Source organism: Saccostrea cucullata, unplaced genomic scaffold, assembly GCF_032062105.1.
Source record: "Saccostrea cucullata isolate Sc308-1 unplaced genomic scaffold, CSIRO_AGI_Scuc_v1 ctg309, whole genome shotgun sequence".
In the NCBI taxonomy this organism is placed as follows: Eukaryota; Metazoa; Mollusca; class Bivalvia; order Ostreida; family Ostreidae; genus Saccostrea; species Saccostrea cuccullata.
Genome location: NW_026932621.1, coordinates 128,380 through 200,468, shown reverse-complemented (window position 1 = coordinate 200,468; position 72,089 = coordinate 128,380). Strand labels below are relative to the sequence as shown.

Here is a 72,089-nt window from a genome sequence, read left to right as displayed (position 1 = left end):
TTTTCTTTTTTTTTAAAATGGTAGAACTTTATTTTTTAAAATTTCCTTTTTTTCTATATTTTCATTAATTTTATGTAATCATTCTTTTTATGATTAAATAAATTTTATCTGAATCAACTTAAATTTTCGTGTTATTGTGAATACCCTGCAAATATCTACAATTATAAAATAAGTATTTATTAAAGTAGCACAGGACTGATCAAATTTACCTTAATCATTGATGTAACTCGAACTTGAAAAATGGACGCAGTGTATGTTTCTGATGATTCTTGAACGTATCCGGAAAACACTGTAAATAAAACCAAGATTCAAATAAAATTTCTATAGATATTTCAAAAATAATTTGTTTAATAATTTTGAACATGTGTATTTGTTTTTCTTTTTCATTGAACCTACCATAATCAGCGTTGCAGTATATGTTCTGGTAATGGTATACAAATGGTTCACATCCAAAAACAAATTTAATTAAACAAATTAATACGAACACTCTGGCGCCTTGCATGGTGTGTTAGTAGGTTAAGGAAACCTTCTTTATTAAAGTTGAATTGTTTTAACTGCATTTATATATAAAAGCTAACAAACACTATTGATTTTCAGAAATTAACGTACTGAAAACAAAATGATTCATTTGCAACATATGTTACGCAACCAGACAAGTGATGTTTATCATATAGAAATTTAGAAATGTGAAAATATATGGTGGAACATTGCATTACATTACTTAAAATAAAATAGTGGAATTTTTTAAAAAGTTATAACAATTGTCTCTTTGATTACAAAAGTGAGATGAACTGAATATGGGATTATTAAGCAGACTACAGGGGGCTATTGATAGCAGAACATGATAATAATAACTATATAAATTATTCATTTATAATTAGCCTAATACGTGATTCTAGGGTCGTTTAATTCTAATCATGATTACAACGACTAAGTCATGTTTTGATCTGGGAAACCCTCAAAATAAGTGTAAGATAAAAAATTGAAATAAAAAATCACAATGGCACTGTGTAATAAAGAATCTGTAAAAGTTTCATTAAATTTTATTCAGTGGTATATGAGGAGTTGCGGATAAGAGATGGGCACCCTTCAATATTACAGAAAGAATGGCAGTGTCCATGATTTGCTCTGGGAAACCCCTAATATGTGTAGGATTAAAAGGTAAAATAAGAGGTGTAAAATGGCACTATGTGACAAAGATTCTATAAAAGTCTCAATAAATTTCATTGTTGTGGATGAGAGATGATATCATATATAACTTCTGCTCTTCAAGCAGCGGAGGGGGGGGGGATATACATTAATTGACTTTTTAACCATTAACCAACATGTATTAGGTCCGCACTATCGACACATTAATATGTTCGCACGAACGATGCACAGTAAAAATTCTTACTAATTAATAATAGTAATTAACCTATATTACTATATTAGGTAATTAACCTATATTAACTTTTTCCTTTTTCTCTCTCTTTTTTTTGTTTTGCTCTATTTCGGACAAAGAAAATGTAGATACTATCGTATTGATATAAAAATAAAGAAACTACATTGGTTAATATATCCAATGGATCATTGGTTAAATGTGCTAGACTGATGAATAGTAAATTACTAATCGTAAGCATTTTCTGAACATTTATATCCTTTTTTGTGAGAAATGTCTTCCATAAATGATAATATCTATAGGATTGTTCGCTTTTTTAAGTGTTTTGTTGTTTTGAACATATTGTTGATTATGAATTGCGCACCTGATTGATTTAAACTAGTTTAGGGGGAATCTAGAAAAAAAAACTTGTGTTTATTTCGTTTAGAAATGTTTTCAAATTAGAATTTGATATATGATAGTTTAAACTAAAATTCAGTATGAAAAGGTATACTGTAATATAATTACATATTTTCGTGGGATAAATTTTCGAGGTTTGAGGAAAAAAATATTGTTTTATGGGAATTTGATTTTATATTGGAAAATGTTTAGTAGAAATGCATATGGATTTTTATATTTTGTGGTGGTCATAAATTCGTGGTTCTCTCCATACATCGTTAATAATAACAACGAAAACAAGTGCTAATATTAAACCTGTGGATATAAACGCTACAATCCCTTTTGGTGCCATATTCAAAACAATTATTAAATAAGATCCATGCAAAACTTTAAGTTTACCCAGAAGTTCATGTGTGTGTTGCACGTGCGCGCATTTCTTTAATGACCATATCATCTTGTCTACACAATCTATATATTTCAATATACTAAATATTTAAGCATTTAATCCAAAACTATTTTAAAAATACGCTTATTCAAGTGTATTTTTGAATTTACTCATTTCACGTACACGCACGTGCATACATGAGCATGGTGACCATAATTTAGAAGTCCATTACATCTACTATGTTCAAAAATTTGGTTGAAAACCAAATATTTTTAGTTTCAACCAATCAGATTAGAAAGTAGGTGTTTGCATATGCATTTTGACCATACCTTCTTGTAGAAGTCTATTATATCTATCTATGTTTCAAATCCCATCCTGTTTGGTTGAAAACCAAGGGAGTTATAGCTATTTAAAATTTTAGAAAGCGCACGTGCATGCACGGTTTTCAAAAATTTATTATTTTGTATAATATCCTAATGCATGGCAAAGTAAAATTTCAAAGGATTTTGCCAAAAAACAAGAAAGATATTGAACTTTATTTTAATTAATCAATTGCGCATGAGATCTTGCTATTTTGTCCATGTCATATTGTCTATGTTACTAATATATCCTTATATTATTTGCTTAAAATCAGAAAAAAGTTTAAGAGTTTCAAAGCATTTCATCAAAAATTTAAAAAGTTACGCTTAAAAGCATCATATTGATCATTTCTCGTGTTGCATATATTGCAAGCACGTGCGCGCAAAATGAAAAACTTCGTTCGGCAAATCTACGTAACATGTCTACTGACCCTAAAAACATTTACCTTAGTCAGATGTGTATACGTATTCGCGGACAAAAAAGTGCTGTAAGAAGAAAAATTAATAATAAGAAACAGAGTAAAAACAATATTTCCCCAACTTAGCTGAGGATGCATTAAACCTGTGGATATAGTACAATGACATCAAAACAATTAGTTGAATCATTCAAAACAAGTCTATATATGTGTGTGTTGGTTTCGTTTAATTCATGTCTCGTCTTTTTAAAACACTTTTAGAATTTCCAAAACGACCATGAAGGAAGTCAAATTTGTTAGGTGCTAAAAATTCAAATATAGATCAATTAGAAAGCAAACTTCACGACTCTTCCTATATTGAAAAGGAATAGATTGAAAGAAGGAAATTAATTTTTTTTAGATTAAAGGAAAAAGTTCTTTTTAATCAAAACAAAATTATTAATTAAGCGGACATCATCTTTTTTCTAGTGTATTTATAGAGGAGAAAGTATGAACTCTAGTGAAAGCGTTTTCGAGTTCATTTGCAAAACATATTGATTCATAAGCATAGATATACATACATGCATATGTATATACTATTGAGGACAACAAAGGCTGTGGAAGTCACTTCTGGTGCCTGATTTAAATATATGGATATAATAATAAATCTGTTAATTCTTATCTTCATTAGCTGAGGATACATGCATATCTTTTTTTTAAATGACCAAGAAATCACTGATTTTGAGAAGAATTTTCAAATATGTTTCGAAATAAATTTTTTCACTAATAAATAATTTAATCATTTCATATTGCTACATTTTCCGTGTTCTGTGGTTCTTTAGTTGATTTTAAAATTTCTCACCCTGTTTTGAAAAAAAACAATTATTAATTGCTAAGTGACATTTCCCTTTAACTTACTATTTAAAGACTGTCATCTGTTGAAAGACTGATAAGGTATGAAGTACGTTATGTGATTACTTAAATGTGTTTTCAGCATTTTGAAATTCTTTATTTTTCATATCATTTCATTGTTATTTAAGAAAAAATATTTGAATATTTGAATTCATCAACTCTAAGCAAACATTTAAATCCCAATCATTTTGTCTTATCTCTAGTTACAAGATTGCATTTCTATAAAATATACTATCTAGTTTTCCAGGAAAAAATTCATAATCATGTTTTAACATATTTCTATAGAGAATGGACCATATTCCCCGTGTGTCAAAAGTTCTTTATGCTGGACTGTGTTGGAAGATCGGCACCCCGACAGAAGTGGGGTTCAGGAGGGACGTCAGGGACATATTTGAGATGATCAGGGAACCTTTTTATAAGTGTAGAAATTCGGCGCTTATGGAGAGCGGTAGCTGGAGGGAGGGTTTTCGATTTGATTCATCCGACAGAGATTGTATGTACTGGTTTTGTAACTACAAACTAATAACAGACATTTGTCAATCCCATGTATGCAATGAATCAACAAAAGATGTTATTTTAATGGAGGATTCTGACACACCGCCAGGATTTGTCAAACTACGCCTTCTTACACCCCCGAGACAGCACATGTATTTTACGATACCATGTCTTCGTCCAATTAATGACGGCAATTATATATCTAGTTTTCTATGGAGTAAAAGATCTATTCCGTTATTTGCAAATAGTAGACAATACCGAGGAGCGAATATGGACGCCCATGGTCCTTGTGTTAGTGGTAACATAGGATCTATTGAATTCGACTTTGCTCTTTCTTTTGCATCATTATGTTGGCCAAAGTTATTGAGAGTTTGGGTAGACAGATGCCGAAGTCATGCGTGGCCACCTGCACCAGTGTTGGAAACAATTCTAAAAAATGGTTATCATTGTGTGCCTGTGGGAAGTAAAATTGAATCGACTTCTAACGATCTGGAATGGAGATTATCGTTTTCTCAAGCCGAAAAACACATAGTGTTTACCATGAATCATACACAATTTCTGTGTTACGGACTTCTGAAAATATTTTTGACGGAAGTTCTCAATCAGAGAGAGGAACCCAAATTACTGTGTTCATATTTCATGAAGACCACAATGTTTTGGATAATACAATTAGGAAACTTCCGATGGTGCCCAAACAATTTACTTGATTGTTTCTGGAAGTGTTTTAAATATCTCATTCAATGTGTTTATCGTGGAGTGTTTCCCAATTTCTTTATTCCACAGAACAACATGTTCATAAACAAAGTAATCGGTGAGGCACGTGAATATCTTTTAGAACATCTTTTCCAGTATTACAGAATGGGCGTGTCCTGTCTGCTGCTTAGTCCTACTCTCAGATCAATCCTAGAACCAGCCCTCAGTAACCCCCTCTTCGAAGGAAGATCTATAAATATTGTCGATGGAGATATTTCAGGAATGATTGAGATATTTCAAATACCGCTTCCTGTCGGATGTATATCAGATTCTTATCTGTTCTTGAAATCCATTGAAAAGGTGTCAAAGTTATGGATCTCACCCTTCCAAATATTAACAATACAGTTTTGTACAGCTGAAACTCTCGTTAATTTAGCACGGGTAATGGAAAAGAACGCTCCTTTAAGTTTCACACGTAAAAGTTTGTATAACTTTGACAGAGTGATTTGTAATACACTGAAACTGGCATCAAGATTAGGTCCCGTGTCTACTTTACTTTTTCTAGCATTGTATTACTTCAGAACAGAAAGATACGGTATGACATTAAGAATCACTTATCTCGCTAAACAAAGACTGTCTCATCCCTATGTCATATGTGATCAAATAACAGATACACGGGTTTATAGCGCAGCTCTGTGCAACCTCTCTTTGTTTAGAAAGATGAATAAAGCCTGGGCAAACACTATACATTTAGAAAATGATGATTTCTATCTTGAAGAATTATGTTTAGAACAAGATGCCAGTGAACAAAATGGTGAGATTCTTTTACATTTATCGCCGTATCTCCTAGTAGACATGCTGTTAGTGTTACCACACTATAGACTGGGTCATATATCTCGGTATTTACAGACACTGACAGACCTACAGACAAAGCTGGTTCAAGATGATCGGAGATATGTTCCTGTCCATTTCAGAGACATATCCTGGCAGATCCTTGGTATCTGTCAGCATATTGTCGGAGACTTACACGGGGCCTTAAGGTCCTACCAAGAGTCGCTTAGGCATGAAGCTTTTCACAGAATACGAGAGGCCACAGATATAAGAATAAGACGTGTGAAACAACAACTGTATAGAAATATTAATTCAGAAGCCTAGTCATGTGTGTTTTAACAAGTTTCAAAGTACAAGATAGAGGATCTGTCTAGTGTGTTTAGGAATAAATGATTTTAAAAGTACTTGGACACAGATTTGAAGTTATTATTTTCTCTATAATATCACGACTTGTATATTTTAATAGCATTTCACACAAAAATTTATTAAAAATCTTATTTCATATAAAAGATATTAAAATTTCAAATATTTTGGCGGGTATCATTTTGTAAATGTACAGCTTTGTAATGTAGGTGTAATATGTTGTGCATGTTCAAATCTTGTAGAATCAAAGAAGGACTGGTACAATAATTGAATGTTTTGTATACTAGTAAATAGACTGGGTTAGACAATTGATGCATAAACCTGTACTTTGAAGTATACATGTAATTCAAAATACAAATTCTCATTCTTGTCAATAAATGTTATTTTTGTCTGTTTGTTTGCTATACTTACTGTCCGTGACGCCTTTGGCATAAAGGGCGGTAACAAGGGGTCTTCATCCTTGTCTGTCCCTGGCTAGCTTAAATTTTAGAGTGTACCCCAGCTTTAGTTTGGCTTCCACTCTCCGCCGCCAAGTGCCTTTGGGCCTTTCTCTCTTCCGTTTTTCCTCTGGTGTCCAGAAGAGAGCTGTATTTGTGATACTGCCCGAGTCCCTTCAAACTTCTAAGTACATGGTCAAGCCAGTTCCAGCGTCTTCTGATATTGATGTGGCCATGTCCTCTTCCTAGAAGCTGTTGAAAAGTCCTGATTTGAGATGGTGTTTGCCCAAAATATTCTTAGGATCCTTCTCAGGGACTTTGTATGGAATGCCGACAGCTTGCTTAAGGACATTGGCAAGTCACGGTTATCCGGAGAAAAAAGGTTTATATCATGGGTTTATTCACTTATAAAACTGTGATTGAGAGTGATCCCCCGTGTAGAATTCTCTATGAAATGAAAACCAGCAAAGAGTACATTTTACAGAGGTAAACAAAAGCATATGTGCTTCCTTCAACGGGTAGAATCATCTCTACAGCAAGAAAGAAAAACGGTGATTGTTTTGTTGTACATTGTGTTCAGGGACAGACAGTAAACAGTGGTCAACAGACCGTTATTTACCGTATACCCATGCTGGGAAGGACAATCACGAGATATGACAAATGCCGAGAACCTGTCTTTACCATTATGAATACGAATTAGATTCTAAGGGAAGTAACTCTAAAATAATGAACAGTGTTGGTAGATCTGTGTCATGTTTCTAAATTTGTGTTTTCAGTCATGATATCTAGATGTGATTGGAAATGAGGATACAATAATGTATAAAATATATAAACTTTCTGAAATGACTGGATTTTGGAAAAATTTTATGGTAAAAAATTAAGTAGGTCCTTTTTATCAACATTTTACATAGGAAATGCATTGAGAATTGTAAAAACATTGATTTGACAAAATTTAATAAGGAAGGGTGGCTTGGTGGGTTAAATGTACCCGAATATAACATGTTTATTATCATTACACCTGTTCAAGAGTTCTTGAAAAAATCTATACAAAAGCCAGGAACCTTGCCAATGTCCTTAAGTCACTCTCTGTTATTTTCTAACACTCTGATCTATACACGAGGATAGGTAGAATACAGCTCCTGAATAGTTTTGTGTACTGATTTGATCTTTAGATAGTTTGTAGGTTCTTGAATACTGCTCTTGTTTTTGATAGTCTCTCTTTGATCTCATTTTCTGCTCTACCATCTGTTGTTACTTTAGGTATGTAAAGGTGTTGGTGCATAGAAGGATGTGTTTTTCCAATTTGACTGCTTATGGATTGTTTACATTTAAGGTCATGAGCTCTGTCTTTTTGGTGCTGAACTTAAATTCAGTCCAATGCTCCCTGCAAATTAGTGGAACCTGTTGGTTTTTGTATAAAATGTGCTGGTAGAAGTGAGAGAATAAGGTTATATCATAAGTAAAGTCCGGGTCTTCTAGTGTTGTGAATGTACCCATCTGATTCCTATCGGAATATCAGATGTGGTATTCTTCCTGACCCAGTCAATGGCTACAGCATTGAGATACTCCTCTTTTAATGTCAAAGCCATGCTGGTGTTTTCAACTCTGCATCGGAAGTTAACATAACTCTTAATGACATCTATAAGATGTTGTGGAAGGCCCTAAGACCGCACAATTTTCCAAAGACTGTCTATGAATACGAGTACTTGGAGTAAATATTTGATCAAAACACCCTCGCCCTGGTCTAAACCCTGCTTGTTTTTACGCAGTTTGGCATCCACAGCTGTGGATATTCTGATAATATGATTTTATATAGCCATAATCTTACTTTAGATGGGAAGAAGTGTTATTCTTCAACAATTGTTGCAGTCATTCAAGAAGCCTTTCTTTGGTATTTTTGATCTGTTTTAATCTCCTATAATTTTTATGAATGTTGCTTCCTATCCTCCTCGTGCCTAGTGGGACATAAGGCCTCCACAGAGCGTCTCCACTGATTTTGTTTGGTTGCTGCTGCTGGTATATTGGGCCTACACTACGAGATTTTCCATACTTTAAAGCGTCTTTATCCATTTTAATCTGGTCCTGATTTTTTAAAAGAAGGCTGGAAATAACTTCTAACGGCAAATAATTATTATTTGGTCCAGCATAGTTTTTTAACCTAATTCGAGTATGCTAAATCCGAAAAAATATGCTGGCCTTCATGAAAATGGCGTTAAAGAGGTCAAAATGGCGATTCAAAATGGCGGACATCCAATTTTTCCAATTTTCTCTAAATGTCGTTAAAAATGGAGAAGTAATGAGTGAATATCTTACTGAGTGTAGTAAAACTATAAAAAATAAAATAAAATGCTAACATTATTAGTTTAACTCAGAAAATTTAGCCGTTTTTACACTTAATTCGAATTTTCTCTGATTTATTTGTCTATTGTTTCTTTATTCTTCTTTGTTCAGGATTTTACATTTGCAAATATCCATACACTGCAGATTTGTATTTTTTCCTCTATATCTCACTATTCTACGATTGAATAATGGTGCAGCTGTAAGTTTAAGGTCAAAATGGCGCTTCAAAATGGTGGATATTCCTTTTTTTTCAAATTATTTCTTAATGTCGTTTACATAATCGAAAGGATTTGTGAATATTTTATTGAGTGATGTACAACTAATGTAAAATTCCAATAGAACACTAGTATGATCACTTTAAATCGGAAAATTAGTCGTTTAAATTTAAAATGTGTTATTTAGCTCAAAATGGCAATTCGAATGACGTGTTATACACTCGATTTCGTAAAATACCCAAACTGCTTAATTCTGATTTGTTTTGCAGAAAATAAATAACAGTTTTTTTTATTCATGAAATAATGTTCAAATATGTGATGGAAGTTAATGGATATTTTCATTAATGACTTAGGATTTTTATAAAACGGATTTTTGTTTAATTACTTCTATTATTAAGATAATTTTTTAGGACAATTCCAAACACATTTTACCTATTATCCATCATACATGTATCATGCTTCTTCATATAAAAAGTTAATAATATCATACAATAATTGCTGTTTTGGGGATAATATGAAAATTAAGCTACTCCAAGAGCAGTTACAATTCACCGAGCATTAAGGCGAGTGAACATTGTAGCTCGAGGGTTGCTAAATCATATCAGTTGTTGGAAATTCTTGATCTAATTTTAGTCCAGTATAGAAAAAAATATTTATGGTCATGTGGAAGATCTAGTGCAACATAACTTAGTATGATTTTTAAAATGATGAACCACGAGCAATTAGATTGCTACTGCTAGTAATTGTTACATTATATAAATCTGAATATATTATAATATCCAAACATAAACATATTTATTAAGAATTATCAGTATAATATACGTAAACCATATATATTCTTGAATGCCCAGCTCTGATTCTGTGTCCCTACATTTGCATTTTGTTATTCTCAGTCAAAAATTCAACTGCATTCTCAAATATTTCATGGTGTGAACGGTCCTCCTCCACCAATTTTGTATTGAACAGTGTATATAAATTAAAAAAAATTTAAATTTACAAAATCTTTGAATGAAAATGTTTGTGTTCAATCCTTCCTCGATTCTTGATACAACTTTACACTATCCTAACGAAGAAGTGTGGATCAAGTTGCCTTGTAAAGTTCTTGGAGTGTTCAAGAAAATTTTGTTGTCAAGAGAAGTGTTGACTAGATCGAAGTCAAGAATGGCTTATGCCTATTGTACGAAAGCTTGTAAGTGATAGGAATCACGAGGAATCTGCAGGCGCTATTAAATTGCATAATTTTACAACTTTTCTCACCAAAATATGCACACAATGTGATTCCAGATGATGAAGTTTGAGAATTTTCGTGCTAATAGAATGACCTTTCTACCCAAAAAGAAAACAAATCTATACGCGGTCACGAAATAAAGAGCTACAAGTCTTGAATATCAGAGATTTTTTATACCCCCCCCCCGATTGAAAAGCGGGAGGGTATAGAGTAGTCGGTATGTCCGTCCGTCTTTTACGCTTTGGGGTACCCGTCTCGTATTCGCAACTCGTCTCATACCACTGAATGAAATTTGTTAAACTTTCACAGAACCTTTATTACATATTGCCATTGTGCACCTCCTCTTTTACTTTTTGATCCAACAAATATTTTGGGTTTCACATAGGAAAACATGGACACTGTGTATTCATAGTTATTCATATGGGTAACGGGGGTATCATTTAGTGAGCTAATTGCTCATAGTACCTCTTCTTCATTTTGCATAAGGTTTTGGAAAACAAAATAGACTTTTAACATTTGAACATAAAATGTATTTTTCCTTGAGTGTTGATTGATTGTATATTGTTTAACGCCGAGTCGGTTATTTTTCAGCCATGTTTCGGCGGACTATCAGTTTAAATAATCGGTTTTTGGAGGATTTTCGTTTCTCTGGTGGCCCCCTGTGAGCTTACTCTTTTTCGAACTCCAGAGAAAAGATCTTTTACGTGTCAAGTGGGTTGTCATCCTTGACACAGGGCACCGTTTTACTTGACTGTTGAAAATACCAAAATTCTGAAGACAGAGTGAAACATATAAAATAAAGCTGGAATAGATGATGTTAGGGTATAATACTAAGTTCTTATAAGTGCTAAAAAGCTAGAACAAAGTATTCGATGAAATCGGAAATGAATTTCTTCAGTTATATTTGATGGTGTGCTGAGGGATGTAAAGGTAGAAATGCAAGTTGATAAAGACTGGATTCAGGAGTGATTTTAGGTGGACGGGGGCTCATAGGCTTTAGAACACGGTCAAATACGAGGGGGAAAATTTGGAAACTGTTAAGTCGAGTTTGTTTTAACTATTTCCAGAAAAACATGAATCTTTTCTGATATTTTTTGTTTGTTCATATTTAATGGAATAATCAATATACTATAATTATATAAAAAAAAAAACTGTAATTTATTTTCAAAATTAAGCAGTTTGAATATTTTCGAGAATTCGAAATTCGAGTGAATATTACGTCATTTGAGTTTTGAGCTAATTAACACATTTTAATTTAAACGACTAAATTTTCCATTTTAAAGTGTTCATAATAGTGTTCTATTGGAATTTTACATTAGTTAATTGTACTCGCTCAATAAGATATTCACAAATCATTTCTCCTATGTAAAAAACATTAAGAAATAATTTGAAAAAAAGGAATATCCGCCATTTTGAAGCGCCATTTTGACTTTAACCTTACAGCTGCACCATCATTCTATTGTAGAACTGTGAGATGTAGAGGAAAAAATACAAATCTGCAGTGTATGGGTATTTGCAAATGTAAAATCCTGAACAAAGAAGAATAAAGAAACAATAGACAAATAAATTAGAGAAAATTCGAATTAAGTGTAAAAACGGCTAAATTTTCTGAGTTAAACTAATAATGTTAGCATTTTATTATATTTTTTTATAGTTTTATTACTCTCAGTAAGATAGCCACTCATTACTTCTCCATTTTTAACGACATTTAGAGAAAATTAGAAAAATTGGATGTCCGCCATTTTGAATCGCCATTTTGACCTCTTTAACGCCATTTTCATGAAGGCCAGCATATTTTTTCGGATTCAGCATACTCGAATTAGGTTAAAAAACTATGCTGGACCAAATAATAATTATTTGCCGTTAAAAGTATTTTTTCTATAAATCGGACCAGACTATTTCCATTGGCTGCTGCTCATGATACAGATAGACTTCACAGAGCGTATCCATGCACTCATTTCTATCGGTTGCTGCTGGTGGCATGTAGGGTTGTCTTAGAGCATCTTCACTCATTTCTATTGACTGCTGCTGGTGACACGTAGGGTCTTCAAAGTGCAGTTAACTCCACTTCCTATTGGCTGATGCTCATGGCAAAGAGGGCCTCCTCAGGGCATCTCCGCTCATTTTTGGCTGCTTCTGGTGGCAGATAGGGCCACCTTAAAGCGTCTCCACTCATTTGTATTGGCTGCTGCACATGCACAGATGGACTTCGCAGAGAATCTTCACTCGTTTCTATTGGCAGCTGATGGTGGCACACAGGGCCTATACAGAGCGCCTCTACTCCATTTTGTTGCTTCTGCTGGTGACAAGTAGGGACTCTTCTGAGCGTCTCCGCTCTTTTCAATTAATTGCTCCTTTTCCATCATATACATCTAGCCCCTATCTTCTCAATTTCAACATATGATAGCCTCTTCTCTTTTTTTGTTCTTATATTTGCGCAGCGTTACAGTCACTGGTAGGATCTCATTAAAATTTGTGTTCATAAATTTCCATCATCTCCCATCGGTCTCCCATATGTGTAACATGTTTTCACTTCTCATTCTATTATTCCATTTTGTCTTCATTATTTTTCGTCAGCATTTGATCTACAATGTTTCTATTATCCTGGTGTCTCCTTTGTTCATCTTTCATGTTACACCTAAAAAGTACTGCTGCATGATAGCGGCGTTTTTGTATAGTTTAATTTAGTTGTCTTTTGATGGCATTGCTTTTTTGTATCTCTGAAATCTTATAAAGAAATTCGTTGCTATGGAGAACCAACAATATCTGCTTCATTTGACATCATAATTGTCCCTCCTTCCCTACGAATGCCATCATCTTTACAAGGAACATAATCCTTGTCGCGTCACCTAGTTGCACTTGTCCCTGACCAACTTAGTGGGTCTCACTTGTTTTTGTGACTTCTTTTTTTCAACTCTCTAAATTCCAATATGGCATTGCTTTCCTGGTACACTGTGTCAGTTCCAGGTCCATCGTCGCAAACCACGTCCAAAATGTACGATTCTTCCAAGTCTGGTAGGAGATAGCTATAAGCGAACTCCGAACCCTGGCTTGAGATTTCGGGTTTCTGTTTCTGTAACCGGAATCTTTCTATTTTTCATACTTCACAGGCATTAGTCCAACGCACAGCCTTCTACCTGGAGAGTCAGTTTTTTCTGTCTATAGTTTATAATCCTTTCTCTATCATACATTAAACACACATTCGGTCGACATTACCCATGTTTGGAATCCATGCACCAATCACTGGAGGAGGTCTGTAAAGTTTGAAACAAGTATAGTAGAGTGCGGCTAGCACATACTGTAAACCAACTTTTATTCGCGTGCGAAAAATTTTCGCGAAGTTCGCTAGAGCCTCGTCATCGCGAATATTTCTCGCCGCGAACCGGGACTCAAAGTCTATGTGTCTATTAACAACAGATCTAAAATAGTCTTGATCGCGAAAATTAATCGTCACGAACAAGTTAACCCCCGTCAAATCGCGAAATAAAGTCGTCGCGAATAAAAGTTGGTGTACATGATATGTTCCTGTTGTTCTGTTTGTACTGCTCGCTCGATTTGGTACAGAGTCCATCAAGATGTCCCAAAGGCTTCAGGGCTCTTCTGAGCGCCAGAAGAGCTACTTTTGAATTTTGTTCCATTTTAGCCTATTTGAAAACAATTGAGTACAATTTTAACAATCCTTAATTGTCTCGCATCAAAGATGTCGATCGTAAATTCTGGTCGAGGAAATCCATGTCACCAATAAAAACTTAACTATATCACATTGGTCTTTTATGTTGTTTTCCATAAACGTATTCATTTATCTAATTTTGTGTCGTTCCAACATGCAACAATCTTTTTTGTGCATGTTCGTTAACTTCTATTGGCCAGTGGGCCGCATAGAACTCCTGACCAGTACTTTGTGATGTCCATTTGTAAAGTTTAGTGAAATATTTTTATCATGGGTAAAAATTTCAGTTTACGACTTAACCTGTGATTGCTGATTGGTCAACTTTGGAGGTTAATTTCAAGCAAATAAAAAAAAAGAATTGCATCAAAAACTAAATTTGAAAAATCTAGACAAATATACGATAGAAAACAACTTAAGTACATCGATTTTTAAATGTGACTTTTTTCCCGGAAAATTATTACTAGTATCTCCTATAGGTCAAATCTTTTGTAATTCCGAATACATCCTTAACTTCAAAATATAAAATTTCAATCCAATATTTTCATGATTTTCACAGAAATCCTTATCGAATATTGTACCTCTCCAATTATTGTCTAGATTTAAATGGTTTAACATTAACAAATGGAAATGAAATAAGCTGCTTAACAGTTAATGTACCGCGGTCTTGATCTGAACCTCTGACACATAATTTATCAGAAAAAGTTTAAAACTGAGAGTACGAAAGATAACTCTCACAAATAATTCGTTTTCCATCTTTTGCCATGCAGTCCGTAGAAAGGAATTTCTTTTTTTTCTGTTGGATAGAGGAGGGGGGGGGTGTACAGCCATACATTTTCAGTAGGGGCACTTAAAACTTTTCAATATTAATTGCCAGGGGCGTAGCCAGGGTACTTTTGATGTGGACGTCTGAAAAGGCTTTTGCCATGTGGTGGGGGCCGAGGGGGTGAAGCCCCCGGAAGCTGATGAATTTTCGACGATTTCGATCTGCATATTTGAGCCTTCTGATAGCATTTTTCTTACACTTTTTCAGTTTGTTACGCAGCCACATTTGAGGTCTGTTCTTTTCTTGTACAAAATGCGGACAAACACTCAAAAATGAGAAATTAAATGTCGAATAGGGTTGTTTGTCGAACCCACTAAAACAATTTCAGACTTTTGAAGGTCGACAAACTACGTATGGTAACATACGGTTGTTGGTTAGAGTAGTTGACTGGTTTAGACAGACCTGATAGTCAGGCTCACATTAATGTTAAAGATACACCTCTAAAGATTGAAAATGAAAAAAGACAAAAGAATTCTTTTCAACTCATTTTCTTGCAGATTATATATGTTTATTGTCTACATTTTAAAATAAATGTTCAAAAATATTCACAATTCGGGTATCTAACTTTTTGCAACAATAATAAAACATGTAAAAATACTATTGGTTTTAAGGTAGTTTAACATATTTTTTTAAGGTTAAACTGAATTTTATCAATTTTTTTTTTCAATTTTTGATGTTCATAAATAAGGCTGAATTATGATTTTTGAAGTCTCGCATGAATCCGATATAAGGAGATAATTATTTTTTAGGGGGTATCGTTACAGAAGTTCGGCATTATGGTTGGAAGTTCATTTCCAGTAATAGAAATTGAAAATCTTGGCATTTAAAGAATCATCGTTTGTTTTACATTACTGGGGTTTTATTGTGTGAAATACTCAGCAATATTCTATAGTATAACGAGGGCTGTTCGGAAATTATTGAGACAATTACAGTTATACTTCATAAAGGACGGAGATAATTTCATGAAAATTCATCAACATTTTATAACGAACTAATAAAACTCTTATGCAAATTTTCTAATTCCTATGATAATTAGATAAGTTTCGGTGAAATATTAAACATGCATATGTCTATCGACCCGGAGCAGCATCGCTACGTCATTTTACGTCAGTCGGAGATGATTTCGCATGTGAAACGACCGGGAAGCCTTCAATACTTTTCCTCCTTTGTTATTACATATAACCAATAAAAAAAAAAAAACTCAAACAGTCTCTTTTCTTAAACTACACTTTAAAAATATATGCTGTTGCTAACCCAGTGTAAATGTTTCATTTGTGGGAAAGGTTGACTTATAGCATCATGCAGTGCCGATTTATGCAACGCGGATCAACGTTATTAATAGCGTAAACGATAAATTAATATCGTAACGTAATAACTGATGGTCGTCCAGAGCTTTTTTACTCTGGTTGAATTAATTATAAAAAAATGTCTACCAATAAAATAACAAACCCTAACACATTATTTTTTCCGTTGTTATTGTCTTAGCCGGTAGTTTATCAATCTGGAAAAGAGTTCTACATTGCACTACACAAAATCTTAGGTGTGCTCCTGCTCCGCCCTTGACGTCAAAATTCATATTGTCGTTGATAACTGATTTCTCTACCGCGTTAGATTTTTTATGATTTTCGTATTTCTGATCAAAATTCTAAGAAAATTGCAGAGGATGAATTTGAAATAAAGCTGAAAAATTATACACATAAACTGAAATATTTTTAGTATATTTATAGTTCAAATAAAAATTTTTTCATTTTAAAAAATTAATTTCTAAAAAAAATGCTGAGTACGCTTTAGAATATTCTCTTTCGCTCTCTTTCTTTATGTTCTTCTTTTTTTTTTTTTTTTGAAAATGATGTGGACGTTTGTGCGTACAAACGTACGCCTGGCTACGCGCCTGATTGCGTATCGGAGCATATCTTTAGATGTTTCCTCAGTCTTTTTCTTTTTTTCTTCCAAGTTTTTTAGTATCTCAAGTATAAATATAATTTATCAATTTATATGTGATCAAAATCAACATGATCAAGGGAAATATAATTATATTTCTGAAAAAAAGAGAACTTTACAATGACAGCGGTTAAATTGCCATCAGAAGACATGGATCAATAGAAAAAAAAATTAAATTAGTTTAACTGATCATATAATTTTTTTTCATATATATGTGTAATAGTGCCTTTTCAAAAAATATATATATATATACTATATGTGCCTTATTTAAAGTGGATTTTAAATTAAGAAGTCACACCTCATAATACGAATGTTTTAACGATTTAAATTATATCATATTTCATTGGTACATACATTAAATTTATAAAGTATTTCGCAAAAAATATTATTGTGCATCAAGTCTATATAATTATTACATATATATATATTGCCCATTACTCCCCTCCCCCCTTCTCTATTTCTGCAAGTTGAGACGAAATCCCGTAAGCTTTGGGTTTTTGCGGGATAATGACGTCACGAATTTGAAATTCATCATGGCGGACGTATGCACTAGGTTTGGTAGGTCTGCTAATGTTTTATGGTTTATTTCAGTATTTCGGTGTGCAATTAAACAGTTTTGAGTATAATTAATAATTTTCAAATCTAAAGAAATGCATTTTATAAGAGATCGGCCGTGATTTTAATAAATTCAACTGAAATAAATGCACCAAGTTGACGGACAAAAATGTCATTTATGGAAACCTTCGGTCATTGTTATAAAAAGCAATGGAGAATCTGAACCTTCTTGTATATGTTCCTGGTTATACATCCATTTATATCTGGTAATAAATATGGCGTCCATGTGTAAATCAACCCTTGTGATGCTTGTTTACTGACTGCTGTTTATTGATAAACAAATTATGCCATCAGACCATCGTGGCATTATCGGGACTTCGATCAGTGATTCAAATTCAATAAGTCTCATAACCAGAACAGTGTTTGGATTTTTTTCCACCAAGACTTACATTTAAGCATGTTTTTGAAGGGGTAGAAATTGACATCGGTGTTTTTTATTGACCTCTTTTCATGATATTATTGAAACTAGGTCACATGAAGACTGTGTCCATTGTAAGAATATTCTTGTTATACAGTGTTATATATGGATAATTTAACAAGTTTGGAATGCATTTGTAATATATTAAACTCACCAAGTATAATTTTTGAATCATGTTTATAATACAGTGATATTGATAATGACAGATAAACAATGATAAAAGGCTTAATCACATGTTTATTTATATGTAAAGATAGTCATAGTTAGATATGGAATGTATACATATTTCCTGTTAAGATAAAAAAAAAAAATCTGCATTTTATTTTTTTTCTTGTTGCAGATAATGTCACTACCTTTTAAGCTCGACCTCTTGGGAAAGAAATCAAAAACTTGTGTGTTAGATAATTTCATTGAAAATAACCCTACTCTCTAGGGCCCTCTTGCCCATTCTTTTATCTATTGACTTTTCAAATCCTTTTCCAAAATGACGACTTTGGATAACTTCCTTCCCAATGTCACCACCCAGGACACTCGGAAGAGGATTCAGGCCCACCAGGACCTCATCCCCTACCTGAGTGACCCCCACAGCTCCCTCAACTGTCCTGAGATGGATGAGTTCATTGGGGGGCTTGTTGGATGGGTCAACTGCTCAAACTACAAGGTAATTAAAAAGGGGATTAAAAATCAGATTTATTTATGTTCATGTCTAAGTGCTTGTGCATACTTGTACTGCTTGAAAGTATGTTTTTATTAAGGTCAAAAGTATGATCTTTTCAACCGTTTTCATCGTGATATTATCAGGTTTAAGGTCCTTGCTTATAAATATAACTGTTTCATGCATTTGATATCCTTTTCAACTGTGCGTGTTTCTTGTCAACACCTGATAGTTATCAGATTTTTAGGTCATTATTGTGTGTAAATATAAATGTTTCATGCATTTGATATCAAACAGTAATATTGTGTATTGGACTAAGATTTTAACACTTTAAAGTATACGCCGTTTATTTGTATGTGAAACAAAATGATTAAATGATTTGAAACACATAAAGTGTAATGAAAAAATAATATTTCCACAAAATTTAACTATAAAACTCGTTGTAATAACAGACAATAAAGCAATATCTGCAATGCACTTTTCATGAATATTGATAAAGGAAGTCCAGTTCAACCTCTCTGTGTGTAAGAGATAAAAGGTTAATATGAAACAGAGTATAGCTGGTTGCTACTGATTACATTTAAAGAAAGTTATATTAAATAACACGCCATCCATGTCAAAAGTGAGTTGTAAAAGAACACTGTTTGTTTATCAATCAGGCTTAACAAAAAGTAATGGATAATAAATAATTATAATTTGATAACTTTATAACTTTTATTTAAAGATTTACAGCATTTTCGTAACTTTTATTGGTAAACAAAATATATAAATTTCCAGCCGTATTTTAAAATGGCGCACGTTATAGCGTATATTACTTTAAATGCTCACTGTCTGTTACATTCTGTTTCAGTACTACGTTTTACAGACTAAAAATGTAATGAAGTATAGGCTTTGTACACTATACAGATTTGTGACCAGTACATACTGGTATACATTTAATCCTGACCTTTTGACCTGTAGACTGATTACTCTCCAAAATTATCATTCAGAGAAATAATTGAAATGAATCAATGGATCACCCAACCCCTTTGGATTTGTGTATTGGTACATGTATGCAAATGACATTCATGTGTATTTCATGCAGCAAAAAATGCTTTATTAATAGCTCCTGTGTACACTGTTTGCATACTTTGGAGGATTATGTATGTAACGTGACATTGAATGATCTAAGAGATTTAAGCACATTGACCATTTAAACAGGCTTTTGTTTCATCTGTTATTATTCTGTACTGTACCATGTATACTGAAAGGTTTACTTTAAACCCAGACCTGTTTGTAAATGACTCAATATTCAGACTCGTTCAATCCCTTAGGTAGACACAGGCACATATAGATTGTTTGTTGATGACAAGAAACAATGTTACCTGCTTATTTTATCCCCCGACTTGTCTCTGTTTTAGTTTCATAATCATGTTTTCAGTTTTTACAAACACACAATACAGAAACAAAAATATTTTTTTCCTCCTCCATGTAACATATTTTTGTTGTTAAACCAGGGATATCAATGTTTTTGAACAATTGTTTTTATTTGGTCCTAGGATTAAAAGAAAATATATGTAACATGATACCGTTATCAACCATATCATATTCTATAATTGTAAAAATAGACTATATGATATTAAAAAATAAAGTGATTCTTTATATATTGTAGATTTCAGCTAAGTTATTACTGTCATGATCATCAATATGCTATTAACATTTGTACCGGTACTTCCTATTCTTATTTATGGCTTTTAGAAGATGGAACTTGAACATTTCTTCATGTTCTTGGTACCATTTATTTCAGATTTCTTTGAATGGCCTAGAAGTATTGTGCCTGATGGTTGATCGTATGGGAGAAGATTTTAAAATCCATGTGTCCTCTGGTTAGTAATATTAAACAGATTTTTAAAGTCCACATTTTAGTTTAGGTCTACATGTACTTTTATTTTCATGTATGCATATTCTGTGTACATGCTTATGTTGTAATATTTCATTTTTAATACTATTAACCATAGAAAGTCCCAGAAGCCAAATGCATGTTCACTTTTAATATTGATTAATTTCTGTATGCAGGTATGCATGAGTAGGTATACATGTAATTTTCCTTGCCAAGACCTCAAACATGCACCAAGTAATAACGAGAAATGCTGATAGTTGTAATATTATGAAAGTTTCATGTGTTTAATGCATTTGGGCCCCAGGAAAACAATTAAGCAAAGAATGCCGATAGTTTCAGAGAAGCATTGATTTTCTACTGATGCTACCCAGGAATGATTTACAATTTTTATGCTCATTGATCTGCAGTTTTTGCTGCAGCCTGATATTGAGAAGGAAAAGCTTAATCTGTGTTTGTGTATCCTTCTACCTGCTATTTGATGATCATGAATTATTGTTTTTGTCTTTTCAGTTATACCTGCTGTGGTAGATCGATTAGGTGACGCAAAAGACCAGGTATGAAAAAACACACAAACAGGATGAAAAACCACACGAACATATTACATAATGCATTTATATCTTATGTAATGCAATGCACCACATGCATTTAGGCAGTTTATGTCCCTGTAAACTCTTGAGTAATTCAATGGCAAGTGGATAATTAAATATTTCTAAGGAGCTTATTTAGATAAACAATGAAAGTAATGTCAGGGCCATGAGAGATAAATCGTAAAAATCCTCTGAGCTTGATTTCCTGTTTGTAGCAATAATTTTTTTTTTAGCTCACCTGAGCCGAAGGCTCAAGTGAGCTTTTCTGATCACATTTTGTCCGTCGTCCGTCCGTCCGTCTGTCTGTCCGTCTGTAAACTTTTCAGATTTTCGACTTCTTCTGAAGAACCACTCGGCCAATTTTGACCAAACTTGGTACAAAGCATTCTTATATGAAGGGGAATTTAAATTGTGAAAATGAAGGGCCAAGTCCCCTCACAAGGGGAGATAATCAAGAAAAGACAAAAATAGGGTTGGGTCATTAAAAAATCTTCTTCTCAAGAACCACTATTGAAACTTATATGGAAGCATCCTGGGGTAGTGTAGATTCTAAATTGTAAAAATCATGACCCCCGGGGATCCACAGTGGGGAATCAAACTTTTACATAGAAATATGTAGGAAAAATCTTTAAAAATCTTCTCAAGAACCACTGGGCCAGAAAAGCTGAAACTTATGTGGAAGCATCCTTAGGTAGTGCAGATTATAAATTGTTAAAATCATGACCCCCGGAGATAGGGCGGGGCCACAATAGGGAATCAAAGTTTTACATAGAAATATATAGGAAAAATCTTTAAAAATCTTCTTCTCAAGAACCATTGGGCCAGAAAAGCTGAAACTTATATGGAAGCATCCCAGGGTAGTGTAGATTCCAAATTGTTAAAGTCATGACCCCCGGGGGTTGGGCAGGGCCATAATGGGGGATCAAAGTTTTACATAGCAATATATAGGAAAAATCTGTGAAAATCTTCTTCTAAAGAACCACTGAGCCAGAAAAGCTGAAACTTATGTGGAAGCATCCCGGGGTAGCGTAGATTCTAATTTGTTCAAATCATGATCCCCGGGGGTTGGGCGGGGCCACAATGGGAAATCAAAGTTTTACATAGAAATATGTAGGAAAAATCTTCTTCGCAAGAACCACTGGGCCAGAAAAGCAGAAACTTATGTGGAAGCATCCTGGGATAGTGTAGATTCTAAATTGGTCTAATCATATCACCCCCGGGGGTAGGGCGGGGCCACAATGGGGAATCAGAGTTTCACTATGTTGAATCAAAGCATCCTATGGTAGTGTAGATTTCAAATTGTTTAAATTATGGTCAGTTGGGTAGGGTGGGGTCACAATGTGTATAACAAGGGGAATCTGGTAAAGAACGGAATGTTCAAAGCTTCTCAGGTGAGCGATGTGGCCCATGGGCCCCTTGTTTTACATTAGTGTATCTTGGGGAGGGTACATATTTGGAGGGGGGGGGAGAAAATAAATGTGTTTATAATTCATGTTAATGAATGTCATTTTTTTTACTGATTTCTCACTGATACAGTGATCTTTGAAAGTGCAAAGTCTGTGTCTTTAAATGCAAAAACCTCACAGTGTCTTTAAATGCAAAAACCTCACAGAAAGAAAGAAAAATGGTAATGCAGTGTACAAAACTTTCTTCCTGTTTCTTCTCTTGTTTAATTTATAGAAAATAAAAGAAGACAGTTTAATTAGAAAATAGAAGGTAGAATAACATAGCATGTAGATTTCAGATGGCCTTGGCACTGTATGTAAAAGTCATTAATTATTACTGTGTAAACTTTGTTAGAACTTTCATATGAACATCAAAGACTTGTAATGATTACTTAAAAACAACCATTGACTCTTACACTTTCCTTGACAGGTGCGAGAAATGGCTCAGCAGTTGCTGTTAAAATTGATGATGCCAGCAACTTCTCCTCAGGTAAGTGTGTTCAAGCATGGTGGGGTGAAATGCTGTTCATCCATGTGTGGTTATGTGAAGTTGAATGCAACCATGTGTGTTGAACCGTTGCATATATAATTCTATACATGCCCAGTTCCAAGTTAGATTGACAAGTAGTATGAATATTTTATCTTTTAGTGCTTGAAAAAAAAGTATTGTGTTAATATAGTGTAATGAAAACAATCAAGCTTTTGAAAGACCTATGCTTCCAAATACAAGATTTTGTAGAAGCACAACTTTTATCATGTTTATAATGTTTAAGTTACAATCCTGATGCAACAGAGTCATATTTATTAATCTGGATACTTGTGTTCCTAAGCAAATTGTTCAGATTGATGCAACATCCTCATTTCTAACTGCTTTATTGAATGCCTCAAAATTAATTTTGTACATGTTGTAGTACTTATATTTTCTAAGAGAATTGAGAATATCACTTTTTTGCAACCCTTGGTTTCCAATATGTTGACTCGTAGCAACTTTTTATTAAATAATAAATTTAAGAAAAGTACAAACAATTGTAACTTTGATAATCTTTATAAATATCACCAATTAGGGTTATTGTTCATGTAGGAACTATGAGAAAGAGACACCTGCATAATTACAATAGGTGTAAATTACGTGATATTTTATTTTTCTTTGCAGTTTGTTTTTGACAGAATCCAGAGTGCTTTCTCACACAAACTCTGGAGAGTCCGAGATGAAGTGTTAATTTGTCTACAGAACACAATAAACACGTAAGTACATGTACATGTGATCCTTTGTCATTTCCCAATGCCCTTGGCAAGTGCTATTTGAATTCTAATGAAGAACAAGCAACATGTTTATTTACTTCTTTTAAGGGTTAATTTATTGTATCAGTTTGTTTTCCTGTATAACAATTTTGCTGTTTTTGCAAAGTTTGTGTTTACTTAATATTACATTCAGTGTATTAAATTACGCTTAATAAGTTAAAATAATTAAAAGGTCTTTGTATTTATTAAAGTAATATCCACAAAAATTTAATTGTCTGGTTTGAAGTAGCCTGTAGTTGTTTATTTAGTCAGGGGTTCAAAATTTTTTTTGTCATGGTCAAGTCCAGGACTTGAAGAGTAAATTTTAGGCAAGTCCGAGGAAGAAATTTCAGAGTCCATATTTACCTATACATCATTAAATTTATGTAACTTATAATTTACTTTCATTTGTTGCATTGAATGAATAAAGACTATGTGTATTAATATATGTTTTATTTTTCCTCCATAAACTGTCATATAGTCATATATGAGTATTTCAACACAATACCAGACTGATAGATTACTGGTAGATTACAATAACTTTTACAAATACTCACTACTGAATAAACCATCTGTTACAATAAATAGAAATTAGAATGTGCTGCAAGTCACAGCTGTAACCGAAATTTAACAAACTCATTGCCGCTTGTCATAAAGGAGGAAACATGAGGAATTGCGTAAAAACAAGAGTCTAACCGCAACGGAAAATAATTGTTGGTTCGAAATGTTTTATGGGTATTTTATACAAACCCACATTTTTACTTAATACATTTGAGAATTTGCTTTATTTTTAGCTTTACGATCATTTTTTTAATTTATAAAAAAAGATAAACAAGAAACATAGCCAAGTCCCAGGACTTTGGCGATTAAATTCCGGATCGTTTTGTTAGTCCGGGACGTCGGGCTTGAGGATTTTTGAACCCCTGATTTAGTGCATGCACACTTGATTGCATGGATACATGGAAATTGACTTTTACAGGTACGGTGCCAGAAGTCTTCAGCTGTCTAAAATAGTGCCCTCCATCTGTAAACTCCTAGATGATCAAAATAGTCAGGTAAACGTCCAGAAGAAAATACGGAAATAAAAGTGTTATTGATATCAGTGTTAAACACCTCAGTTTATGTTAATTTTATGGAATGACATATGGTCATTGAGCATTTAAACCTATCTGCAATAATTGTTGGTGAAGGTTTAGATTATATGACCACTCTTTATTGCTAGAATAATATACATAGCCAGTTCTTAGTATTCAGGACATTAACAGAACTCAGTGTATTAGCAGTAAATGTTTTTGATGCAATCAGCTGTGAATTGCTTTGACATTAGAATTCTACATGATACATGTAACTTAACATACTTAATGGAGAAACTGTCTCTTAAACAAAGTTTGTCCATCTTATGCCCTTTTACAATACTATAAATTCTTAAAAGTTTTGACTGAAAGGTTAACATCAAAGAAGAGAGTGCAATGTCTTGTTGATGATTATAAATAATTCACAGAATTGGGGTTTTCTAGGTCATGTTTATGTTAATGAAGTATTAGCTTCTTATTTTATTGTTCTGATAGAAATTTATTGAATTAAAACCTATATCTGTCTGATTGTAATTGATGCAGTGCTCACCAATGAATTTTCCATGCTCTATAAATTTCACTTCAATGAGAAAAGGTCAGCTATAAATTTTGACATCTTGTTTGAAGTTTTGACCTGTTAATTTACAGTAGTATATAAAGTTATGCTTGTGATTCATTTTTGTGATGTAAATTTCTGTGAAATGTACGCTGTATATTACCACAGGTGAGAGAGACAGCTATAATGACCCTGGCAGAAGTGTACAGGCATGTGGGTGAAAGAGTGCGGCAGGATCTAGCTAAAAAAGGAATACCCCCACAGAGGTAAAAGAACTGAACAGAAAATTAAGCTAATTAAATACTGGATTAATTAAATAAAAACATGCAGAAAACTCAGAAATAGAAAAATTGGATTTTTGTCATTGCTATCTGAAAAGAAAGTCATTTTAAAACAGTTTGTTCTCAGATTTTCAGTTCTCCATCATATAAAATAAATGTTGCTCCAGTATTTGGAAATAAATCATAAAAAATTATATAAATGTGCTGCCTGAACACATGCATGCAGGAATTTGAAAGGGTTTATTTTCCAGTACATAACTCTGAAGAAGGAATATAATTTGTCTGAAGATTGGGCTAGATTTATACATGTACATATATTTTATTGGGAAATAAAGGATTTTCAGACTTGATTATTTTTTAAGAATTATTTGTTTTTATCTTTTATCCTGAACATTTTTTTAAAATTCTGTTTTGCAGACTTAATCAAATCTATGCAAAGTTTGATGAAGTAAAAAATTCTGGTGGTATGCTAGCTACGGCAGATTTTGGTGAGTACCGTAATAGATTTAATGATAAGACTCATTGGTCATATAGATAACCAGGCATTCTAATGGTTGTTTGTTCAAATCCCAGTTTTTCACCTTCTACTGTTTGTTGAGTGGTAAACGTGGATGTTCAACAGATTTTTCCAAGTTAATCTGGCTGAATGAGTACAATTTTAATGAAGAATCATCTTGAAGTGAGCTAGAGTTTCATGAGTTGTAAGGCTTTCCACAACTATTCAGTGAATTTAAGTATTGGCCATTTTAGTCTGTCTACAACACAGAGAGATTTTATTTGCAGGCAAAATTGCAAATGCAGGGCAGAAAAAATTGAAAGAGGTGTCTTAAATTAGTTTTAACAAAGAAGTATTTTAATCAACACAAGAACCATAATTTTGCTCAATTATTCACATTTTGCATTTGCTGGTATATACAGCATGTAAAATGGAGATACACAGAGTAACACATATGAAAGCATTTCAATGAATAAACATTCAGAAAATATTAACATTGAATTTACAAGTCTTTCTTGCTGTATAAGGTAAATCTCTCTGCGTGTTATTTGAAAATTTTCTAAGTCCAATTTTCATTTGTTTTTTATGTTACGAAAATTGTGGACAAAACATAAAGGGCATATAGATCTGATAGATAATCTACCATACATTAGATGTGCTAAGCTGTAAAAAAAAGATTACACAGCTGTGTTTGTAACATTTGACTAGACCAAAGGGACAAGGACATTAGCATAGACAAGATTATTCCACATTTGAAATACATAACAGGTACTTAAGTTTTATCTTTTACCTGTTTCAGCTGATTACTACTTATCTGTCTAACATAATGTTTTTCATGTGACAAAACTGAAGAAAAAACTTGCATTTTCTGGGTGGCACATAGACCTCATTTTTCACTAACAACTACCCATTTTGTGAAAATGAGCATTCATATGGGGAGATAAATTCTATGCATGTATTAAAACTTTCCATTGATAAAAGGGATGAAAACATTAAATTTTTAATGCATAAAAGCTTTGATAATGTCAGGGTCTGGTTCATTACCCCTGTAGGTTAAGTACTAGATCTAAACCTAGCCTAATGCTATTCAGGTAGAGCTGTGTTGTGTATTGAATACAACTTGGCCATCTGTCACACCTGCTACAGATTTTGTGTGCAGTCTCAACAATTGACTCATTCACTGGAAAGTTTTGTCAATATAAGAAAATCATTAATGCAACCTCAGTGTAATGTGTCTAGAAACTCACTCCATTAATCAAATATGCAGAAAATTATCCCCATTTCGATTCCCAGGTGTCAAGTACAGCTGGTCAGAAAGGGTTATTCCCCTTTCCACATTGTGCTGCATGGTATTGCTCCAAGGCATTTTCTAAATGATTAGAATTCAGTAATCCTCTTCGGTAAACACAAATGTTGGTATTTATCTGTATAGAGACAACAAAAGGGTTACAGTAAGAATAATGTAGGTATGTTTTTGCAGGTTACTTAACGAGATTTCTCTGTCTTGGTACTGTATCCATGATTACAGCTTTAATCTTTTTACATGTTCTTTGGGTGAAATGTAAATCCTATGTAAATTCAAGGAACAGCTGACAGGGTTTAATGATTAAATGATCTTAATGTCTAGAACTCTGACTCAAGGGTGACCCATATTGTCCCTCCAAATGACCTACATTTTTTAATGGAGGGTATGTAAAATACATTTTCAGGTGTTCTTTTGTTTGTGGAGTAAACAAATTTCCATTATTTGAAGGAAGTTGGTTTAATAAACAACAAAAATAACAGATGTGCAAATAAATGTAGATTTATGGAGACACTTGGTCTGTATTTTGATTGATTTTTTTTTCTTCTAAATTTTCATTTGGTGATTAAATCTTTTAAAGAGCCAACAAAAATTTAAAGCAAAGTCATCCTCTTGTTGAAAAAGGAGTTGGATATGATAGAAAAATTAATGAGGTGTTCTGAAGGCATATGTTATTAAAAAAAAAAAACAGCAAATTTTAGTTTGCTTTTTTTTTAATTCAAAAATATGTTTAAACTTTAATCTAGTTCAATGTAGAGCTCAGACAATCTTAACCAAAATTAAGTTTTTTTCACCAAAATAAGATTATCTCCCTGGTTCTTCAGAGCCTCTGTTTATTTTCCTCTGAGTTGTTGTTTGGGAGGCAAAAATTTTGTATTGTGCACTGAATACATTTATTTCTTAACTGCCTTTACAATACAGAGTCTGCCAAGTCCTAGATTGAAATCTTCAAACTTGATCCTCATGCATAAACAGCCTCTCTACTCGGGGCAGATAAACTTTCACTTTGATAATAATGAGATTCATTGTAACTTGACACAAAGAGATAGAGACATTGTGCCTTGCTGGTATAATGGTGACCTTGGTGGAAAACTTCAAAGGAGGAGGCCTGCAAATTTATGTATGAATCTTCAAAATTGCTAGATTACATTGTGTCGACCAATGAATGGACATAACCTAAGAGACCACAATAGACCTAAGTTCAAATCCCTACCAGGCTGTAATTAACAATCTCCTTAAGTGCTAATTAATGACCGGTGGTTTTATGTTGGAAGTTTACATGTGGAAATGACAGTTGAATAAGTGGTGCTTGGGGGTCTTAAGTATGTAAAATGTAGAATTTAAATTTCAAGTGTGGAAATCAGACAAGCGTTAAATTGTCCATAGAAAAAAAAATTGGGCACAAATTGTACCAATTATATGTATTTTTTGGTACACCTGTATATCTAAGTAGAGATTTGAGGCTGATAGTGCACACCTGCATTGTTGACCCTTGAGGTGTAAACAATCAGAGAAATAACTGTTTAGACTGTGAAATTAAATGATAATAAAGATCCAAATCTCTTGCTTAATTGTCAAGGATAAAGACCAACAAAAGATGTAATTGACAGTTTATTAAAGGGTGGAATTTGAATGTAGGTAGGTTTGGCTCGTTTATGAAGGTCTTTGCGGGCAGTGCTTAATGACATTGCAAGGGGGTTTTAGAGTATTAGGTGGTGGACTTACTTGTTATATATATTAAGCCATCGGGGCCAGGTCAGTTTGTTTTTCCCTGCTGAGTGACATGAGTGAAATCCCCATAACTGTGTTACCAGTACCAAAAACATGAAGATCGAAGGAGAAATGGAACCAGGCAGCAATTTTTGTAGTTCAAACACATAAATTACGAGAGAGTTATAATAACTTATTACCGACTTAAATTTTTTTTTATAGTGTTTTTAAAAGTAAATAATAATAGAATTTCTTGTTGTATTGAATATTAGGAATTTTTCATATTAAGATAAGTATTGTTCCCTAAACTAAAATATATTTTAAATCAGCATGATCAGAAAAATTGCATCAAAAATTTTCATTTGATTTGCTACAATGAGAGGGAAAATCCTATTCTTAATTTCATCCTGTTCATGATCCAAACGACCTCATTTTCTGCCCAGCTACCAAAGTACATAAAAATGATAAAGGGACATCCAGAATAGTCTCAAATCAATCAAGCTGGGTAAACATATGTATCTTTTCCTGAGCTATAAATTTCTGTACTACTTGTAAAAACCTAATGATAGTGGGGGCTATAAGTTGCCAACTCCAGAACAAGAATTCGCTGATCAAGGAGAAATGACCCACTAATCAAGAGGGTTTTTGCCAACCCTCAATTCTGTGGTCTGTCACATAATGCTTGATTTATGGTGTATGTCTCGTGAAAATCAAATGATATATGCCAGGTTTGGTAGGTTTTATTTTCACTGCCCCCATCAGCTGTGTTTCAGAGAAATTTGGGATACCATACTAGTATTATATATGGAACTCTCTTTCATTTGATCATTGTCAATAAATAACAATGCAAGTCAGAGTGTATTGGCTTGTCAAATTGTCTTTGATAAAGCTTGGGAGTTAAAAGTACAAAAAAAAAAATCAATTGAAAATTTAAATGCATTGTTTGAATTTACTTTCTTTCCATGAAAAGTTCAAGGTATTTTCTTAAATCTTTTGTCTACTAAATATATGAGCTGAAAGTGAAATGTAAAGGTTTATTTGGCCACAATATTATTTATGTTAAAAGGTTGTAATGTGTACTTTGTGGAAATGCCCTTTCATGTAGCTTTCATTTTCTTATTGTCTAATTGCAATTGAACAAATAAGCACACTCACACAGGTACTTACTAAATTTCATTAAACAGGCACGGCCTTTTATGATTAGCAGGCTCAGACAAGGAATTTTTTTAATAGGGATTTTTCAATAAAGTTTTTCCTTTTGATGAAATCAGATTTCTCTTCCTTTTTGTAATAAAATTTTGGTTTCAGTCCTGTCATTCTATTATTATTTTGGAAGCCACCCAAACTTGAAAGGGAATCTGTGTAAACATTTATGACACTTATAATTATTGAGATATATAGAAAGTGCTATTTGTTTGAGGTTGAGATCGGCTTTATGAGGTCATCTGATTTGCTCGTCAAAATGCCTCCAGGAATATAAATAAGAAATATGACTTCTTTTCTCTGACGATATTTGATCAGAAGTAGAAATTGATTTGATTAAATTTGACATATTTGGACTGACTGTTCTTGTGGTTTCCATTTCTATTTTTTGACTTTAAAAATATGTCATCATTTGTACTTAACAATTGTACTTATCATACTTCTTTAAGAAAATAATTTACACACATATATCATGTATATGTTAATTGAAAGTTTGAAAGAAAGAAAACTTTATTGTATGAAGTTTTTTCTCCCAATATCTGATTGAAGATCCAGGAGATAGCTGGTGTACTTGTGTTGTATGGAGATTCAATTTCTTTCAACTGATTAAACTTGATAAGGGATTTATTTTAAGAACCAATTTTGTCACTTCTAACGTAGTGATAATAGAGGGATTACCACTATCAGCAGTTCTATGGAGCCTGTGTCAGGGAGATTTTTGCTGACAAATTTAAAATAGATTCAGATGGAAAAATATAATGCATGTATAAATAAGATTTTTTTTAAAGACAGAAGATTAAATTAAAAAAAAAAAATTCTTCACAAGTGCAATTAATTTGATAGGTTATTAGAGTCACAGATGACTGAGTGTGCCAGAATTGACCAGTGAGGTATTAGTGTGGGCCCGAAATTACAATAAACCAGTGAATGTTACGAGGCTAGACCAGTCACTATACAGTGAATAGTCAATGTTTGTTTACCTAACGAAAACATATAGATAATATGATATTTATCTGTATATATCTCTTTTTTGAATTAAATGGAATATACTAAGGTTGTAGAATCGGGTTTTTATTCGTTACAATGTGAAGTGGGCAAGATTCCAAATTAAATGCTAAGAAGACGGGATTTAAAAGTCCGAGAGGACTACGAGCGGTTTGGACCTAATGCCGCTCTGCTCTGATACTTTATTGACTGATTAACATACGAGGGACATTTTTCTGCCATGTGCACTTGTTTTTCTTCCTGCAGATGAAAGCAATTGTTACATAAGCAAGGGAGTACCAAAAAACGCCAGTTTGTGAAGAAAAGAGACGGGTTACCCAAATCTGGTTAAGGACTGTGTGATGCATAATTTATGTTGTAACACATAACATTTGGTGTGATAAATTCTTTTTAGCTCCGTAAATATAGTTGCCTGAAGGTCTCTTTTTACCAGAGCTGATTTAGACAACTTTAGGGAACACTGGGCTAAGTGACAGGTGAACTTGCTACCACAAGTGTTAGATTTAGGAATTTAATGTCATTTCTTTATTATTGTGCATCTTTTTTTGGAGGGATGATAAAAAAAAAGGAAATGAAATGAAATTTGGGATGGCATGAATGGAAGTTCCACTCTATTAAGTGCAAAATTTCAATGATAAAGAAATTAAACAAAGTATGAGTGGTGTTCAGAATCGAAGAAGCATGACGTGATCAAAAGAATGCTATGGTATTTATGAAATGTGTAGTTTGTAATTAATATGGAAAGTTTATCTGAGAAGTGTGACTCTTTGTATCCAATGAGAGGAAGACGGCCTTCATCAAAATAATTTACATTCGTGTTAAGTAAATTATCAAGACTGCAAAGGGAAAACATGAATACTATGAGCTGAAAATTTTGTGTGCATGCTTTAAAACAGTGGGAAATTGCAACTGCTATTTGTTATTTCTGTATTACTACAATTAAGGAAAGAATAATCAATGAAGGAAGCTATATTTGTGTTGACTGGTGTACAAAAATCAACAAACATGGAGACTCTGGTGCTTCTGGTCAATGCAACTTGACACAAGGTCCTGCCATGTGAAAATATTATCTTTCCTTTTTGGGAATTTATAGCAAAGGAATTTATTGTGGGGTTACTGTAGCCCAAAAGCTATGAGTGAGAGTCCTCCATTGAATGGGGATCTAGATGCAGAACTATGGTCCTCCCCTCTCATGCATTACACCTCTCCCTTTGATGACTACAAAGATCTGTTCGATCAAATTCCTGCTAGCACCAATGTGTTCCAGTTTCCAGACGTGTTCAATAAATCTACCTCAGGTTCCGCCAAACTACCCGTGCCTCAAAGATCCCCCACTCTTCCCACCTCACCACTGTGTCAGGATACCACTCCATGTAAGTGCAAGGTCATTTGGGAAGAAAATTCAGAGGTGGATCTAGAAATTAAATTGTTTTGCTGAATTTTATTATAAAGGTGATCATGGTGATTAAAGAGATTAGATTATTTAATACTAGCTGTGAAGAGGGTCATCATATCTTTGCACAGCTGCATATGTTGCTGCAAAATGCAACTATACTGCAGGTAATCTTAGATATCTTTAATCAGCATTTGTTGATTTTCTCCCCTTTATTATACATTCCACAATATGCTGCACCAAGTATAAACTGTCATTATAAATAATAAGGTAAACAATAAATAGAGATTAGATTGAAAGTCAGAGGTCATCCATTGGGTGTGGATCGTGTTGTTTTGTTTGTCCTAGGGGTGTGTCGGTGGATTTAACTGACCAGTCCAATGATCCGAACAGATATAAATTAGTAAGATATTATCATAACTCACTGTCCTTCAGCATGTGATGGTTAGTATTTGTGTGTACACATTGAGTCACACTGGCTATATACTAGGACACAGAGTTCATTTTGTTTATAATTTCTTCAGATTACTTACAATGCAGTCAGATACGGTTGGGATGAATAGATGGGTCTTGGATTTCATCTTGAAAGAAATTTTTAGTTTTTGTAGGCAAACTAAAGAGATGTAGCTCAAAAGATGATTGCATAATCAAGATAATATATAAGTTTCAGGGGGTGCATGTTAGAATGATTTATTTTTAATTGGCAAGTAAATAAAACAGAATGTACAAAAGAGTACAAACATATGTTTCAGTTATAGAGGTAGACTTTGTGAATTTTTGGCAATAATAAGTTTTGCAAGTTGGGTTGTATAGTTTAAAAAGGTGGATTTGGTAAAGGTACAACTTGAAAATTAACTAGCATACAAGTTGCTGCAATCTGAAGACGTTTGAATGCATTTTATTCTTCTTCAACAAAATTTTAATGAGTGTCTCTTTATTTTGGTATGACTCAATTGAAAAAAAAAACAAGATTCATGTTCAAACAAAACCAGAAAATCACAAAGATTTGGGTATTGAACTGTTGATAGGTTTTAATCACTGTGATTGTTTGGAAGACAATGTAATGAAATAGGGGGATCGGGTAACTCATTACCTCCCATTAGAGAGTGGCCAGGGTGTTTCATTGGTGTAGTTTGTTCTCAGGGGAGGTCATGTATCAAGGAGGGTGGAGCTCATTTTGGTACTAACTTATTCAGTGTATCAGGTAGTCAGTCCAAAGTTCTGTTTTGTGCCGAGAGTTTCCATCATGGCAAAATAAAATATTCATAAAACGGGCTGAAATTCAAGACACTTGATGATGTGTACTGGGTGCATGTTACATACAAATTTAACAGTGATGATGAAGGTATTTAAAAACTTGTTCAACAGTAGCAGTATAGTGGTTGTTTGGAAAGTAAAGAAAACTTCTTGTATTTGCGTGGATTTGATTAAATGGGGGCTCTGGGGGTGTGCAAACTTCTCGCTGAAAAATTTGTTGGCCAAAGTTCTTGGCGTATTTGACAGACTTCTTGAAAGTGGAATATTTGTAAGAATTATTAGATTCTGTTTGTTCAATTCGATATACATTTCTTAAACTTCTTTGCACATCAAGTGTATACAGACATATTGGCCCTGAGAGGTCATTTTCCCCAGTGTGTGTTTTGATACACACTTGTTAAATAAGTACCCCCAAATCTTTAAGGGTATAAAAAAAAAAGAGGCACATAACCATGAAGTTCATAAGATCGTTCCTGGCTCATAATCTGCCTGTTTATCGCAATTCGATATATAACATTTAATATTGTCCATGGTTCTTGTCCCTGTATGGTCTTTGTTAGAGGAGCAGTGGTATAGAATTTCATGGAGATTGAGTTTCATTTTTTGGGTAGTTCACACTTGGGTGTTTTCTGTGAATATTGCCGTATTGGAAAACAGAGAGTTTGATATCTGATGTATATTGCTGATAAAAACCATTTACTTAGTTATTTACTGATGCGATATACATAAGTTTAAATCAATGGGGAATTCGCCATCTTGTAATTTAAATTTGAAGATTTGTTTATTTTACTTACCCTTATCACATTTGGCAATTGGGTTTTGAAATACAAGATCTTACAAACGACTTTCCGGCCACAGTTTGTCGATAAATTTCTCTGATCAGGGGTCAATGGGTGATTGAAATTTGCTAGGTTTGATGACAGAATTAAGTTCCTTTTTTTTTTCTTTAAAGATCCCAATTCTACCTTCAGCTATTTAATTTAAGGATTTTTTTCGTATGCAAATTTTGCTGCAGGAAAAGCCAGAATTTTAAATGAGAAGGCAGGCTTCAAAAGAAGATCAGAAAAGTTACGAAAATGAAAAGAAATCACCCATTTCTAGAATGACCAGGTTATTTGTTGATAAAGAACTTCTATAAACAAGCAGACCACATTTCAGTAGTCTTATTAAAACTCTTAGATCAGATAACACTGATTTTAGAGGGGCTTGGAGTGGCTTAAGTCAGTGTAAGAGTATTTTGGTTATATATTGTGGTTGAATTCTTACCATGCTTGGGATTTAGCTGAACGTTATTTGATGGCACTAAGGACAAGAGTTCCTAATTAAATTTAAATTTATTGATTTGTCTAGGGGTGCCATTAAATGCTTTCGAACTCAGGGTCTTTTTTTAGGGTACCTTAAGATGATATGGGATTCTTGAAGTGTTGACTTCCAAGATTATGTTGAAGTTGACTTTTAAAAGTAGAAATGTGTTTTCTGATAATATTTGCCATGATTTTATTTAATACAAGCTTTAACAAAAGTTATTTAGTATAAATGTTAAAACATTTTTCATCTTTTACTTTTTTTTATTTGACACTTATAAATGGGCTAAAAAATTAATTTGTAAAGTACCTACATGTATATTCTTTTGTCAATCAAATATATGCTAGGATGCCTTTTGTCAATCAAATCAATGTTTATAATTAATGTCAATGATTTTAAAAAGTTTTTCCTCTCCCAACGGAATTTTTGTCAAAATATTTTTGTTTAAACAATGTTTTTAAGTAACAAATGCAACATTTAAACCAGCTGTCATTTCTTAAATATGAGTGGCACCTGACTTAATCTGTCAAAATGGATCGGGTTTTATTTTTAAATTTGTGACATACTTTGTTAAAAGGGTCTTCCATGTATTATAATGGCACTTAAAGAAGCTATTTCATAACAATTCCAATCTGGTATTAAACTCAAGAGAAAGCTGGTTACATAAGGTATATATTTATTAAAAGGAGTAATCGGGGTGGCATTTTGTGAGATAATTTCGCTGGTCACATTAACAGTGACCGAAGAGTTTAGAGACCCAAAATTTCTATAGAATCTAAGCTGATCTGACTTATTCCTAAGTATTTTTGATTGTTCTCCAAACATTTTTATGAGATTAGCATTGACTCCAATTAGGGGTGGCCTTGCATGTGACCTAAAGTAGCTGTTTCATGCCATTGCTGACCAAACAGAATTTTTGAAAAATAAAATTTTATGAATTCCTGAAATTGTTCAGACACTTATTTTGGAAAATACAATGTTAATTAAGGTATGCAGATAAGGAAAGTCTTGGGCAGGCTAAGTTAAAAATATACTGACAGTTAACAAATATAGCACTAGCATATTGCATAACCTTGACCATGTTGTCCAAACACAAGGTGTACAGTTAGTATGGATTATGACATATTAGTATGTAATGGACATCAAGGAAGATTTATGCGGTGGCAAGTTTAGGTTGTGGTTGCGTTAGGACATACATCTTCATGGTGTAGCTCTAAGGTCATATGTCTTTGTGCAGTGTTGTGCAAAGTTACAAGACAAAAAAGGTGTCCAAACACACATACTATTCCTGGAAAACATGTTCTTAAGATCCACTCCCGAAATTGTTTTCTTTGTATTTTTTGAGGGGGGGGGGTGAGGATTTTTTTTATGGTTTTTACAGGTGCAGGGGATTGTCTGATAATTTATGATTAACGGGTCATAAGGGTTGGCAGTGTAACCCAAGGTTATTTGTTTATGGTCCACTGGGGTTTGCTGACCGGTTGAAAAGAGCTATAATTTGCACTGTCATGCCCATAAGTGGGAATGTCTGAGAACAACTTTTTCCTCATTAAAATCCCACAATAGTTCAGCAAGATGATAGAAAGAAATGATGATTGCAATTTCATGGAGTTTTGATTTACTGTTATTTCAGATTACCTTGTCATATTTTTACATTTTCATGTGAAATAAAAGAGATTACCTACATGTCAGTGCTTAAGTGACAAAAGTTGTTAAAATTGTGTGAAAAATGAAATAATAAAAATTTTTTTAAGGACAGAAGTACTTGTAATTTGTGGTAATTTAGTATTCTGAGAAAAAAAAATGCAGTAAAATTCTCAAATTACAGTTAGATTTTAAAAGATATTGGAAGAAAATGTTAAAATTAGTTTTTGTCTTGGCTCTATATATTATAAACCTTGATTGAATGCTTTTTGTGCACACCTCATTAGACCTGGTAGTAAACTGCTAGCATTGTTTTAGATTGTGAATTGATCTTTTCATTTTAAAGCAAGACCTTGCTGGCCTGAACTGTACCATCTTTTGATGTTTCCGATCTAAGCTTTTTAAGCCATAGATAAAGACAGATTGCAGTTGATTTGTCATTATCTTATCCCTTTGGCTCCAGTTGGTATTATGATTTGGTTTAAGGTGGTTATTTGATAAGTATTGAAATGATTACAGCTTTTGTTTTAAGGGCCATTTTGACCCAGAAAAAAACAAAAATTTACGATAAATTGTAGCGTAAATAAAATTCAGTCAAGATATGTTTGTAAAATTTCACACAACTGAAGTGACCAGGTAGCAGGTCTTACATAAGAACAGGAAGTTGATTTGTTTTCTATGATTGATATATGTGCCATATCAGTTTGAAGGTGTGAAGTTATTAATACAAAATTGCTTTTTATTACACAAAATTACAAAGATTGCAAATACTTGTACATGTATGTAAAGAAAACTTTTAATATTTCCCATTATCTAGGTGCAATGTTTTGTAAAACTGGCTTCAGGGATAGCTGCAGATCTGTAGCTCTCCGAAAAAATATATTGATAGACTGGAGAAGTGCCACCCATTGAAAAAACTGTATATTTATTGCGCACAAAAAAGTGCGCTCGGTCCTTGATTAATTCTTCCAAATTCTTAACTCAATTGCCAAAAAAGGAAAGATTTCAAAAAATTCCCTATCCTTAATCAAGTACTCTCGTAGTTGACATCTGAACGAAGCATATTGGACCGAATTATCTTTGAAACCAAAATGGCAGTATAAATAAGCGAAATGTTCGATGATTACAATATCAGGGTCAGGAGGACTATTAACAACAATTATGAGGAATGTTTGGATGTGGAAACAGTGAAAGAATATGTTAGGAACACTAAGTTAGTAATATTTTGAAATTACAGTTTTAAAAACATGGAGAAATAAATCGAGAATCGAGTGCACTTTTTTGTGCGCAATAAATGTACAGTTTTTTCAATGGGTGGCACTGTAGCTCTCCGGTCTATCAATATATTTTTTTCGGAGAGCTACAGATCTGCAGCTAGCTTCAGGGAATGCATTTTCTTTGAAATGGTCCAAGAATCATCTCATGACTTTGACAGAGATGTAAAATGAAAGGTTGTCAAAAAAACTGCTAAGCTAGGGAATATGCAATAACATATGTTATAGATGCTAATCAGGGAACGTTTCTCTCCTGGGAAATACCATCTGGTGTGGATCTTTCACATTGTTCTCTTTTTTTCTGGTGCACATTCCTACATTATTGTGAATACATGTTATCTTAAAATCACACCTTTATCACTCTCATGCGCCACATCCTCATAGACAAATTTGGCTGCAGCGGCAGTTTTCTCCTTCGTTTATAAATAACAAAAGAAATAGTTTGACAGGTAAAATTTTGTGCAGAATCTATAGCTCTTGGTATGCTTTCAATTAAAATGTAGATTTAGGAGACCAGCAGAGAAGAATTTTGTTCTCTGTGTTATTGAACAAGGAAACAGTGTTGCTGGTTGTGTTTCATTGTTCTTTTATCTGCACTAATAACAAGCTGTCAATTTTCTGTAAAGATGATCTGGGGGGAAAGTGCCAGTTTTTGGGGAGGGGGAAATAGACAAGGAGAAGGCCCATTATCACAGATTTAGCACATATTCCACTTCATTCTGTAACATATTTAGGTTGGCGAGAAAAAGGGTTATCTGATGCAAAATTCTTGTATGTGTTCAAAAAGCAGTGATTTTTGTTTGTTTGAACATCTTCAAGTGCGTTTTTGGAGCATCTTTTTGTAACTGTGTTTCATGTGAGGAAATGTATGTTCCTAGTTTTTTGGTGCTCTCGCTAGCTAGGAATGATTTTCTGTGACTCACAGTGAGAGTTTAGGAGAGAGTTTGGTTTGGGATTAATTAGAGGTGATAATGAATGGCCACACATCAGTTTTACCATGATTCGGAGCAGGCATAATGTCCACTCTGAAAAAGTCTTTTTTGCAAAAATGCAAAGAGTTTATTGGGTCTAGCAAAAAAGGTAAAAATTGTGATGAGAATCTTCTTTGGAAGAAAAGAAATTATTTGCAATTGACAGATCATTGCTTCATCTGTTTTAAAATTGTTTGAGATATTTTTGTTGATAATGTAAATGACACAAACATTCATTGTATTTTGATTTTATAATAATTTTAATATTTAATTTTGATGTTTAATTATTTTAGCTCCCAGTCACAGCAGTCACAGATCTGAAGATGACACAGACTTCGCCAAACCGTTGTCCACCAAGGTGCCCCAGGCCAAGCGGGCGTCTTCTTCAGCCTCTTCCACATCGGGGACCAGGAGAAGCATGCTCCCCGCCTCAAAGTCCGGCACAGGTGGGTATCGTGTGATTGGATGCATCAATCTGTCGCTATTTATATTGCTAAAATTTGCTAAACATATGTGTAGTTATTATGAGCTTCATATGATACCCCTCGTGTGTATGTTATATTTTATGGAGTAACAAGTTTCATGAGAATAAAGCTTAAAAAAAATTTGCGTAAATGTTCCAACATAGCTAAAGGCCTTTAGTAAAATTTGCTTCCAGCTACAGTTAGCATGTGCATTGTAAAGCAAAAAATATGTGCTATTTAAAAAAAAAATTGTATTAGAAATGAAGCAACTTGAAAATATTTCCTAATTATAGAATGGATTGTTGCGTATGATGGAACTTGGAGTAATAAAGTTATTGTTAGAGGTCTAGCTGTATAGATTCTGTATTTACCAGTACTATCATTGGTGCTAGTTTTCTGACCATACTGTTTGGGGTTTTGGTTAAGATGACTAACTGTATTTTACTGATATTAGCCTCCACTACCCTGAAGAGACGACGCTCGATCGCGGGCCCTCATACATCAGGTAACAGTGTCACTATTAGAGTTGCTTCCCCTAGTTGTCTTTCTGTACCAAACCATTGTTATGAGTAAGGGGGGGGGGGTGGGGCATGGAGGAATGGAATGCAGGGAGAATTTGGGTGTGGAAGGTGGGAGTTGATTTCTGAGATTTTCTTAGAATGGGGGAGTGGGAAGGGGGATCCGGATGTGAATCCTTTCACAATATTGCATTATCTTTTCACTTGAAGTCAACTTTCCCACTGTTATAGACCAAGGTAATGCAAGCCTACAGTTGCTGTTATTTTTAGGGTTAAGATTTGTCAACAGTGCTGTAATCCTCCTATTTCTATCCTGAGCTCTGTGTTTGTAAGACAGTGGTGAAAGTTGTTACATTCTAACAACATCAGAAAGAGAGGATGTTTACCTTTCAGGGGTAAACATACTTCAGGTTTTAAAAAATTTTTAGTCAGGCTTCAGCAAATAAAAGGGGAAAGATCAATATTTGGAAATAGTTCAAATACTTGTATTTTTCGCACAAATATTGTTACAGTAAGGGGGAGGGGAGGGAGATATTGAGTGTATTTTCTTTTAGAAATTGAAGGTTTATTTCCAATATATTGGCAGCTATTTTTGGATTTGTTAAATTTGTTGGGTAAAATGAATAAATAAGCTTTGTTAGCCCCTGTGGAGACCAGTAATTACATCCTTATTTATGTGAGGCTTTGAATGTTGATTTTTTTACAGGCTTCATCAGCTAAATTATAGGGTCGGTAGTAAATTTATGAGAGCATTTGGACATTTGTCAATTTCTCTGATTTTTGACCCCCATGTGAAAGGACATGGGTAGACATTAGGGTGATTTTGGTACAGAAAGATAGCTCCCTTTCATTTTGCATGTTTCCATGTGTTAAGCAAAGTCTGAGACCCCTTTGCAGATTTCTCCCCAAGACTGCATGCTGTAGTAGAGTTTTTAAGAATGGGTAGCTTCGCTTATACATGTTTACCTGATATCGTATACATGTTTTCCTATTTGTGTACCATCTAGATGTCAATTTAAAAGCACTGTGTAAATTTTCAAATTTTTTCAGTGTGGGAGAAATGTGCATTCATCAGTTTAAGTAATTTAAAATTTTGGAACACTTTCTGATGAAGAATTTCTCCATTGATTTGATGGCTTAGAAATAAATTAAAAAAAAAATTTTTTTAAATTAGAATGTGTATATATGAATACAATACCAAAAAAAAAAAATCAGTGAAGAAATTGGTGAAACTTTTTAAAGTATTTAGTGCACACTTTTCTCTATAAATGTAATGTAGAGCAGTATACATACTGTGTGACAGTATTGTGAATATTGTTGAATTGTTCAGTATTTTATGGCAAATAGTTACCGCCATGAGTGGACTTTTCAATCATTTCTGCACTACACCTGGTATATATTTATACGTTTTCTTGACATCATTATATAATAGGATGCACTCAATGGTATATGATCTGTTTTTGTGTAAAATGTAAATTATATGTAAATACTTCATTTTTCAGTACCTGTGTGGTATATGTATGATAAATTGTTAATTTGATCAATGGGTCTACCTCCACCTCTTTTAATGATCTATGAATTCCCCCATGAAATTTGAAAAGAGAAATAAATTTGTTCATTGAATGAAGTGATTATTCTATACTGGAACAAAGAAGGTCATCTAGCATGCTACATTTGCCAGAAATTTTTGCGCCATGTGTCACAGTTATTTTGTTGACGTTCAGGATTTTTAATTTATCGAAACTGGTTCTTCCTCTTGTTTGTTCACCTAAGCCAAAAGTTCATAAGCAGATTCTTATCAAATTTTTTATGGGCATATGTCTTTTAAAGTTACAATAAATGTGTGCAAGGTCACTGCAGGTTGCAGCTTTCATTTTACCACTTTTTTTTAAAGAAAAAGAAAAACTGGAGACCAACACTGTTGCTTTTCCAGCAAACTGAATTTTCTCCATCTCCATTTCACTTGTTATATATTTTATTGCATGAAGCTCTAGACTGAGTCTCGTATTTATTTAATTACAATTATGTGATGTTATTTCACATCAGTGTTAACTTTTTTTCACTGTTATATTTCTGAAAAAAAGTACATTAACAATAAGTCTAATCACAGTAGGCCTATAGTGATTGTATGTAGTCAAAAAATCAGAGTTCAAGGTCTTAACAACTGACTGTCAGAACTATTGCTTCCCAAGAAGTGATTGTCATTTGCAGTCACCAATATCATAACATGTGATCATCAGGTGCATAAAATAGTCTAATGTTAATCATTGTTTTTCCCTGTGTGGATGGCATTGCAACAACAATATTGACATTCCCCTTACTTTTGTAATTAGGTTCAAATTGCTAAATTAATTCAGGTGATTGTTGTGGCCAATGGGCCTTATGCTTTAAGGAATGTATGTTTGTGGGTTTTTTTCTCTCTTTTGCTGTGGTGTTTGTTTTTTTTTAGTATGAAATAGAAGTAATAGACATTGTGTATTGTTTTTGATTAAGTGTGTCACGAAGGAGCTTTTTCATAAGAGAGAACAGGATTTACACTTAAGCTTTTGCACCTGTGCACACTTGCACTCAACAACGCTGCATTTTATATCAGAGACTACATCTAAAATAAAATTTTTAAAAGAGCACAGTTGGTAAACATTCTCAATGAAACTATAAATATTGATGCTTGAAGTTATTCACATAAATTGAGTATCAATTTAAATTGCACACATGTACATGTTTTGTGAAGTATGAATTTTTTTTACATTAATTCTCTTCACTATAACCACTTAAATACTTCGTGCTTTCAGCAATGTTCAACAACGGAGTGATTGAAACTTTATTGACCAGCGGATAACTCTTAATTGCTTTCTCTTGCAGGCCAGTCTGGTGGTGTAGATGAAGAATTTTTCACCAAATCCTTTGAAGATGTTCCAAAAGTCCAGGTACTTGTTAAATTCCAAAGCTTAGTGCCATGCAATGTAAAATTTACTCATAGAATTGAATTAAAGGCTGAAAAGTGATTCAAATACAAGAAAATTTCATTGTTACACAAAAAAATAAAAGTACAGAATACTTAACTAGAATTAGTTGATTATAAATAAAAATTTCTCTTGTTACAGATTTATTCATCGAGAGATGTACAAGACCAGCTCGCCAAAGCTCAATCCATATTAAGTGATCTTAACACAAACTGGGAGAAACGCCGTGAAGCAGTAAGCTTAAAAGCAGGAGAAATAACTCCTATTTCTTTATAGAAATGTTCATGGATTTTTACATGTCATTGAATAATGAATAGAAGTGTAATATATGAAATTTAAATACCACCATAGTTGCAATGTGTTTACAACAGTAACTCAAAAGTAATCTGTGATAAATTTCAGTTGAGAAACATTCGAGCTGTGGTCGTAGCTGGTGGTATGGAGTACGACGATTTCCCACAAAGCATCAGGTCCCTGGACGTGTGCCTGATAAACGCCGTCAAAGACCTGAGGTCTCAGATCGTCCGCGAGGCCTGTATAACTCTAGCGTAAGGATGACTTTGTAATGCTAGATCAGAGTACAAATCTGTGTGTTGGAGATAATTTGCTGTCTTTTCATTAAATTTGAGCACAAGAAATAAATCGAGATATGTGTGGGGAACTGAAATTGCAGAGAAGGGAGGGGGTGGGGTAATCAGCTTTTTTGATAATTGTGTGTATAAGCAGTGCATTTTTTTAGGGATAGTACACCGTTAATGTAGGACTTTTTTGTTGTGTTTTGTAGATATTTGTCTCAGCAGATGGGTTCGAGGTTTGAACATCTGGCTGAGGTCCTTCTTCCACACTTAATTAACCTCATCCCTAACAGTGCCAAGGTCATGGCCTCCTCCGGAATCACCTGTATACAGTTCATCATTCAGGTAACCACCATCTCAAAGTAGGAAGTGTATGGATTCAAGTTGTTATTGAAATTTCTGTCATTTGGTTTTCATTTAGGAGAGGGGGGGGGGGTTGGTACTGGTATTGAAGATGTTGCAAAAGTTAAATTGCTTTGCCTTCATTTGCAGTCATATGAAAAATATTGAAAATCAGAATTAAGATTTTAGTTGGGATTAGAGGAAGTTTAAGAACTTTTGGAGATAATCTCAGTTCTTATGAGACTATATGTTTTTGATCTGAATTTCAGTATACCCAGTCATCTCGCCTTATACCCATTATCACCAGTAACTTATCCTCCAAGTCCAATATCATTCGAAGGTAAGTCAACCATCTAAATGGTAGGGTATGTTAAGACAGGTAGTGATCAAGTGTGTTTCGCACTCTCCTTTGACAAATAATGATTGTACACCTTTCTGGGGGTTAATTTGTAGAAATATCAAAGGCATCAATATATTTTATATCTGTATGTTAATCATTTTTTTTTCTTTCTTTTCAGGCAATGTTTTGAGTTTTTACACATAGCCCTACAGAACTGGAGTACCCATTCTTTAGAGAAACACATAGCACTTCTCCAGGACTCCATCAAGAGAGGAATCTCCGATGCCGATTCGGAGGCCAGGCTGCATGCACGCAGGTAAATAATCGCAATATACAGTGAAACCTGTCTAATCTGACATGCAGTGGGAGACGAATGTTATGTCAGAATAGTCAGGGTGTAGGATTGCACAATGTTAAAAAATATGGAAAGAGTAAAATGAGGGAAAAAAAATTATGTTGGAATTTACAGTGTGACGGGATTGTACAGGTGTCGGATGAGACAGTTTGAACTGTAGTAATACAGTTTAACTTAGATATCTCAAATATTGAAATCTTAAATACCATGGATATGTCGAAGTGGTTTGAATCTTTACCACTTAGAAGTAATCTATTCCAATATCTGGAATCCTTGGATATAAAAAAAAAGTCTCAAGTTTGAGGTAACAAAGTTTTACTGTATTAATACTCAAAGACAAAGGCATGAATCTTAAATTGCTTAGAAGAATGTTGTTTTATTAGAGAATAAGATTCAACATGTTAATGAATTTCATTTTAATTTTGTGAAGTTTCAAGCACTTTATGAAAATTTTTGATTCTTACTGATATTTTTAATGCATCATATTCTCTTTTCACACCTTCAGGTCCTACTGGGGATTTGCCGATCACTTCAAGGAACAGGCAGCCATGTTAATGAACTCTCTAGAGCCCAGAGAACAAAAACTTTTACATGATCAGTGTAGTGGTTCATCTAGTAACTCTGTAAATAGTGATTACGCAGGAAAGCCCCGCCCCCGATCTGCCAGTCAGGACCGGAGTACAGGGTTCGATTCTAGTACATTAGGGTGAGTGTTTACGAACACCTTTATTGCATAAAAATGAAAGAACACTTGGATGAGTTATTTGACACCCCTATGGAATAAAAATGAAAGTAAATTTTAGAGAACATATTTTTTTTTACTTTTAAGGTATAAAAATGAAAGTATATTATAGTGAATATTTGAACACCTTTAAAGTAATATACTCCGTATGGATGCCGATTTGTATGTGAAACAAAATGATTAAATGATTTGAAACACATAAAGTGTAATGAAAAAATAATATTTCCACAAAATTTAACTATAAAACTCGTTGTAATAACAGAACAATAAAGCAATATCTGCAATCAAGAATTCAGTCTTTTCATGAATATTGATAAAGGAAGTGCGTAAACAGTAGGTCTAAATATAGACACGTATGTCCATGGGAAATTATAGACAACGAGGCACGTTTCATTTTGACAACGATTATTTATAAAAGGTTAATATGCGTCATAACAGAGTATAGATTTTTGATACTGATTACATTTAAAGATAAGTTATATTAATTACATTATAGTAACACGCCATCCATGTCAAAAGTGAGTTGTATCTCAAAGGGCTTACCTCGTTTTCTTGAATCAATCTAAAAGTAGCGACGGCGTTGGTGGATTTACTTAAAAATTTATTCTCCTTGCAGGATAATAAATAATTATAATTTGATAACTTTATAACGAATTTTATTTAAATGGTGTAATTTACAGCATTTTCGTAACTTTTATTGGTAAACAAAATATATAAATTTCCAGTCGTATTTTAAAATGGCGCACGTTATAGCGTATATTACTTTAAATAAAAATTGTAAAATTTTTGAAAAATCCTACCTTTGATAATTATGATTTTCATGATTGTTTCATATTTCAAATGGAAAACATCTGTCAATATTGTGCTAAAGATATATTTTTTTTTGTATTGATTTTTCAGTCGTATAGGAAAGAAGAAACATTCTCAATTCAGCTCAGCTCGCAGTGATACAGGCGCAGGTAGGTTGACTGTTTGTCAAGATCTAAGGGAAATAACTCCAAATATTTCCATAGTAGAAAGAAAATTCCTTTGAAATCCATGCATTTTCACTGGAATAAATTTTTGAAAAGAACTTGGTATAATTCTGGTTTACTTGTTACCTTGCAGAAATTAGATCTCATTCTCTTAAATTTTCAAAAGGTAAATTTCCCTCTGCATGCCTTTTTAGATGTAGAATGTGTCGACGAAGTTGGTATGATGACTGTCTACTTAGGTCATGGTCACTGATGTTGTGATTTTTTTGCAAAGACTATTTTGGGAATACATGTTGAAACACTAAAGGATAGTGAAAATTTATTGAAAAATAAAGCATAAAAAATGGATATGAGTATTTTATTTTGAGCGAGATATTGCTGTTATAATTGTAAGAACATAAGTTAAAGTGCATGTTATTCATTTTCCCTGCCTGATGTGTTTCTTCTGAAGAAATTTTGCATGTATAGTTCTTTCAGACAGCTGGCATTTTTATTTTTAATCATACACAGGACTTCATTGAAGCCTAAATAGATACGAGGTTATCAGTTTTATCTTTAGTTATTTAATTATTTTCTTGAACAATTTTTAGGTTTTTTTTTTCAATTTCATTACATTTTTTGATGATAAATGAGGATTATTCATAACTTTCTTCAATTGCGTACACACTCATACTTCAGAAGCAAAGCCAAAATAGAATTTAAGAGGTGAAAAAATGTAATGAAATAAATAGCAATCTTTTCTCCCACTGAATGTTGTGAACACTTTATTTTTGGCATGACTTGATTTTTTTATTTTTGTCTCACATCCAGACTTGGATGTTGATGGTGCTGCACGTCACCATGGTGCAGGTAAGACAGTCACATGACCTGTCATATGGGGTATCATGTGACCTAGAAGCGCTGCTTTGTCACGTGTGAAGTGTTGTGGGGTTTTAGTAATAGATGGTCAAGGGGCAGTAACCTGCACTTAGGAGTGTGTATATAAAATAATGCATAATAGAGAAGCACTATCTTGACACAACTAAAGGCACATATACGTATCTGTTGTAAAATATTTATTTTAAAAAAAAATTGTACTCTTAGCTGTAAGTCTTGGTACCAAAATTGCCAAAAAAAAAAAATAATAAATAAATAAAAAAAAGAAGGAAAAGTAAATTTTTAGTTTTTTTCCTTTGTTCATTTCTTTATTTATAGAATGTTAATGATTTTAGAAAAGTAATTCATAGTAATATTTGTAGGAGATTTCGGAAAAAATATTTTTAGAAAGATAGAAAAAAAAATAACTTTCAGTATAAAATGAATCAATATCTATCGATGCTAGAAAAATTTTGCTTGATGTTTAATCACTTTGTATTAATAAAAGTTGAAAATTTTCACACACTAAAAATAATCACTTAATGAATTCAGTAATGTAATGGTACTAAGATTTGGAATAGTTATTGGGTAAATCTTCTGCATGATTAATAATTAATATGCAAAGTAAATGTAAATATTCATGTAGTTCATATATCTTTTATTATACATGTATATATATATAAGTTTAGTTTATTTCTCATCTGTGTCAGTATTGTCAATGTTTCCTGAGTTGCTTTCATGACCTCTTGCAGATTTAGACAAAACTTTAAGTAGGTCAGTTAAAGACCGCATTATCCGCTCTAGTAGTGCCGTCGATCTGGCAAATGGGACGAGCCCCTCCTATTCCAGTTACTCCGCCCAGAAACGGCGGTCGCCGCAAATGGCGGCCGTTGCTCGAATGACGCCAGGAGCCACATACTCATTGCGTAAGACCTCTGTGTGTTCTGTCTCTAGCTATATAGGTGTGTCATGGCTGTCAGTCATTCCAAAAAGGGGTGTGTCTTATGTCACCTGCATGTCATGGGTGGGATCATTTCAGCTCATTTCTGCTTTTAAAAGAGAGTAATTCTATCATGCATGCTTCTGATGGGAAAAAAAAGAGGAGAAATAATGAAAGAGATAAGGACTTTATGATCTGCATGGAGAGTAAAGTTTGAGTCCTCTCAGAGCTCATCAGGTGCCCTGCATGGTTCCTCATGTTGAAATAAAAATCCATTCAGGGTTAATTTTGTACACTGTCAACATCACTTACATGTATCATAGGTCAGTTTCCATAGCACACTTTTGTAGTGTTAAACAGCACAGTTTTCTTCATGTACTCAAAAGGGAAAGTATAATTGAATGCTTCAGGTCTTTAAACATGTTCAAGGAGAGTCTCTGATTATTTCATGTTCCTTTTTACTACAAAATCAACATTTTAAGAGGCAATATATTTTAATCATCAAATGGTAGAAATAATGGAATGACACAAGAACATGATTCATCACATTTGCTAAGAGCTTTATCAACTTTTTCTTCATAATCAGATTGCTGTTCATAAAAAAGATCATGTATATAATAGGCATAAAAGTATATGTAAACAGGATCAAACAATTAAAAAATCAATTGAACTCTGCTGAAAAGTGTAGTTTTATTTACTTGAATGTAAAATTAAAAATTAATATTTACTCAAGTCCAATATATTTCATTTCGCTAATTGAAATTGGTATTTGCTAATGTTAATGGAACTTTATGTACTTACCCTAGTACTTGTATGACATATATATGCAGTTATTTCAAAAACAAAAATTCAATGGGAGAAGTCATTATGAGGCAAAAGCTATATAAGCAGATTAAAAGCTTAGTCAATATTGCTGAACACTAATCAGAAGAAAAAAGGAAGAGGTCCTGTCGTGGGTCAACACATAAATAAGTTCTGGTCTAGCAGTTCAGTTGTGTGTCTATATGGTCCTGTTGCATATTGTGTGTTGGAGAAAAAGAAGTGTGAATTGGACATAAATGTCAATTTAGCAGTGGACCCACAGTAAAACCTGTCACCGAGTCCTGGATGTTGGAAATATTTTTGTTTTCTATTGTGAAGAAGAAGTATATTACAAAAATAAGAAGTTCACTTTTGTTGGAAATACCTTTGGAGAAGATATAAAGTTGAAAAAAAAATAGTTTAAGCATTTTTACTTCAAAAGGTGTATTCTACTAAACTGACCTGCTGTGAAATTGACATGTCCGGAACAAGGTCATTTGTGTGGACAAGATAACACAGGTAGTGAAACCAGTGCTCCCGATCCAGGCAGAGCTTTGTGTATTGTCGGAGATTAAAGAGATTAGCGGGGATTAAATCTTGGAGTCAGTGTCCTGTGATCTAGAGAAAACACTAAGTGAACACGACTGGGACGGATTAAGGAATTCCCTGTCCCTGGTGAAATCCTGCAGGCATGGGGAATGAGTGTGCAAGGCTGGACAAGCTTGTGCCGGGATTTGTGTTTTCTTGGAGAAGCTTTGGATTGAGTCACCGCATTGGAAAGGGGATAGAATGAAATTGTGCGGTGTAGGATGAACTTAAGTTATTAAAAGGAAATAATCTTATTTATTCTATTGTGGTTTTTTTGATGTGGTGCAAGCAATATGGATATGTAGTAGACACGAGTATGACGACTTATATAAGCATAGACTTTGTCTGAACATGCTGAGATATTGCATACACAGAAAATGGAATTGAATTGTGTTGGAAATACAAGGTACCTTAGAACACAGTGAAGAGAGGATAATATGGTCATAAAAATGTGAACAATATGGGATCCTGTGATCATAAAAAACATGTCCGATTTGCTGTGTTTCCTTATGTGGTAGAAATCCCTCCACGAGAATGCGCTTGGGAGGAGGAGGAAGAAGAAGAGGGGTTCTTTTCTGGAGAAGATGAAGAGGTGGAAGATTTCGTGGAACCTGCCCCTGGTAATTTGATCAATTGAATGTCGCAAGTAATTTGGTCAATTCTGATGTGTCTTTTGGAAGGATGGTTAGAAATGGTTTTTTTTGGTTGGATTTTGATACATTTTATACTTTTCGCTAAAGTCTGATATTATACAGAGTACATGGATTTCTCTCTGACAGTTTATCTGAACTCTAGCACAATTAATCTTTGATGTGTTAACAGTTGAGGTGCTATGAAGGTTTACTTGCTTTGGGACATTGTGGGGACAAACATCACATCATCATCATCATTCATATCCATTGTGTGTTAGGGGGATGATTCACAACCTTATTTATTTACATGTTAAGACAGCCAACTTGTTTACTTGAGGGCAGTAGAAGGTCTAAGGTTAAAGGTCACGAAGGTCATTTTATACAATGTCTGTTGGCCATTGTCAGTTGGATGCTTTAAGATACATAAAAATGGTGAAAAAGATTTCAGATTGTGTACTTGAAAGTATACCGTATTTTGTGAAGAAATGCCCTGTATTTTGTTTTGTCTACAAAGTCCGCTTGGCTTTGTTAACCATTTTCTTACATGTAACCAGAGCATGAACTAACATTGTCTTATGTTATCTGAATGCTTGGTGTGTGTACGTTATACATTCATAATGTTGAAATTCATGGTGAAATCCTGTATAAGATGGATGCTTCATTCTTTACATTATATGGCAGATTTCATGAACAAAACACTTTCATAATTTAACATTTAAGATATCTAGAAATGTATTTGTAATATTTATAAAATAATGTATTTGTAATAAAAGTGCATTTGGTATGATGCCAAGCAATTATTACATGTATAGGCATGTAAGAAAACTTTTCAAATTTATATCTTCTTTTTAGCATGACAATATGAATAAAGAAATATATCAGTTTTCTTTTTAAGTATGATAAAACGAATCAATCATATTCCATTGCTTTAGTTGACATCTGTTGTTTAGTACATTTGTACCAAAGGGAACATGGCTGACCACTTTGCCTCTCCCTTCCTCTTTCTATTGTCTGGCTGTGTCATATAGTGGTGCAACTTGCTTGTTACTTTCAGCACGACATCGCAGTAGCTCAACTCATCAAAATCTTGGCACCTTGGACCGTAATAGTCGACCTCGCAACAAAAATGGTAGCTCCCTCTCTCAGCGTAAGTATGACTGTCACAACAAGAGTTATCTCCCTTATATGAATACCCTCCCCCATTTTCCAATGTTGATGGACAGAACATAAATCTATAATGTATACTAACTTTCGATTCCTTCTACAGAGAATATTCAATTAACCATTAACAGCGACAGATATGCATTATAACATATACATAACAATAGAGAAAGTTTTGAGCCTTAATGTCAGTTAGAAGTGCTATAACTGTTACTGAGCTTAAAAGTCAGCTTTGCTTTAATGAAATTGTGTTCTGGCTAAAAGATCACAGCTTGATGCTTATCTGAGATATATTCCCATAGTTCAACCATCTTTATCTTCAATCCTTATTTGTGTTTTATTTTGTGTTTTAATTATCAGCATGATTTTAATTGTAAAGTTATGTGCCAAGAGTATTTATTTACAGGTCACTGAGCAACAGATAAAGGCCTTAACAATAAGAAAAGTTATTTCACATGACTTTGTTTTTTCTTTGCAGCCAATAGTAGGTCAAACTCACCAACTTCAAGAATTAGTTATTTAACGCACAGCCAGAAAGATCCCATGACCCCAAGGTCACAGAGAAGGTCAGGGGTCACACGAAGTCAAGGGGCCAGCAGAGAGGGTAGTCCAAATCGCCTTCATATGCAGCCAGGTACATATGTTTTTAAGCTGAATTCAGGTAGTCAGAAGAAAATGGTTATAGGATAAAATCGATAACAATATTGTAAATAGTCTTTGTAGCAAGAGATGAGCATAGTCTTTGTAGCAAGAGATGAGCATAATTTGAATCCCACCTCCATTGCAATTTTGCAATATGATCTAGGTTGTAATTCCTTGTTAGCCATGAATATATAAAGCAAGATACATTTAAGTTGTTTCAGAATCTGACTATTTGGTCAATGTTATAGGGAGGGAAAGAAGACCCAGCGGAGGGAAGACCCTGCCCCATTCTGCTTCCAAGAAGAGAGCAGGGGTGATGGCCCAGCGCACCCTCCGGATAGGTTCTGATGTAGAGGATGCCTTGTCAGACGCACTGGTAAATCGCTGACTTCAGAACTTAATGAATCTAGAGTTAAATGTTTTATATACTGAGCAAAATGTTTAATGATTTCAGAAAAATTATTTGATTTTGTAGTATTTTCTGTTCTTTTATTAAGGAGAAGAAAAATATTTAATTTCTGAAATGAACTACATATATTGTTGAAAGATTGGTTCTTGAATGAATAATACAAATGTATGTTATGTATGAAATAAATTTTATAAGGTTTATTATTAAAAATTTTGGTGCAAGAAATAGAAGTTTTTGAATTGTGATATGAAATATTTTTTTACAGCTTTCAGCATTTTATACACTTCTGTTTCTCAATTTCTATTCCTCTAGTCAAGAGGACCCAGTAGGCGGCGCTGTGAGTATGACTCGGATGATGCAGCCAGTGAAACATCCAGTGTCTGCTCAGAGAGGTCATACAGGTCAATAGGTCAAACGTCAGAGGTCAGTAGTCATTGAATTTGAAAGTTTGCAAGTTGGATAATTTTACTCTTATTATAAGTCATGTATTTCTTTTTCAAAAGTGAAAGTGAAATATTGAAACAAAGTTAAAAAGTGTATATATATAGCAATGAAATTTTGTTTAATATGTTTTTATGGATGACATGCAACCATCATTTCTGTAGCAATTTCTGTTAAGTTTTTCACAGCTGTTGCATTTTTTGTTGTCTTACATGATCACTGAGTCAAAATATTTAGAGTTTTAGACCAGGGCTAAAAAATGTCCCTTATAGTGCCATGAATGTAATGTTCAGTTTCTCTTTGAGCAATGTATTCTCATCTGGTCCTTTTCAGTATTATTTATGGGGATGTCAGGTATTAGCACTCAAGATGGCATGGCACACATGTTGAAAATCAGATCATATGTTTTACACTATTAACTTTTGTGTGACTGTGTGCAGTAACCTAACTAAAGGTGGACACCATGTAAAATAATGTATTAACACAAAAGAAGGGGCAGGGGCAAATAGAGTAAGGATCTGCTTTTGGGAGATACTGTATGTAAAATTGACGAGGCTGGGGAAAAAGGAATTGGGATGCTTTGAGAGTTACTGCTGATTTGAGAAGGGGGGAACAGTTTCATCAAAGAAACATTTGGAGTCATAGGAATTATTTTCCTAGTATTAAAAAGGACATATTCCTCTCTCTGAAAGATTGACATTTAGTGAATCAAAAAGTATTTTATACAGAGTCGGTTCAAAAGAAAAATAAGAACTCAGGTAAAATTTACATAAAAAAATTTCTTATCATACAAAATTACTCTAGATCTACTCCTCTTACCTATTTTATAAGAACTGAGTATGGAGGCTGAAAATTTTCACTTTTTCCCTAAGCATGGTTTTCAGGGGTTATCTTCCCCCCAGTCTGACAGGTTATAGGCATGTTTTACACCAACCATCCACTTCTAAAATACCACAGCATGGAATTTCTACCTTCAATTTTATAAAAACAAAAACCTTCACTGCAGCACTTTCAATCTAACATCATGAATTTCTTTTGTCCATTTGTTTTGTCCTCAAGTTCCTTTTAGTTTTTCAGTCAAATTTTTGGTTGCATTTGTGTGTCGGTCAGTTTTTACATTTTAATTTCACTTCATTGGATTTGTTGAAAATATGGCTTTTGATTGGCTTTTTTTCTTCTGCTGCTAAAGGCCTCGTCAACTGATTTTGATAAATGGTATTATCGTCTGCCAACCCCAACACAGGTATCATGTACCTTAGGCAATCGAACTGATTTTATGCTGCTGTAGTGCTCGATTTGATTTTCTTGTATTCTCCAGAAAAAACTGCATTGTGAATTCTTATTAAGTGTATACATATTATTTACAGTAACTATAATACCTTTATATTTTTTTCGTATTATTTTCATCTGATTTTGCATTTTCATTCAAAATAAGCATTTTCATACATAATAAGAGGTCAAGATTTAGCATGTAAAATGTTGTTTCAATGTCAGCAAAAACGATGTTTCAGAGCTAAATTTTAGAAGCTTGTTGTTCTGCTGATATATGTTTGTTGTATTTGCACAATTATTTTTTTTCTTCTTTGGCCTCGTTATTATTTTTGTATATATTTTTTTTTTTTTGAAGTCAATGATATGATAATTGCACATATGTTGGTGTCTTTTTTTTCTCCCTCTGTGCAAAAACAAGTTTCCCGTAATACACAGTTAGGAGCAGTTTGGTTTGCATGAATTTTGATAATTATAATGAATGATTATGATTTTTTGGTTAGTCTACGAGTAAGGACTCGATTTGTTCACCTCCTGTTTTGGAGAGTGCTAAGGTTGCCAAGGTAACACTTCCTCTTTTATAAAGCTGTTTTATTTCAGCTTCTTGAATTAAATTTTTTGGCAGCTTCTTAATTAATTTAAATTCTTTGGCAAACTTTCAGTGTTAAGCTTTTTGAATGTGATATTTTGCTTTAAATTATTTTTGTTTAAATTCAGATTTTTAAAGATTTAAAAAAAGGAGTTTTTTCCCTGTTATATGAGCTGTAAAATACTTTAAAATATTAATAGAATAAGAGTTGTGTAATATGATCTGGAAAAAATTATCATTCCAGATTTTTATTTTTTATGAAATTTGTGGTCACAGCTAGAAATTCATTTGAATTGTGTGCATTTCTTGTTGGACGTATTGTATGTTTGTCGTATTTTTTTTATTTTTTTTGCACAATAATAGTTTTCTTCGTTTTTTAACAGTTCTGGAGAATAATAAACATGATAAATGCTTTGATTATCTTATTTTGCATGAGACGTACTTGTATCAGAAACATTTTCCATTCAAGTTCAGCCATATTAATATCACTTTATATTCATAAAGTAATTTTTTTTCCAAATGTTACACAAATTGATAAGAGGAATAAAATAAATTTGAACAATGATGAAATAAGTTTTAGATAATTGATCATACTCTGTGAATAATAACAACTGAAATTTTAGAAAATCAAATGATTTATAAAGTACAAATTCATTATGAACACAAGATTTTCCATTTTGTAAGTCTGTTTCTTTGTTTTTTAGGATACGACAGAAATAATTGCCCTGCTAGGTAGTGGTTCCCATGGTGATCGTAAAGAGGGACTTATAGCATTACAAAATCTCCTTAGGAGTGGACGGTTTTTAAGGTAACCATTTCAAACCAGCCAATGTAAAGTAGCAGAATTCTTATGATGCTGCCACTTACATGTAAAGTAACTGAATTAGACAAAATCTTTATTGGAATTGAGTAAAATTTTATATGCTTGAGCTGTCAGTTGTTTTGATTTTGAAGATAGGATTCAGCAGTGAAATGATTGCTTAAGATGCTAAAATGAATTTTGTATCAAAGTTTCTGATCTTGAACACAACTTGTTGAGTGATAGAATTCTGCAGGTTTCTGTAAAAAAAAATTTCTTCTCTTTTTTTTCAGTCGTGTAGAATTGCAGAAAGTATGTGAAGTTTTTAATAGAATGTTTCATGATCCGCAGAGCAAAGTAAGTTATTTGATTTTATACAATATTTACTATTTCTCTTAAATTCATCTCATTCAAAACTCACCCACTTAAGATCAGAGTAAACGGGAAAAAATATAAGAAAGCAAATTTTCCCTTCAGCATTGTTTAGCACCTGATTTATTGTAAAATTTAAAATTTTGAACAATATGAAATATGAAAGTAAAACAGTTTAAATGAATTTTTTTTGGTTTTCTTTGCAGGTTTTAAGTTTATTTTTAGATACATTAGTTGAATTAGTTCAAGTTCACAGCCAAGACTTGACCAATCAAATGTTTCCATTTTTAACTCGATTACTGAACAAATCTGGTACGGACATGTTGGGCTCAGTCCAGAACCGAGTACAGAGGGCGCTGGATGCCATCAGGTTAGTCACAGGAGTGTTTTGATTGGCTGAGATATAAAGGTTAATTCCCAAGGTATATGTACCTTTTCAACTTGAGCTCCCTTTTATACAAATAAAATTATGAATTAAATATATTCCAGTCTAACGTTGTTACCTCAACTTTGATAAGATCAGAAAAACTTGGAGATATCCGAGTGTTCAAGATACCAGGGTAAATACAGAAAGAATAAGTTGTTAAGACTTAAAAATACTTCAAAATATCCATGGTATTTGACATAGTGTTCTAGAGAATAAAGTTCTCAACTGTTTTAGTTATCTTGTATATTCAGAGGCAAACTGTAAAAGTACATTGAAATGTTTTCAGAATTATATTAACCCAGAATGCATATTTTTTATTTTCAGAGAGAACTTTCCTGCAGAACAACAGTTTAATGCTCTGTCAAAGTATATCATAGATCAGACCCAATCAGCAAGTCTTAAGGTATGTACAGATGTTTAATTTCTGTAGACAGTATTAACTCTTATGTCATATATTTTCATGTAATACATGCATCATTAATGCATCATTATCATTCTTAACTTTTTATATGCATAATATACTTATTAATACCACATTAATAATGTTCAACTTAAACTAGTATTGAATATATTATACTAAAATGTATTTATATAAAAAAGAAAATTCTGCATTAACTGTGCATTATTTTAGATGTGATATATACTCTTTGTTTGCTTGGAGAATGTTGGAATGAAAGTTGAATGTGAAAACTTTTCTTTCAGTATTGGAAGAATCTTGTTTTGATTAATTTTTCTCTTTCATTAATTTTTTGCCAACTTAGCCCAAGGTAACTTTTAATTTTTATTTCCTTCTTGTCTACATGTTAAGTCCCAGTGTGCTTAAAGGACTAGTGAAATTTAAAACTAGTTTGACTCCTTTACTATGTCTTCATTTGATATTGTGGAAACTTTTTTATAGAAAAAAAATGAATTTGTGCAGCGATTTGCTCAAATACATGCACAAAGAAACATCAGTTTTATAGTAGGCCTAAAGTTAAAGTACTTTTGACAGATAAATTTGATAGAAAGCACTCTTTTAGTTGTACAGTATTTTCATTAGAATATCTTGAAAAAGTCTTTCAGTGGTGAAAGCAATTCTAACTGAGCTTGCATGATTGGTACATGGAAAAAAAGTTACTAATATTTTTTTTTTCTGATAATCATGATAATATTGAGATACTTCATTTTGTCAGTGGGTCTTGGTTTATTTGCATGAAAAAAAAGTAAAATATCTATGTTGAGGTGCTTCAGTGTTTTATTAAAGTTATATCTAATAAATGAATTTATTATTGTTGTCCTAAAGTTCTTGAAAATATAATGTAATAAATTCAACTTCAATTTTTTTTTTAAAAGAAAGGCTAATATTGTTTATTTTTTTCAATATGTCCTACTTTAATATTGTAAATGTAATTTTCACTGCTTGCCCTTTGCCTTTGTTAATTGCACCTTGTCTTGCAAATTGCTTCACATATGCCTTTAATATGTACATACTGACTAGCATTATTTCTGCATTTTGAGAAAACAAATCATTCTCTAGAAAATTAAAATTTTTCTATTATCATAGTACATTGTCATTCTTGAGTTTGCCTTATGGCTGCCCAATTATTTGTTATTATTTTGAAAATATTGACTAGGCTAGATTTTTGGTTTCTTGATTGTCATAACATAAGAATATACATACAGTATATGTTTCTTCTAGTATATTCATGATATTTGTTTGCATTTTTGCTCATCGCCATTATGTACAGTGTATTATAAACGTACAAAGATGTTGATGTTGATCAAGATTCAAATATTATCTCCCTTTTTCAGGTGAAGGCTTCCCTATTGAACTACATGCATAATCTAGTGTTAATGATGAACGACACAGACTTTGTTAATTCCGCCGACACTCGCCTGGTTCTATCACGTATCATCAACTTTACCACGGAACCCAAAAGTGTGGAAGTCAGGAAGGTAGGTTTTGTTTTACTCAAAATTTAGTTTCAAAAAATTATTGTAAATATATAACTTTGGGTATCCAGAGTTTGACAATCCACTAGTCGTTGAATTTGAATATGTATTGAAGTTAAAATACCAATTTTATCTGTGTATTCAACAAAAATCCATAACAATGAAATTTATCTTTATTAGACACCTAAGAAATTTGCTGATATAGAAAACATTTCTTACAATTGAATTTAATTGATTAGATTGTTTAAAAAAAAAAACCATTTGAATTAGACAAGTTTCACTGTGTAAGAGATGTTTTAAAGAGAGTGAGAAAGCCTCGTGCTCAAATGCTTCCTGATGTTTTACGTGATCTCATGATGGTATTTAATTTCAGGCTGCTCAGTTAGTGCTGATAGACTTGTTTAATCTGAATGCCCCAGAGCTGTCCATGATGTTGACAAATCTTCCTAAGCCATTCCAGGATAGTGCCACTAAGATCTTACAGACACACGTCAGGAGTGCTAGCCGAGACAGCCGCGATAGCGAAGTACTGTCCCCCAAAAATGTCACCCCCCAACAGAACAGGAGTCGCCCACCATCTAGGTAGATTTCATACTTTTCTTTTACACTTCTCAGTATCGCTTTAAGTGGTACCATAGAGTCTCATCAAAGAGGTAGAAATTTATATGAAATCAAGAGGAAATACATTAAGATGTAGTTGTGATTGGGGTTGGAGAGTCATTACATACATAGTAGTTGTGAAAATGTACATGAAGGTTACAATTTCTCAGAATTTGATGTTTGGAATCAAGATCCAAGCAAGTTACTAGTATTTGATACACATCTATCCCACTCTGTCTGAATTGTTACATTGACATTTACACTATATATAATATATTGGAGACATTGCTAGAAGATTTCAGACTTCACAGTTTTACTGATGTCTTCACAGGGGCCACCATGATGAAACAGAGACGGAGAACATGAACCCAGAAGACATTTATAACTCCATCAAGCAGACGACAGCCGACATTCAGAACCTGAGCTTTCACAGTAAGCTGGAGAATTACGATCCCGTGAAAAAGAAACGGGAGTTCACGTCCCAGGACAGTGGGATACAGGATTTACGGAACGACAGTCCCGACGCCGTGGACACCAGGAAAGGGAACTACAACCCCTCACAATACTCTGACGAGGTAAGATTATAGGAAAACAGACAAAAATCTTGTTGATGGTTTAATAGATAACACTCATGCAAAGCTAATCCATGGATTTCATATTTGGGGGTTTATAAGTATCTTCCATAGATGTTTTCATTGTGTTAAGTGATGATAAAGGAATGATCATGTTCAAATGTAAAATCAAGTAAAAGACATGATTGTTTCCTTATAATCTGTTTGTTGTTAAAGTTTTGCTAATTAACATGGAATTGTGATTAATTTTCTGAATTGGATTTTATGAATTGACTAGTATTTAGACACATGAGAGCTTGTTTCAGTTTTGCTGTCCTTTGTTTTGCAGGCAATGAATGGCTACAATAGGTCACGCCTTGCCGATGCTGAATTAGATGACAGTGAATTGTTTAACGAAGGTAAGCATTTCTATGTATCATAAACAATTTTTCACAAAAAACGAACACTTTCACTTCCAACTTGCCATTGCCTATTATGATTATGACAGAACAATAGCACATACATACACTGTACATGTATACTGATGAATAATGAAACAAATCTGTTGCATGATTTTTGAAAAAAAAAAACTTTAAAAATACTACTTTATATATAAACACAGTATAAGAAATGCTATTTTGTATAGCTTTGCAGCATGAAAAACAAAAAAATATATATATTAAAGCATGACATTTTGTTTTATTACAATTTTTAGCTCATAACGAAGTTTTTGCTAGCTACACGTTATTTTTTGGAGCAGTTTTCTTTTTAAGTATTCTATGTCCTATATTGATTAGACACAAGAGAGTGTGTTTCTTGTACCAGTTTTCAATGTTTTGTTTTTGGAGCAGGTTAACATTTTTGTTTTTTGCAGTGCAATTCCAAGAATATAAGGTTGACAAACTTGCAGGATGGTACATCGCCTTGGGCTTGCTTCGCTGAATTAGATGATAGTGAATTGTTTAATGAAGGTAAGCATTACTATGTATAGTCAATCATTTTTCACACAAAACACTTCACTTCCAGCTTGCCATTTCCTATTATGATCAGGTCAAAACAATAGCACCTACATACATGTATACTGATGAATAATTTTCTGAAACAAATCTGTAGGTTTCTTTCCAAGTAACTGTAAGCCCTATGTTTTGCATGAATACATAAAACTTAAAACTACCATTTTGTATGATAAACACATTTCCAAGTAACTATGAGTTCTTTAATGAAAACTGCTATCTATGCACACTAATGGACTTGCTGGATGCTGAATTTGACATGAATAATAGACCCAAAAGTTAAAAATATAAGGCTTATATAACATTGTATAAACCAAACTTGCACAAATGTTGCATCAAGAGATGAAAAATCTCAAATTTGCTTCAGATGCTGGATTTTGATTACATTTTCAAAAAAAAAAATTTTTTATGTAGGTCTATTTCAAAGTATCAGATTAAAATTGCTTAAATATTTTCATTTTTGGAATATTTTTGTTGGTTAATTGTGTGACTTTCCTTAAAAGACAACATTTTGAGGTGAGCTATTTGATTACCTATGTTTTAAAATTTAGAAAAGCTTTGTAAGTTTTGGGTTGATAGAAGTTTTATAAAATTTTCAGACCTGATAAACTCAATAGTACTCCCAGGTTAGTTGTACAGGCCACTGTATTCTGTAGCAATGTATTCCTATTTATATCTGTGTTCATACATTTACAACATACTATCTACTTCTATTCAAAATACTGCAAAATCAATTAATTTAGCTGACATTTAATTTTACATTTGTGTATCAACTAATACATAAGTAGACAATTGGAATATTTTACTTGAAGAAAATAAATGTTCGAAAGTAAATTGGTCAAAGTATATCTAAAGGTGAAATGATATAGCCACAATGGGTGAAAGTGTCATTGTCATTTGATGTAGAAATCTCACAGCAGTAATGGTGGCCAATGGCCAATGCTATTTGGATGATTGTAGTTGCAATTTCCTGGAAAAATTAGATTATTATATAAACCATATATCACACTTAGTGTCACAGTCATAGCCTGGCAAATATTTAAGGTGGCTCTCCCTAAAAACCGCAAGCCTTGCACTTTGACCTTTAAAGTACTGCTACTCTATGTCCTGCCACTATAAGATTTATACAAGTATCTCTGCTTTATAAAACACTATACACACTTTCATTTGGTTTTTATTGCTGTGTTTCTATCATTTTTTTTCAGGAAAAAGTTTTTCAAATGTTTCTTGTAGAATATGTTTCTCAATGAATTGAGGCATACTTTTGAGTTCTACTCATTTAGTCCAAACTAAAAGCAATATATTTGATACATGAACTGTTGAACATCATTCAAGATATTTTTCTATATTGTTTATCTACATGCTTATATTTGAAATTTCGTAAAATTTAATAAAACTTATATTGTAGTATTCATCTGCTTAACTTCATTTCATTTCATTTTTTCATTCATCATATCAGGAAAGACATTTTACACCTTCATTGTCATATTTAGTTCCTAAAGTAATATAAAAAATATAGAAAATGTTTTGAAAAGGAGAAACCTTTGTTTTCCTGTAGATCCCTGGAAAGCCATTTTAGGAATCTCATGCACTGAGCATGATGGTAGGTCATGGTGGAAAACCAGATTTTATCTGTTTTAATTTTTTCTTGTGACTTCTTGTCATTTTTCACTGACTTGTTAATAGCTAACTTGAGCAATATAGGTCCCTCTATCCAGTGTTTGTATCGTGTAACGGAATGGAGATTAATGAATTATTCTAGAGCTTGAAACAGTATAGAAATGATTGTTATAGATATTGTTCCATGTGTTATGCACTTTTAAGACAAGAGTTTGCCCTCTGTATAGATGTCATTTTGACTTCATCCAATACCATTTTCTCATTTACTTCCATATTGCAACACTAACAGTTGAATAATTTATAAGCATGCTTTTGTCAGGTGGATTTTGTTTATTTTTTTATTTATTGTTATGTACACCTGTGTTCATATCCTTGCACTTGTAAATATTTATTACTAAGAAGGAGTTAATTTATTTGTATCATTATTTATTTGTTTATTTATTTATCTTATTGAAAAGAATTTGAAATCAGATGGACATTTTATGGTTAGAAGTATATGTACATTGCATTCTTTTTTGTACAAAAAGCATGTGTTTTTGCATGTCAGACTTCATCACGTTTATTTTGAAAACTTAATCAATGACTCAAACTTTCCCAAATTTAATCATAAAAATCTCATTTATGCTGAGTTTAATTTATTTCATTTTCTTCATGTATTCTGTCTTCATGATCTTTAGTTTGTCCTGTATTCTCAATTATCATCATTTCTCAAATTAATAAATATTTACTGTTTATCCTAAGATTTAATTAATGTTTTATTATCCTTTCAGAGTCCACAGAGAGTGATGTCATCACAGGAATTTTAACAGAGTTATCAAATCACAATAAAAGGTAATCTCAATATTAAAATAAGGATTTGTAGATTATAAAAAATAAAATTTTGATCGATGCTTAAGCTCAAAATATGATTTACTCTTATATTTTACTGTTCACAAAGACATTTATGTTATTTCTTTAAAATTTGACTTTTATTTTTCAGGAATAATGAACGAAAGGACGCCATGCTGTCCTTGATAAAAATGACGAGGGAGGGGACATTCAATTTCTGGGATGAACACTTCAAAACCATTCTGTTTGTTTTACTGGAAACCTTAGGGGACTCCAATGTAAGGAAACTTCTTGTTATTAAAATGTAATTGTAAATGTAACTTGTATGAACAATCAGACCATTGATACAGATATTTTATAGCTAAATGGATGAGAAATGGCCCTATAAAATTCTGTCTTATAAAATGGAAATTTTCTCTTATGATGATTCTTTTTACAAAGAACATGCTTAAAATGGAATTCAAGTGATATTTGTATAATCAAAGGCAATCATGAATATATAAAATCTTTACAAATAAAGCAGTGTTAGAGTCTTACATACAGCCATTCCACAAATTGAATTCTTAAAGTCAGAAACTAAATTTTGTATGTCTATGTTTTCTTTTTCAGGGCCATATTAGGGCATTAGCATTACGGGTACTTAGAGAAATTCTTAAAAATCAACCTAGTCGATTCAAAGATTACACGGAGCTAACAATTCTCCGGATCTTAGAGGCTCACAAGGATTCAGAGCGAGAAGTGGTGCGGTCCGCAGAGGAATGCGCTGACACACTGGCTAATTACCTACCCCCGGAAACCTGTGTCCGCATACTGAATCCAATCATTGATACTGCAAACTACCCAGTCAACTTAGCAGCCATTAAAATGCAAAACAAGGTATGCTACTAAATAGAGCAATATGTAGCTAAAACTCATGATCTGAAACCAGTGTGACTGATTAAAAAAGATTGAAATGATTTATTGTATACAAGATAGCAAAGTTGAAATTGTATTTGGGAACTGTGAACTTAATTTGACATACTGGCATTCAAGATATTGATAAATTAACTTCATATGCACTTTAGGGTACACTTTGATGGAAATATTTTTAGCTATTATTACGTGAACATTATCAGATTTAACACTAGGTGGTGTTACTGTGTAATGTAAACATTTGAATGAGTTATGGCTGAAAGTGTGCCAAGGTTAAAACTTTTCAGCATTATTGTGTAACTTGTCATTGTAAATGACTTCCATTTCTTGGTGCAATAATTCTGAGCTGTAAATGCAACATATTTTTCTTAATTTATCTCAAAAATGTCAATTTCTATTTTGTTGCATACAGAGAATTTGTTCTATTCTAAGCATCAAGATAACATGCAGAACAGAATTATTAAAAGTTTATTTTAATATAGCCTGTTACATTTTCATTTTTTTTAATTTCAGGTTCTAGAGCTATTACCCAAAGACACATTAGAAGCACAAATGGGAGAAATCATTCCTGGATTATTAAGGGTAAGAAACCAGTGTTAGGGATCTAGATTGTCTAGAAGTGAAGTGACATTTCATACCTTATTACATACATGTACATGTACAGTAACAGCAAAATATAACGTCAAGATGATACACAAAATTGTTAGGTTTTGCACAGATATTTAATCTCTTATTTACTGAGATACATGTTCTCCACTGAAAGTTGGTCATTTAGATTTTGTTATTACACCTTGTTTACAAGTATTTGGTTCTTTGATTGTTAGATTGTAGGGTTCGCAAACATTTTTATAAAACACGCAGAAATTATGTCAGCTATAATGTGACATAAAAACATTACCATTTTAAACCCAAAAATAAAAATAAATAAATAGAATTAATGTTGCAATGTACTTTTTTGAAATATATAAACAAAGCATTTACATGAAATGTTTATACCAAGAATTTGTTTAAATCGCACAGTCAGGAACTACGATCGTATTCACGATCTCATTTGTTTTTCTCTATACATGATTACATAATTCATTGAAAGTCTTCTTTCTTTATGTGTCATACTAAATCATGATCGCTAAAATGTTTAATTTCATACCGCTGAATTGACTCAGAATTACCTAACTTACCGCTAAGAAGCTAGAAAGCTAAAAATAAATACGGGGTTTTCCAGTGAAAGTTGATAAAATTTGTAAAAACTTTAAATTTATTTTTTTTTTGAAAACTTTATTAGTCCGTTTGGACAATTTTTATTAGTCCGAATGAAAATGTATTAGTCTGAGACTAACGGACTAACGTTAATGTTGAACCCTGGATTGTTGCTGTACCTTTTCTTATATTCTAAGTTGTAGAAGTGAATGTATATGATGGATGAAGTTATACTTAAATTCCTTCTTTTTTTTGCAATTTTAGGGATATGATGACCAGCAGAGTACTGTAAGGAAGTCTGCAAACAATTACAGTTAAATTAAATATCAGGAATCATCTCACCAAGCTCAACTATAGTAAAGTAAGTCAAAACTCAACTAAAGCTTATAAATGTCAGGGTCAGTCAAACAAGTCAGAATTTTTCTAAAGTATCTCACAGCTCAACTAAGTAAAGTAAGTCAAAGCTCAACTACAGTTTCAAAATATCAGACTCAGCAGTCAAACAAACTCGTCAAAACAAAACTCAGTTTATAAATGTCAGACTCAATAGTCAAACAAGCAAGAATTGTGCTAAAGTATCTCAGCACTCGGCTGATCTCAGCTTTAGTTAGTCAAAACTCGACTACAGTAAAGTCTCTCAGAGCTCATTTCCAGTAAAGGATGTCAAAAGTCAACTCAAGTAACTGAACTATATTTAAAAAGAAAGTCAGAGTAGTTGTTCAGAATTCAATTAAATAAAATACGTCAAAGCTTAACTTAGTATAAAGTGACTAAAGAGGTCAAATGCTGTAAATTACTCAAAATGCAACTAAGCAATATAAGATAAACCATTGCTCTGCAAGTCCAATTTATTTTGCAGAAGCTTATATGCACATGTTAAGTCATATTAAAGAGAAAGTTGTGGACAGTAATAATGTGTACATGATGTAGTATAAGGCACTCTTTTATGAACAAAAGATGTTTGTATTATAAAAGTGCTTGAAATCTTTCTGTGCAGATAAACTAAATATTTCTTTCAATGGGATGATTCTTTTTATCATTTGATATAAAACAAAAGTTTTTCAACAAGATTCATACCTGCAGTTGTCTAGATATAGGCACAGAATATTGAGTACAGTTGATATCTATTTCCTGGGGCGTGTGTGGGAGTAAGGGGGAGTAACTGTCAGAACTAAGATTATTCTATCATCTAGTTCTTTGGAACTTCCTGTTCCTGCTGAGAAGGATGAACTCTGGGAAAAAAGTATGCTAAAAGGCAGGAATTATTAATGTTAAGGGAAATTACTGTGACATCTTTGAATTTTTTAAAAGAACTTGAAGATTTGATGCTTCATAAAAATTTTTACTGCATGAGAACAAGGAACTAAAAATGAAATAGATGGCTAATTTCTGTAGAAGATCTAACCAGAGGCAAATATATCTTTCATCATAACTTTTAATTTTTGGGCAGATAATCTGTAGAAGAGATTTGGATGGTATTTAAAACACATTAATTTTGTGTGATTATGTGATTAAAGCTTTGATTTACATCTCTCTAATCATAGTGTTGAGTTCGGTCACACCCAGAAGAAGGAAATAACAGATATATCATATGAGAAATAAGGGGATTTTGAGATATTTTTCCAGAGATAAAAGATTATATATGTACATATTTTTTATTGATATGCACGAAGATGTAAAAAAGTTATCTTAATACAGTTTGCATGGGCTTTTGAAAATATTAACGATAATATGTTTAAGTACTCAGAAATATATAGAGATTATTCCTTGAGAACAATTATTGTCCAAGAGATGATCCGGGGGAAAATGAATTTCATCGTTTGTTTTCTCTATTTTGGGCTATGATCTGTTTTGATTACAAAACAATCAAATCTTCATCTCAAACTTAGTGGGACCAAGATTAAACTTAGAGATATTATAGGATTCAAAATAACGTTTATAAACATAAAAAGTGGTGGAGACTGCCAAACCACCTCAACATATCTTAGACCATCCCTGGCATTTGAGATACATGTATCAGTGTTCAAGGTCACTTGTTTTTTTTTTTATTAAAAAAAAATTGATCTTATAAAAATAGAAAGAACATAAGAATTGAAATTCAATACTAAACACTTCTTTCAGATAAATAAATATTCTGCTTGTGTGTCCTGACAAATGATAAAAATTCTTAACAAGAAATGATCCACAAACTTAATTTTAAAAAATGAGCAGTTAATTGATATCTAATTTAATAGGCTACAGAGATTCTTGACTATATATTGTCATTGATGTTGAGATTTTTTTTTTGACCCATCTTGTATTAATGATAGTAATTTTTTTTATTCTAAAAGATTTTTTTTCTCTTTTTCTGTGTGAAACTCCTACATTGGAAAGTCAATATTCACAGTAATACATAACATGTATGTGAATATTCCACACATACATATGTTAACAGCATATATAGAAATAAGAAGTGCATCTTTAATACATCATACAAAAAACAAAATGCTTAATTAGGTTAAAAAAACAAATTAGTCATATTTTGGTTAAGTAATTAAGTACTTGAATAGGAAAAAAGGCAGGTTAACTGATTACTAGCAATTGGACAATCTAGGGTTATATAAATATATTTTCCTACTCCTGCTTCTCTTTATTGACCTGCAAACATGAGTCAGTGTATGAATGATATGAATGAATTAAATGAATGAATTGCATTTCAAAGAACATCTTTTCTACCAGAGTTTATCCTTGCAAGAAATGGTGTTTTGATTGCCATTTAATGTATGTAGATTGCTTCAATGATCTCTTCAATTGGACTTTAGTAAACTCTGTTCTCCCTCAAATCTAATGTACACAATATGTTAAATGGGCTGTTTTACACTTTGAACATTTTTCTTAATATGGCTTGACGATTTAAGGCGTTTTAATATGGCATCTCCTTTTATTCGAAATTAAGGAAAACATTTTTATGGACAACGATAACTTGTATAGAGTCTTGATTTCATATTCATTTGATTCTATAGACATTCAAGATGTTCTCTTGTAATTGGAATTTATCTGATGTTATCTGAAACGTGTTAATCCAGCAGATATTAAAAGTTTTGACAAGAGAATTACATTATGGAGGTATCTAACTACAGCAATCAAATTTGTCTAGATTTGATGTGGTTTTGACTGTCTTATGCTTAACTGGAGGTAAACAATGCAAGGTCAAGGTTCTCATATTGATAAAAGGGTACTAGCTTTGAAAAATACAGCCCTCTTGTGGGGTCTTTTTGATAGATTTTTTAAAAACTTTATTATCTGGAAGATTTGGTGAAATGATTTTTATACATTCACACCAAAAATCTTATAGAAACTTTTTGTAAAGATAAGTGAATGCACTTTGATTTGAACACTCATGTTGTGAAACCACCAGTACCACTGAGCCAGGGGGGAAGATGACTGTTGGGGGTCAATTGTATAATTGATAAATAGGAGAATTATGTCAATCCTTTTTAATTCTTTATAGACAGGCATTTTATGCAATAAAATTGATTTGTACTTTTGTTGAAGATAGATATGTAAACATGTAGTAGGCTTGTTTGTTTTAATGAAGCTGTGGGACTAGGTTTTAAATTTTTTATGGAATTTGTTGGGGTTTTTTTTTATTCTCAAGGGCACCTAGGGAAGTTACAGTGCTGAAGTGATGTTCTCATAGATCACTTTGTATCCCTTATTCATTAAGAGTTTTTGTCATGGAGTCTACAGGAATAATAGATAGGTACCTCTTGGTATCAAAGATTCTTTGTTTCTTTAAAGCTTAATCAAATAGAAGAAATGGTTCAGAAAATATATTTCTCTTTGGAGTTAGGTATGGAAAAAATTCAGAAAATATTTGAAATCATTTCTTTTCATGTAAAGGGAGGTTGGCATTACATGTAGGTATTGTAGTGCATCTGATATTAAAGCTGGTGTTCTCATTTTTCACATAAATTTAATCTGAAATTAAATAGGTTTGAGACATAGACTATTTTTATGACAGTAATAAGATATAAAACATTCCCTTTTTATGTAAAAATCTATGTCCCATAACCACCAAAAGATTAACAAATTCAAATAATTACATATTTGGTTTATTTCTCACCTAAAAAAAAAATACATCAAAATTTTAGTGAAGTAAAGATTTACTCTAACATAGAATTTTTTTATGGTATCTTGGAATTATCTCATTTTGCCACCTTCCTTATTTCAGTGTTTAAGTTAGAAAGGTAACACACATCAGATGGGGGGTATTTTATATTCAGGGAGAAACTCGAAGAGAGATGAGAAAATTCTTTCACTCTATAAATGAGAATATTAAAATGCATTTTATGAATCTTTAAAGTTCAAAGTGATGTTGGAATAGATTATGATCAGTATTTGTCCTCCATAACTTCATGCCATATTCAGGTTTAATGATGCATTCTATCTTTTTATTGCCGTCCCTTTAACTTCAAATATCAATGAAATTGATTGCTACACATTTCCAGCTCTTAAACGTTTAAAAATTTAAAAAATATATCTCTTCCCATGTCTCTAGTCAGAATATCGCCTAGAATTCAAAATATTGAATTAATCACTGTCTTGACTTGAATATTTCATTCTCAGAATAACTTTCCAGATATCTTTGACTTTTTCCCTCTATTCCATTTCGTATTTTAAAGAGCCCTGGGTTTTTAAATAAAAATATAACTTGTTTATAGGTCATTCTCATTACCTTTATCAGCATAGGGACACCAATGTATCTCTTTTTAAATTCCAGAAGATAGGAAATTATGAAATTATGGTCCAATATTGAATACAGGGTTGGGTATGAGAAATCTCATAAATCTCAGATTTTTGTCAGCGATAAATTGGGAAATGATCTTAGCTGTAATTTTAGTCACATTAATAAATTGATTTGTAGTTGGATTAGCTGGTGCAAGCTATTACCAGGATTGATATATGTTTGTCGTTATCTCGTATAAAAAAAGAAGACCCTGCAGAAAATATTCATTTTGCCTTCATTTATGAAATCGTTAAACTTGTTTTTCAGTTATGATTCACTTGTCATGGTGTGAGGTATTAACGTCAGTACAATTTTGTTTTACTTGAAAATTATAGGGTATTTGGTGTTAAATCACAAATTTCAAAATAAATAGGTGGTTTAGCCATTAAAAAAATGTGCAATCTTTGAATTGACCTATTTTTACATGCTATATTTGGTGGACCAAAGTATTTGAATTGATTTGATATGATAGAGCCATTAAAAACAGGGGTTCCTTTTAAAGCCATTTATCTTAAACTGGCAAAAAAAAGAATGAAATGATAACGATTTAAAATGGAATAGAAATTTGAGAAAATGAAGTGTCCAGAATAATTGTTTTGATGTTTTGCTAATTATTTTCATTTTCTTGTTTTTAGGTAAAACTCTTAAATTTATACATCAAGCGAGCTCAACAATCTGGTAGCGGTACTTCAGCATCTTCCTTAGATACATGAGACACGCCCCCTAGCAACCTAATATGCCATAAAAATGGAGACTATTACCATTCCACCATGGGGAGACAGAAGCTTTTTTTTGATTGGTCAATTCCATGTGAGCTGAAGAAAACTTGTGTCTAAAAGTGAGAATGTGACAGAACACCTTATTAAAGAAATCAGCGATGACTGTAAGCCGAATTAGGGGTCAAGGGTCAAGGACTCTGAACAGGCAAAGGTTATTGACATATCTTGTGTTGTCCAAGTCACTCAGGAGTTGGCTTAGCTTTTTACGCTATTTATTGTCTTTGGCTTGAGATCAGAAGTCGATGTTGTCTGGTGTTGGGGGGGGGGGGGGGCTTTATTGATCATATGGTGAAAATACATGAATTCTTTGAAAATCTCCTTCTCTGTATCAGGACTGTACTTATTGATATTATAATTAATTCTTAGTGTGTTCATAAGGACTGTACCTTCTCTATAGGGGAAATAAAATGGGAGGGGAAAATGTAGATTTCACATCTTACTTTGTACGAGTACAATCTTAACACATATATGTATTTCTTGTAAGCTTCTTGTGATGTTATGTACCAAATGTACTGACTTTGGTGGATTTTTTTAATATGACAGATTTATAATTATCACATACAGATGTAAAGGATTTTTTATTTACCGGCACATTTTTTATAATCTGAAAGAAGACTTGTATTTACGAGTGAGATCGGTCTATAATTCTGTGGATTGTACATTCACCCAGTGATATATTCCTATTATAATTGTGTTGAAAATATCCACACATGTTTATATAATCTAATAGGGTGTATTCCTATTGTCACAGGAAAGTAAATAATCATTCGTGTATATTTCATCATCATCTAACAGTAATGGGTGTGAGGCCAGTATTTGAACAAGTGATTGAAAAAGCTAACAAGGGGAGCTTACTCTTTGTTGAAAATATTTACAAGGGGAGCTGACTCTTTGTGATAAAATCCATGAACCCGTGATTGGAGGGTCTTAAAGAAATGAAAACAAATTCATTAAATAAGAAGGCTGGTGTCTGTGAAAATTATTGTCAGCGAATTGAATGTCTGCGGAATTACAGCTTTTGATGTGTGATGACTTTTGTCAGCCCAATTCCTATGAACAAATGGAAAATAGACAGAGACAGAAATTATTATTTGATAGTTTGTAAGGAAAGATTGAAATGAAAGTTGGATGAATCATGTATGAATTTTTTTTTTTTTGAAGCAGTGAGGATAAAATCATGTTAACTTGTCTTTCAGGTGCAAAAGAATGAAATATATGTGAGAGATGTGAAGTTTGCATGTGTGTTTTTCATGTACTATTATTATATACTCACAGAAAAAAGTAATAACTATTCATTTTATCAGAATTATTGCAAAGACTATAAATCTTGCCAATGAGATATTTTTTAGACTTTGTCTCATCAATATAGGACTATTAGAGGAAAAAATTGTGACAGGGTCATTTTTAAAGTCTCATCAACTTTTTTTTCATGGTAGAAATAATTTAAGCATAAACAACTATACAATGTTTTAGAGAAGAAAAAAAATATATGATGTA

General features: G+C 32.8%; 3 protein-coding genes across 3 annotated transcripts in view; 2 read left to right on the top strand and 1 right to left on the bottom strand.

The window, feature by feature from the left end:
* The window catches only part of LOC134235624 (uncharacterized), a 2,451-nt gene extending 1,919 nt beyond the window's left edge, over nt 1–532 (bottom strand). The window contains exons 1-2 of the mRNA XM_062717756.1: nt 397–532; nt 210–289 (exon numbers count right to left, since the gene is read on the bottom strand). Of these exons, the coding sequence (XP_062573740.1) occupies nt 210–289; nt 397–502 (186 nt within the window). The 5' untranslated portion in view covers nt 503–532. The remainder of the gene's footprint in view (nt 1–209; nt 290–396) is intronic.
* Nucleotides 533–4,095: 3,563 nt separating this feature from the next.
* On the top strand, nt 4,096–6,150 carry LOC134235604 (uncharacterized). The gene has a single exon (XM_062717740.1). The coding sequence runs from the start codon at nt 4,096–4,098 to the stop codon at nt 6,148–6,150; it is 2,055 nt and encodes a 684-aa protein (XP_062573724.1).
* An 11,126-nt stretch (nt 6,151–17,276) lies between these two features.
* Nucleotides 17,277–70,836, top strand: LOC134235612 (CLIP-associating protein 1-like). Its single transcript, XM_062717747.1, is given in 42 exon segments — nt 17,277–17,401; nt 18,217–18,537; nt 20,318–20,396; nt 20,921–20,964; nt 22,873–22,932; nt 23,596–23,687; nt 24,703–24,778; nt 25,521–25,618; nt 26,051–26,121; nt 39,488–39,640; nt 40,113–40,163; nt 43,039–43,103; nt 43,281–43,373; nt 43,542–43,687; nt 43,924–44,059; nt 44,326–44,396; nt 44,575–44,712; nt 45,257–45,457; nt 46,394–46,452; nt 46,601–46,633; nt 47,278–47,316; nt 48,075–48,248; nt 51,338–51,430; nt 51,923–52,078; nt 52,335–52,462; nt 52,808–52,918; nt 55,499–55,602; nt 55,887–55,950; nt 56,172–56,335; nt 56,717–56,795; nt 58,184–58,327; nt 58,698–58,906; nt 59,256–59,499; nt 59,825–59,894; nt 62,047–62,091; nt 62,879–62,939; nt 63,088–63,214; nt 63,546–63,812; nt 64,362–64,430; nt 65,310–65,347; nt 65,349–65,406; nt 70,449–70,836. Coding segments are annotated over 41 exon segments (4,365 nt in total). The 5' UTR covers nt 17,277–17,401; nt 18,217–18,360; the 3' UTR covers nt 70,527–70,836.
* The last annotated feature ends 1,253 nt before the right edge of the window (nt 70,837–72,089 follow it).

Excerpts from the sequence above, each read along its gene's own strand:
- LOC134235604 (XM_062717740.1), top strand. The coding sequence starts at position 4,096 with ATGGACCATATTCCCCGTGTGTCAAAAGTTCTTTATGCTGGACTGTGT.